Source organism: Eretmochelys imbricata, chromosome 13 (genome assembly GCF_965152235.1).
Source record: "Eretmochelys imbricata isolate rEreImb1 chromosome 13, rEreImb1.hap1, whole genome shotgun sequence".
Classification (NCBI taxonomy): Eukaryota; Metazoa; Chordata; order Testudines; family Cheloniidae; genus Eretmochelys; species Eretmochelys imbricata.
Window position 1 is genome coordinate 7,608,559 of NC_135584.1, and position 72,089 is coordinate 7,680,647.

The window sequence follows — 72,089 nt, forward strand, 5'->3', positions numbered from 1 at the left end:
GAGGATTTAAGTAAATCCTGCAATCTGGTCTCATATACAGATTCAACATTTATACTAGGCTTGTATCTCTGTAATGCATCAAACCAAGATCTCAGATCCAAACATCCCTAACTTTAGGTTTGGGGAAGTTGAGGGTCGGGAAGAATTGAAATTTGGATCCAAATTTTACAGCTTAGGCCTGTCTCTAACTAAAACACTTTAAGGAATCATCTGCACCATTGGAAAAACTGATCTTAATTTTCCCATGAAACCTGAGTGGAGAGAGATTGGAGAAGGAAACCTGATCGATCTCGTAAAATACTTTATTGATGCAAGAATAAAAGGGAATTGACATGTAGTTAGTCTCATTTCAAACCATGACAAATGTAATAATGGAATGCCATAGTTTGGGAGACTGCTGAGCCAAGTATAATGTGCTGTAATTTAACTGTAGCCAAAATATGACAACATCCAAATGCCTACCAGAAAATCAGCACAAGATCTTAACAAATACATTGTAAACAATTATATTTTATTTCAATGCATCAATACAAAAACAATGCAGGCTTTTATACTGCACATATACACAATGGATTTAAAGACATTTGCAATCTGATTGCCTTTGTATCTATTAATGTAGCTGTACTGTACGCTGTGGTTCACCAATGCCATCCTTTAAACATCCAAGAACCTGGAGAGGGCTGTAAAGCTCAACAAAGCTGTTACTTGTCCTTGTAATCAAGAAGAACAAAAGGAAGAACAAGAGTCAAAATTTGGTCTAGCGGGTGGTAATTGTTAATGAAGGCCCTGATCCTGCAGTTGAATCAATGCATGCTGACCTTTACACTCACATAGAGCACTACTGAAATCAGTGCAGCTCCTCGTAGACCCAAGGCTCTGTGTGTACAGCTCCAATTTCAAGATCAGGTCCTAAAACAATTCATTGGAGGGGGGGGGGGGAATTCCTTTAAAAAAAAACCCCCAAAAGTTACTTTAAAAATCTTGTTAAATTAAAGCTCTGAATTTTTTAATCTCCTGGAAGTTTCTAAAAAAAGAAAGCAGATCTCAAAGCACTTTACAGAGGAGATCGGGATCATTAGACCTATTTGACAGATGGGAAAACTGGGGCACAGAGCAGTGAAGTGGCTTGCTTAAGGTCACCCAGCAGGCCACACTGGTACTAGAGCTCAGGATTTCTACATCATAGGCCATAAGACCCTACTGCTTTGTTACATTTGGCCTTTCACAACTAGTTCTTCCTGCTATGAATCCTCAGTTTATTTGCTTTCATACCTAGTGGATTTTTTCCCCAGTACAAACTATTGTTTATCTATATTATTTCATGCAGAGAATCAATCCTATGTATACATAGTACAGGATTCTGACCTCATTCACGCCGGTCAAAACCCAGAGTAACTCCATAGGCTTCAACTCATTGGTTTACACAGGCGTAAGTGAGGTCCTAATCTTGCTCATTTTGTTCTTCTTTGATAACCAAAGACCTCTTGTTTTGCCCTTGCAAGGCAGCTGGTCCTGCCCGTGCAGAACCAGGGCCAGGTCCCCAGTGAATGAAAAGTGCCATAGCTCCATTGACTCTGCTGAAGCTACCTCACTTTACGCCAGCTGAGGATGTGTCCCTCAATATTTGACAATAATGCACTTGGCACAAGAGAAAAACTGCTTCATTTTCTACAAATAAACCTATCACTGCATTCAGGTTGGCACAACAAGGAAAAGAAAATGAAATGAGTCCCAACTGGGCTGAGCGCAGAAGAGAAATCTCTCCTCGGATTAAAAGCACATTGACATTCTGTTTCATTTGGTTGTGCTCATACTCTGTCCCCTCCTCCTTTTCCCACAAAGATCCAAGAATAGGCTCTTGTTTACTACACTTGTCCTTGACCTAAGGTTGACCCAGGGTTCTTAGATCTCTCTGTACACTTTGATTTTGGGAATAGCTGTTGTCCTTTCATGTGCTGTCTCAACTAGCGATGAACAAGAAACCAAGAAACCTAGTTGTGTTCTGAGCTCAGTACCGTAAGATGAACCCTAAGAAGTTCAGGAGGTCCAATTCCCATGCCACCAAGGCTTCTCTCCAAAAAAGCCCACTGACCTGAGCTGGCATCATAGTGTTCTTTTTTCCCAAAGGTACTAGACAGATGGAAGGAGTCTAGTGGCAGAATGGACTTTCTCTGAAACAGAATCAGATAGCTCCTCTTAGGTGTCTGCTTACTCTGAGCCTGGCCCGATGCCCAATGAAGTCAACAGGAGGCTTTCCATTGTCTTCAATCTGTGTTGGATCACATTTCCTAACCCCACCCATTCCCTGACTCCCACTTGTGTAACCTTCCTCCATGAACAACAAGGAGTCCTTGTGGCACCTTAGAGACTAACAAATTTATTTGGGCATAAGCTTTCATGGGCTAAAACCCACTTCATTAGATGCATGGAGTGGAAAATACAGTATCCATGCATCCATGCATCTGATGAAGTGGGTTTTAGTCCACGAAAGTTTATGCCCAAATAAATTTGTCAGTCTCTAAGGTGCCACAAGAACTCCTCGTTGTTTTTGCTGATACAGACTGACACGGCTACCGCTCTGAAAACTTCCTCCATGAGTGCAGGAAGAAAGGGGTGGTAGTTAAAAAGAGAAACAAAGCTGTGGAGTCTCAAAATTTCAATCATGATCCAAAGAGCTAACCGGCACTAAAAAGTATTGTGTCCAGAGGGTTGCTTAGCACCACAGTTCTCACTGGTTTCATTGAGAGCTGAAGGTGTCTACGCCCCAACTTTTCCAGTTGTGACTACATTATAGCTCTGGATAAGCTAATTCATTCTGTTTGCCTCAAAAGCACCATTCAGAATGAAATGAAGCTGATCAAGACACACACAAAGGACCTGTCAAATAGTGCTTATATTTCTGTGACGTCATAGGAATACAATACTTCACATGAGATGGGGAAATGTCCTTTCAAATACCATGGGCACACACATAGTTTTTTATATACAATGTTGCCCTAATAGGAACAGGGTTTTTTTTTTTTTTTTTGCTATTTAATTAAAATCAAGGATTTTCAAGACCACATCAACATAATAAAACACCACTATTCTTTTGCTCTTGAAATGATAAATTCAAACAAATTTCATTTTATAAACACTAGTAAAGCATGGCATATATATAAACACTTCTAACCTCGTAAGTACAATATGCACAAAATATTTCCCCAGAATAATGTCATGCAACTCACCAGGCTACTGCTTGTACCCAAAGTGTTGGAATGTGTTTATTGTTTATAGTGTACTGGAGTGGCAGACTCCTGTAGATAGTGGTTGTCTTGCTTATAGGTGCCTGAGAAAACTGTTGACGGTCATGAAGAACCATTTACTACGGGTCAGGGTTAATCTCTTTGGGCCTAGTCACGCCCCTTAAATCACCACGGGTGTGTAAAATGGGGAGTGGGTGTCAAGCAGCAGAGAGGGGGAGGCCACACCCAGAATACTGCAAGGGCTCTGTATGCACCAGTGCATAGGGGTTTATTCTGGGAAGGCAGTACCAATGGGTCCATGACTACCCAGAGCTACTGACCAGGGATGCCTTCCAGAATGTCAGTGTTCAGCAGTAGTTACCACGCTACGATACCAGAGACGTTGCAGTGTTTCCCAGGATAGGTGCACATGGCATTTTGGAGTGAGCCTTTCAGCCCAGGTCAATGGCTCTAAAAGTTCTGATCTAGACAGTGCTTTGAACTTGCAGCTCGGGCTGAAGCTGCTGAAGTCGCAGCTGGGGCTGGGGGATTCAGAGCCCAAGCTCCAGCCCCTGCCACAACTTCAATGTGTTGTTTACGATGCAGCTATTTTTAGAGCAATAGTGCGACTAGCCTGAGTCTGAGAGACATGCCTAGATGCTGTGGTGTGACAACGGTTGGGAAATATGGGCCTTTTAATGGCTGCTGCTGCATAGTAAATCCATGGCCTTGGTGGAAGAGGATTCACGGATGGCAGAGGAACTCCTATTCAAAGCCCATTCACAGTGAGTGTCAAGGAAAGAACGGGTATTTTACTTCAGCCCCATATCTCCACCACAGTATCACCCTCAGCAGAATGGGAAACACCAGGCATGGGATATGGCTGTGTTTAATGGTGTCGGCTGGGCGCCGGAATGTTTGGTCCTTTGCCAAAAAACTATAAACAGCTTTTCAACCTTCTTCCCTCTTTTACAAAAACATAAGTATAAAAAAATATACAAAGTAGCTACAAATCTTTCTAAATATTTTGTAGTGAACATTACATGTCGATTAAACAGCTTGTTAGTGGTTGTCCTATAATTCTTCACTACAGTTTTATGCAGGGTAAGGATTTCAGGGACCTGCATCGTCCGAGGGGCCTCAATCCAAGTGCTGAATTTCTACCTGCAGTTTTTGCTTGTGCAACCATTGAAGAGCCAAATAATAAGATTTTGATACCTGCCTAATTTTGTGGGTGTGGGTGAGACAGCCACTCATAAATCTGGCCATCAGATGCTGGCCATCCATTGCTTGTCCTTGCCAACAACATACGGTTAATACTGCAGTGCATATTTAAAGGGCATTTTTGAAAATGTGGCCCAGTTTATTTGCAAACAATGGATCAGATCATCATCTGATGCAAATCAGTGTAGCTTCATTGAAATCAACAGAGCTATGTCTATTTCCACCAGCTGAGAATCTGGTTGATTTCTTCATTGGCTTCATACAATAAAGTCTGTCGCTATGTTAGGTTTCTCTTCCAAGGAGCAGTGTGAGAAAAACTAAATTAGTTCGGATTTTTCTGTATACTTAAAAACAATGTCTTTACAGAGCAGAACAAACAAAACATTTCACAAATCCATATCTTATATGTTTCTGCGTCAAACAGCACAATAGCTCAAGGACAAGAAATAGTCCAACTGCCTTTACAGGTCATTACAAAATGTGTCCATCTTAAAACAACGGAAGAAAAGCAGATTGTAACTATACTGCAAATCCTGGGACTGGAATTAGGAAACCAGAGGTGGCGACAGAAAAAGGCTTGGGTAGTGAGTTAAAAATAGCCAGTGATGTTCAAGTTTCAACAGTGTGTTGTATGTGATCTACTGATGAACTTCCCAGGTAATCCATGATCTCAAACCATTGCAAAGTAATAGGAACGATGACAATTAAATGTTCTATAATTGAACTGAACAGAGAGAGAATAGAGCATACATTATGAGCAACGATGTATGTGCTACAGCAACAAAAAAGACACTGTTTTTGCTCCTTGCTTTGAATATGGTAGCAGATTGTCAACATGAGGATAGGCAGTTGATCAGACCTAAAAAGTATGAACACAAGTGCTTTGCTACTGATGGCTCTATAATGTATGTGTTACAGGCCAGATTCTCAGCAGAAGTGAATGGAGCCAGTTTACACCAGATGAGAATTTGGTCCCACAGTGGTACTCTGGTTTCTTTAGTGTGGTTCAGGTTTGTTACAGAAGTGCTATAAAGCTACCGGTGAGTAACATAAGTGTCTGGCATCAGTGCACGGATCCTCAGATGGCATCAATGTAAGTATCCTCTCATGTGCTTCTGCCCTTCAGAAAAAGTTACTCCAAACCAGAACTTACTTCAAATATCCTTCTTTAAACAGAAAAACAAAAGGGTAAAGCAATAGTAATAATAATAGTAATCATAAAACAGGAACAAAACAAAATTTTGACATGGTATTTCTGAGACAGGGAGAAAGTCCTTTGCAGTATTTATAGTGTTATTCAGCAGCTTGGGTCTGGAGAGATTTGTTCTCCTGGAGGACACAGTTCCCATTTTCTGATGCATCTGAGCTCCCTGGTAGGGATTCTGGCGGAGGCGGTTTGTAAAGTAAACAGGCCAGCAGGAAGAAGACTGTTCCAACCACCTGTAATCATCAAGACATCCCCTGTTACTGTTAGAGCCACTTTTAATACCAAACATGACCCTAACTTATTTAAAAACCCAGGGCCACATCCTCAACTGATGTAAATCAGCAGAGCAACCGTGAAGACAGTGGTGTTGCTGGTGCCAGTGGAAGTATGCCAATTAACAGCGGCAGAGTAGCTCCCTCCAGGCTTCCCAGATCCAGATTAAAAGGGAGGGAGTCGTAAGGACAATTTGACATGCAGGTGATCTGTGCAGGAGGATTTGGCTGGATTATAACGACAAGGAAGAGATTAGCCGGGAAAATAGATTCGTTTGTGGCTCTGGGAATATGCTCCAGTTGATTAGGAGCAGGTGTGCATGCCTACTTTTTAGGAACGTGCACGAAACCTCAGTGAGCAGCCAGCTAATTGGCAGAGTTCCCTTGAATGTAGAGGCAGCAAAGCAAGACTGCACAAGGGTGAGACCCTAAAAACTTATTTTAGAAGCTCTTGCTACAATGTGAGTAGTGCTTAGCATGATGCAAATTACAAATAAAAGTTCATAAAAGTACACACACAATTTATGGTCATAGTTTTCAGACCGACACTGTACTATGCTGTGCGGGGTGGGGACAATCATACGCATTAGCATTATGGAGGGGGATTCATCCAGACCAAACAATCCTTGACGATGATGAAGATCCCATATAAACTCACACATGGCCCCCCACTGTCATCTTTCTAACAGACTGACCCCAAACCCTCCATTTAAACCATTGCAGCTTCAGGAAAGGTTCTGAAGCTGAACTTTTCAGTCATGGCCTATCATCACATAGCATAAAACCCTGCATGTAAAAAGGACTGTGGCTAGAACCGTGCCATTATTCTGGAAACAAACTGGGTTTTCTTGCAGCTGGGATTTGTTTTTAAATGAAGAACTGTTTGGATTTGGGGAGGGAGGCAGGTCAGCTCTTTACCTTGTTCTTGACAATTATGTATGATTCCCTTCTGAAGTTCCCAACTTGCGAGATTTTGACTACATCAAGGGGCAATACCTTGGCTTCGAAGGCCTCACTGTCACCAGTAGGTAAGTTTGCTGAGTAGCTGGGGGAAGACTGGATTGTGGAGTGTACAACGCAGCATGCCCAGGAACTCCATGTGGCAGGGGCTAGATTCTCTGATCACCTGACTCCATGACGGTACTGCACTGGGATCTTAGTGGGATGCTCCAGCCATTTAAAAGACCTGGAACCACATTGCACTGAACTACATGGATTTAGAGCAGCTGAGGATCTGACCTATGGTATTTTGCTGTGTATACTAGCATTGCTACACACATGCCTTCTCATCACAGCTGCTGATCCCTATTGTGACCTGCAAGCTAAGTGAGCTAAACCAATGCTTTCTGACCACAAATATTGAAACATTCGCCCTCTCGACATTTTCAAGCAGTGATCAGAGAATAGCTATTTACTCTTCTTTACAGCATGAGCAGCGTGACCTGAGTCACACTAGCTAACGGACCGTATTTATATACTCAACTCCACTTCTGGAGTGAGTGATTTTAATAAAATGTGGGTTTTGTGGAGTTTTTCCCCTAAAATTTTAGACGAAAAACATTTAGCTTGGAAAATAATATGGAGGAGAATGACAGTACCCACAAGTTGTTAAATTGTGAATCGTAATGGAATATTTGCATTTAGTGACAAACACTTTGCTGTGTTTTCACAGCAAAGTTGCGTGAAGATAGGATTCGTGTTGTGATCGGAACAGCATAACAGAGGTTTCCAAAATTCTGCCACAGCCGGCGCTGCTCATCTAACCAGTCATAAGCAAAAAGCACAGGCTAGGAGATGTGAAAGGGAAACAGTAACTGGGCGTCACCTTGTAGACAATTCCAGCAACCAGAGTGTATCGGCTCATGGAGGAGTTCTGGTAAACGTAGCAAGAACCTTGTTCTCCACACTGGTCCTGCCACACCAGACATGATAGATCAATCAAAGAGCCAAAGGCAATAGGACCGGGAATGCCTCCTGCATGAAGACAGAATGGAACATCAATTGATATAATTTCTATCTATTATCCTCAAGGTAGCCCAAAGCACTTTTGAAACAATGTGTCAGGTTTTGCAGGTACAGTGACTGAGTAAGCTAACACTGCAACCTGCATGGCTGGAATTTCCAAAAGAGATCCTAAAGGAGTTAGGCACCCAAACCCTACTGGATTTCAGTAGGAGTTGGGTGACTAATGCCCATCAGCTCCTTTGAAAACCACAGCCTATGAACTCAGCAATGACTTATGTACTTAGGACCCATTTTCTTTTTGGAATGAGCAGTTGCCCACTGCTATTGTTTACTCCTTTGGAAACATGTTATGGGAGTTTTAGTTTTCCCTCCAACAGCCAGATTACATGGTTAACAAGGGATCTCACTTCAGCATACGATACTTGTAAGAGTTCAAATCTGCATCCCCACCAGGACCTCAAGGAACTTTTGGTGTCTTGGAACCTTAATTTACTAAACTCAAGCTAATGATACTGTATGAAGCTTTGCTGTTCTGTATTAAGTTATCTCTAGAGCTGGGTGAGCTATTCACAATGAACAATCTAGCTGCAAAATTTAACTTTTTTTTTCCTGTTTGCAAATTACATGCAAACAGGATTGGATGTTTATGAATAGTGCAGGTATGTGAGAGAAAACATCCTCCACTCAAACATCACATGTCCCCATTCCCCTTCCCTTAAACTATCTGTATTTGGCCCACAGACACTCCTGTGATAAGTGTTTTACAAATACAATAGGGAAAACATACACATTCACACCATACTATACCTAGAGTTCTTACTACAATCCACTGGATTCCTAGTGCAAATGATTTCTGTCTGTCGGAGACACACCTGGAGCACACAAAGTTAGAATTTTAAAATGCTGACGTGAAGTAGGAGCAGCTCCCCAGCACCAAAGAGAAGAGCCTCTCCACACCCCGTAATACCGTCAAACAGTATACTCTGATGATAAAGGGATGATGATATTTTCAGCCGGAATGAGGCTCATTCTCCCTTTTTGTGGACAGAATGTGCACCAGCAAAATTTGTGCCCACACTTTTTGGAATTGTGAGGGCAAATCCGGGAATTTGCACATCTAACTACCTCACTGAGGGCACAAATGAGCAACATACAGACACAAGCACTCAGATTGTGCTCACAATTGGACTGAATGGAGAATCACGCTCGATATCTTCAACACGCTGAAAACTGGGCCATTTTCATCAGGCCCCGTCCCACAATTGCTAGGATAAAATGAAAACATTTGCGTTCAATTACTTCCTGCTGTACAGTAAAGAGAAGGTTCCGCTGCTTACCGTAGAGTTGCAGTCAGCGCAGGAATACTGCATAGGAATGTAAAGAAAATCACAAAAAACATGAAAACCAGAAGGACAGTCCTTCTCTCACAGGAGGAAGTGCATCTCCCTGCTATCGCTTGGGCAGAACCAGTGGGATCATTCTCCAGGATACAGCTACACTCATGGTAAACCTGGGAAACAAACACCTCGTCAATTTCCCAAAGAGACAGTGTTTCTACAGTCATAATTTGGGCGATTACTAGAATTGAACATGGTGAATCCCCTACAGATCAGTTGTTTTTGCAGCTGGGTTTTGCTCCTGGAGCAGAATAAGGCAACCATAGCAGGGCCAAGAATTTGGCCTTTTGTCAGTTTCCAGTGCAGATATTATCGGGTCGGGTAGTAATGAACTTCACAAGACTGCTCTGAACTCTGGAAACATTAGTTATTGCGTGATGTGAACACCCTCACACACACTGTCCCCTCTGTGCACAAAATACTAACAGGGGATTAAAAGCACACAATGGGACAAACTTTGCTCTGAGAATGGGAATTATGTGCACACAATGGGACAAATTCAGTTCCTAGTTATACCCGTGTAAAGTGAGCTGTAGCTCACGAAAGCTCATGCTCAAATAAATTGGTTAGTCTCTAAGGTGCCACAAGTACTCCTTTTCTTTTTGCGAATACAGACTAACACGGCTGTTACTCTGAAAAGAGTTCAGATCAGTTATTAACAAATATAGGCTTGAAATTAGATGAAGTTTTTTGACCATCAGAGGAATGAAGTTCTGGCACAGCCTTCCAAGAGGACCAGTGGGGGCAAAAAACTTAACTAGTTTCAAGACTGAGCTTGATGCATTTATGGAGGGGACGGTATGATGAGACTGCCTACAATGGCATGTGGCCCATCTGCAACTGTTAGTAGCAAATCTCCAATGGCCAGAGATGGGACACCACATGGACTACAGTGAATTCTTTCCCACGTGTCTCACTGGTGGGTTTCACCAACATGTTCAGGGGCTAACCGATCACCATATTTGGAGTGAGGAAGGAATTTTCCGCAGGTCAGATTGGCAGACACCGTTCCTCTGCAGCGTGGGAGCACAGGGCACAGGCTGGTTTGAAACAGAGTAAATGGTGGATTCTCTGTTCTTTAAATCATGATGTGAAGGCTTCAGTAACTCAGCCAGAGGTTGGGGGGGGGTCTATTACAGGCATGCGGGGGGGAAGGTTCCGTGGCCTGCGATGTGCAGGAAGTCAGACTAGATGATCATGATGGATCCTTCTGGCCATAAAATCTATGAATTTATGAGTTATGCAGGATTTACATCAGTGCAGCCGAAAGCAGAATTCGACCTATTGCATGGAGTCTAGGCCCTTAAGTAATAATATTCGGAACTTCAAATTCCAAAATGGAGCAGCAGGACTAGGTCAGTGCTGAGCAGCAGAAGCATACGTCGAGTACTTGAATCTCAGTTGGTGCCCACCACTCACAAATCCTACATATTCACAGGGCGTCCTTCTACAGTTTATATCTGATTTGAAGCAAAGCTCAAAGCCCGAAAAAACTTAATGTAACTTCATCAAGGCTGGCCGGAATTTAGGAAGGCGTATGTGCTAACTAATGTTCTTTGCGAACCCCTAGGTTCTTCAAACCATACCTTCTTGCCACTATCGAGGAATGATTTTTTTTTGCACCCTGCATGGCAGGCAGAGTAATACATGATGTCATCGCTTCCGCAGACTGGACTGTAGAGCTCCCTTAGACAATCACATTCGGCATTGCACGCTGCTGTCAGGTTTAAGCTGCTTTCCAGTAAGATGCTAAAGGAAACAGTGGATTAGTCAACAGATGTTCCTTTAACAGTATCTTCCAGGGCTGGGTGGAGTGGAATAAGGGCTTGTCTACCTTATCCGCTGGATCGACGGGCAGCAATCGATCCAGCGGGGATCGATTTATTGCGTCTAGTCTAGACGCGATAAATTGACCGCCGAGTGCTCTCCCGTCCACTCCTGTACTCCACCGGAGCGAGAGGTGCAGATGGAGTTGACAGGGGAGCATCAGCTGTTGACTCACCGCAGTGAAGACACTGCGGTGAGTAGATCTAAGTATGTCGATTTCAGCTACGTTATTCAAGTAGCTGAAGTTGTGCAACTTAGATCAATCCACCCCCCCCCCCCCCGCCCAGTGTAGACCAGACCTAAGAGGAGAAGGAGGGCACAGGGGTGTGTGAGAAGGGATGCTAAGGTAGTGGGATGCTGGAAGGTGCTGGGCTGAGTGTAGTCATACACTTGGAACATGCCTATAAGGTTGGCCTTGCAACCATGCAGCGACATTATTCTGTAGTGCATTAATATTAACCTCAGTGTTGATGACTCAAGTTTATCCTCGTGTTTCTGTACCATCACAACACATGCCTGACGGGAACTGTGATCATTATTATTACCTTCGGTTGTACATCTGCGTTACTCCTGCCATAGGCATGTTAGGGCAGTGAATGAAAAATATGAAAGCAGCCAGTAGACTTGTCACTGTGCAAAGTAAACACAACTTGATGATTCCTGAACAGCGAAGCTTAAGCTTATTCACGAAGAATCCTCCTAGGAATGTGCCTCCTCCTCCCGCTGGCACGACAAGATAACCTAGGGGGAAAAACCAAGCCCATAAATGTCAGGAAGGGAGTTTCTATTTGTCTGAATAAATACACTACAGAGTTGGCACAATTTTAACTCCTTCCGTGCCACAGGCCTAGGGTTGTTTCTTGATGGGAATTTATAGGACTTAAAGAAAAGAAAAGAAAAGAAAAGAAAAGAAAAGAAAAGAAAAGAAACATTCTGCCCTGTGTAGCAGCTCTGAAAGCCTACTCCAAAATCTGAGAAAATAAGGAAATATTTTTTGCATATAGTGCAGTTCTGCCCTGAAAAATGACTCCCCAAGAATAGCATTATTGTATCCCACTGAATTCAGATAAAATTTGCTCAGTTTACCAATTTAAATGTATAAACATATGTGTGTATGTGTATATATATTTTTTTTCTAATTGGCTGGCCTGCAAACTCAGTCTGGGATCTGAGAGTGAAGCTGGGTTCTTTCCAGCTGCATGTCACTAGTAATACAGCTTCTGCAGCTCAGATGCTCTCCTCATTTGCACTTGAGTAATACTTAGACACCACTGTTGACAGTTCTCTTGATGGTGCACAAATAGGAACAAGCCCCAGCTCACTCAGTGTTGGTTTGGCAGGACCAACCGGTGTAAAAGTTGGAAAAACGTTTCCCACTAAAGTTAGTAAATATAACACTGACTACACACAGGGTGCAGGTCTGCTGGGTCCAAAGGTGCCATTTATATCTAAGATTGCAGACAGTTTTTGCACATAGTATAATTATTGCATAGTGTCAGGATTGCATTTGCCTCTGTGATAAAAGAGATCATCTCCTTGGTCATGAGATTTTACTATTTTTAGATAATATAAAATTTACATGGACATTATTGAAAATCTGTTTTCTTACCAAACAAGGTAGCAGCTTCGGAGGCACTTAAACCATACTGTGACTCAAGGAACTTGGGTCCAAAAGTAGACATTCCCGCAATGAGCGTGGCTTCAGTTGCTCCAGCTAAACAGAGGAAGATGAAGGTAGGGTTCTTCAGAAGCAGCAATAATGATCTGTCGAGTCCAAGAGGCATACAGAAAAGACAAATATGATGCAATTGCGTAGCATGGTGCACTTTTACTTCATTACTGTCTCTTTGAATCTAAGGCCTAGAGGGGGGTCTTTAGGCTCATCCTTGCATAAGGGCAGTACCCAGCTGCCCCATCTTTCATTGGAAGAAAAAGAAAGGAAAGAGTTGATGCAGCTCTTTAAAAATGCAGCATGCTTCTCTCCTCAATGCTGATTCAGCCATGGTGCCAAGGAGCAGCACCCCTCTCTAACCACTCCCTCTCCACCTACTCAGGGTGGGGAGTATCAGGTGAACATTGTTGGGTAGCATCCCCTGTCAGCAGTCTCCTCCCTTGGAAGTGGAAAATCTCAAGTTTGTCCACTGAGTTTGATCAATGTTGTCAGTATTTTTTTCCACGTGCCTGTTCATGTAGAATGAGGGTTTTCCAAATTGAATACCTGGATTGCACCTGCAGACTTTGTGAATGCATCTGTTGTGCCCACCTAGCTGATATTTACATAAGCAAACAGGGACCAGCATATGCAAAATGGGTGTCGCATATGCAATCATTGACATCATAGGTACAAAATAATGTGGGTCTTGCGGACACAAATGGTGGAATCACAAATTCTGTGGGTGCAATTTAGATGGTGAGTTTTGAAAATTCGGGGCTTGTCTCTACAAAGTGTTGAGTGCCCTCAATTCCCATTCAGGGCAATAAAATCTGAGGGTGCTCAGTACCTTTCCGAATTGGGTCAGAATTGAAGGACAGCATATCAATAAATACCCTTTTAGATCCTGATTCTGCTAGCTGTTGAATACACTCAATTCTCATCACAGTTTATGGGAATTATACCAGTAAGCAGTGATCTTAATCTTTGTAACTGTAGCGAGGCGATCTGGTTCCCCGCTGTCCCGAATGCCAAAGTGGCGGAGCCAGCGAACCCTGCGCCCACCCCTCAGAGGTCAAGGTGCAGGACCGGAAGTATAAAAGCTCGACCCCAGAGCTCAGTTGAAACACAGCCACTGGAGACGCCAGATGCATGTGGTGGACTCCCAGCCAGGAGACCACGGCGATCGGAGGCCAACCCGAGGACTGGCCAGACCAGCCAATACCTGATGCTAGCCTGAGCCCAGAGACGCTGCCAAGCTTGCCGTTCGCCAGTTACCCCGAGGAGTCGCCAAGCCAACCGCGCGCCAGTTACCCTGAGGAGCCCATGGTGTGTGATCCCTTGGAGGATGCCGGCTGGACCCAGGTACCTCTAGAGGGGGAGGTAGGAAGTAGCCCAGGGGCAGCCGACCCTAGTCAGGCTGCAACACTGCCAGAGCCAATGTCAGTGTGTTGCGGCCAGGAACCCCACTGACACAGCAGCGGGTCTTCTTCAGCTGCTAGGGCTCTGGACTGGGACGCAGTAGAGTGGGTGGGCCTGTGTCCCCCCTGCCACCCACCTCGCGGGTGGCCATCTCCCCCTCTCCCAGGCCGCTCGGAGCCAGGAGCCTGGGCCTTGCTATCGAACTCTTTGCTCAGCCCCCGCCTGAGGGCCCTAAGCTACTGACTGTTGCCCTGCCCTGACCCAGCGCCTGGCTTTTGCTATTGAACTCTGCTCAGCCCCTGCCTGAGGGCCCTGAGCTGCTGACTGTTGCCCTGCCCTGACCCAGGGCCTGGGCCTTGCTATTGAATTCTTTGCTCAGGCAGGCTAGTTCCCCGACACACATGACAGAAGTAGCGAGGCGGTCTGGTTCCCCGCCGCCCCGGAGAGTGACGGCCCCGGCTGGACGCGCCTACAGTAACCCTGACCCAGACCAGGTGATTGGGGTCAGGAAATAAAGCTGTGTCGCATACCAGCACTCCTGTGTGTCACACATTTACTATTTTACAACTCAAACCTAGTAAGTTTCTTTCCTGCTCTAAGTACTTTCTTAAAGACCTTATCGTCCTAATGTAAAACAGCAATCAACAAAGGCCAGACAAAGTGGGGCACAGTTTAACTAGTATGTTTAGCAAATACATTTTCCTTTTGACTAACTGGAATTTATTAGGGGAAAGCAGACATTCCAGACAATTTGCCATGTTCCATATTTATGCAGAAAGATGATCCAGCAGCGATCCTGCTGTTGGATACAGAAAAAGCCCCAGGCTTGCTTGATAGTCTCAGTTCTCCTCCTCTATCTGAGATATTGAATTAGGAAATCTACACTGCTTTGCTGGGATTTCTTTTGTAACTGGCTTGAAATTCTGTCATGTAACTCTATTAGCCTGCCCCAATTGCTCCCCTCTGAGGCTGTTATATGTAATGAAAAGTCCTGCCCAAAGCAATTTGGAACAAACTGGTTATCTCTGGAATGACAGTGAGTGATGTACTCATCAGAGCTCTCTATACAGACAGATGATGTGTGTGTGTGTGTTTTGTGTCAAAATCACTTGACAATTGCTTATTGCTTTGGAGAGAATGTGGAATGGGGGTAAATCTACAGCCATGCAACTAGATGTCACATGAGTAGAGCTGGTCAAAACACTTCTGGTGGAACTCTTTTCTTTGGAAAATACTGATTAGATTAAATCAAAATGTGGGAGTGTATTGATCCTGTCAAAACTTTCGATGGAAACCAGGTGGGCCAGCTTCTATACGTTTCCCTGAGCAGCAGCCTTTCCATGCTACCTACTCCTCGGAAAGCTGGCTGCCCATGGAGTTGGGCACCAAGGAGTTGGTTAGCCAGGAGCAAGCTGACAAATTCCATTTTGATTCTCCAGAAATGGAATTTTTCATCCCATGAAACATTTCAAATTATTCACTTTTCACCCTGAATTGAGATTTTTTTCCCTCTAACAAATTGAAACATTTTCAGTGGGAGGGAAGTTCTATTTTCTGGCCAGTTCTAATGTGGTGTCTCTGCATCACACATTCTGGGCAGTTAGATATTTATGAGTTACTACCACTGTGCTGTATATGACTTCTTTACACGCAAACAACCAAGAAAGAAAGAAAGAAAAATGGTAAATTCCTATAATGTAATGTCATAGGACCCTATTGCGACAGTTCTCTCTAACTGTTAGAATCAGCTTAATTACTTTAATATCCTTCCAGGGATGACCTTTTCTTTTTTTTCCCCTATTATTTCCCTTAACTGTAACATGAAAGAAATTAATCTGCGTGACTGTATTTTATTTGGAAGCATAATGCCTAATCTATTGACTAGAAAACATATGGCTGATTGCATCTATTGTGCGATGGCTCCTACCTGCTACACTCAAGAGAAAATAGAGCACTAGGACAGTCGTTATTCTACCACAGGAGAGGCATTTTTTCCTGCAGGTGTATGGGTCAGATCCTCAACTCGTGTAAATCAAGGTAGCTCCAGTGACACTATCAGAGGATCTGCCCCATCTTCTATTGCTAACACATGTAGGGACTGATTCTGAGAGATAGTGACCAATACAAAGGCCACTGAAATCAATGGGAATCTTTCCATTGATATCAATGGGCTTTGGATCTAGAGCAGCTGCTGCACAACTCCCGAGAAGTCCTGGATGTCCTCGATTCTTGAATTCACTGAGAGCTGAGGAAACTCACCATCTCGCAGGGATAAGGCCTGCTATATATTAAGGTCTGATCCTGCAACGCTTACCCATATGGGTAGCCCTTACTCATGCAAATAGTCCTGTTGACTTCATGAGCAGGATCAACTCACCTGCGCAGAATAGGGACAATGGGTTGTCATATCATTCACAGTCTAGTTACATTTTAATAGGTCAATAACATGCTACTTAAAAACTCTACACTTATGTTTGCATCATCTTGGTGTATGTGGCATGGGGACTTTTTCATCTTTTGAAAGGATTATTGTTAAAAAGCACCAAATGAAAAGCAATGAACTTCCTCCCTTTCCAAAGCTAAAACAGTGTTAAAGTTGTGATGCAAACCAACACTTCTTCCCCGCAGGTAATTCAAAGACAGGAATATAATATTGACCTCAGCTCTTTTTTTGGAGAACAGTGCATTGTGCATGCCTGATATATCAATGAGCAATCCTCATAAAACAGATGTTTATCAACTTTATCAACAAAACTCCCCTTCTCTGATCAGTCCCAGCAAGCTATTTATCAAGCGTGTCTATTGTATATTCTGTTTGAATCTCTATTGGATTGAAACCAGTGGACTTTTTCATGTGCACTACCAAAGTGGAATATGCAATAGAAATCTGCAGAGGGAAGTAGAAAAAAAATGCCACTTTTATCAAGCCTTTCTGAACCAGGAATCAAGCCGCAATTCACTGATCGACTGTTTCATCGTATTGGCTTCATTCCTGGTTGTTGCTGGCTGCGAAAATAGCATAATTTTTTAAGTGGTACATCTATGCTTTCTCAGGAGCAAAATCAGGCTACTTGGACACACTGAGTGGTTTCTTATTCTACGTATTCTAGGTCATTCCATGTATCTCAATGGAACCGTCTTACTCTATAGAACACGAGAAAATGTGCCAGAGTCCCACCCCTAATTAACATAAAACTGGAAAGGTGCTCCTATAAAACTAAAAGAAAAGGAGTACTTGTGGCACCTTAGAGACTAACAAATTTATCTGAGCATAAGCTTTCATGAGCTACAGTTTACTTCATCGGATGCTCACGAAAGCTTATGCTCAAATAAATTTGTTAGTCTCTAAGGTGCCACAAGTACTCCTTTTCTTTTTGCGAATACAGACTAACACAGCTGCTACTCTGAAATCTATAAAACTAAGCTGCCTTTTGCCCTTGTAACTGACACATCAGCCCATTCATCCAAAGCTGCCTCGTTTACAGATGTGATCCATTCCTCTCGAACAACTTCCCTTTAGGGCATTCTTCTTCTCTCAAACCAAACCAGCAAACACAGACGCATGTAAAGTTGGGGTTGTTTTTTTTAATAAAAGGGACAATTGACTCATTTTTTAAGATGCATAAAAATACATTCAGCTCTAGGCTGGCTCTTACTTTATATGATCTGGTTTGCCCACCTCTAATTATTTGCCATCTGTTCTCCGGGGACTAGGTACGTTAAGGAATGTTCAAGGCAAATGAACTGATCCTGCAGCCCTCACTCAGGCAAAGCTCCCCTGAGGTTGGTCAGAGTTTTGTTTCAGTGAGGCCTGCAGAGTGTGAAGCACTGAAGTTTAGATACAGCTCCCTTAACATTATTTAAATGCAGTTTTTGAATTTAATTTCCATGTGGTGAGTCATGACCTCCAAAAATGGCACTCAGTCAAGAATTTCATTTAATAACAAGGTGGAAATTGGTTCAATGCAATATTCTTCACCAAACATACTTAACCCCTGGCGAACTGCTTTGGTGTTGCCCTGTGTGAACAGTTGCTTAGAGTCAATCAAAGTTGGCTATTGTATGAGGTAAATTCTCCTGTGCATCTCTGTTTCAATTCTCCTTTTCATGTGCAGAGGCAGTTAATGATTCTAAAATTCACAAATCACCCTTAGCAACAGGATTATGGTTCCGCAGCAGCTATTATTTTTGTCTGTGTGGGTACAATCTGTCGACTGTAGTTGTATCTAAGAATGATACTTGGAGAGGTTGAGGAAGTAAACATACAGTTCCCGGTGTTATACTCAGCTTCTACAAAAAAAGTGCATCACAACTAACACAGAGCATTTTTCCAAGATCCAACTCCTGTACATTCAGTTAAAACAGAATCATAGAATATCAGGGTTGGAAGGGAACTCAGGAGGTCATCTCGTCCAACCCCCTGCTCAAAGCAGGGCCAATCCCCAGTTTTTGCCCCAGATCCCTAAATGGCCCCCTCAAGGATTGAACTCACAACCCTGGGGTTAGCAGGCCAATGCTGAAACCACTGAGCTATCCCTGAACTTCAAACATTATGTGCAATAGCATCATCCAGTAACTCCCAAACATTTCCAGTTGGTATCACGTAGCTTCACGACATGATCCTTTCGGTCTCCCACACTCCTCCAGTTAAATGCTAACTGAAAACAGCACAGAGAAATTCTGACTCTCGGAAGTCAGGTGTTATCTTATTTTGGTCAATTGTTCATTGATATTTCCTGCTTTACGTTTCCAGAAAATAACTCCCAATTACATTGAATTTTGGCCTGTGTGTGTGGCTAAGTTTACACTATGAGCTAGGGGTGTGAGTCTCTCATCAAGCTGTTGTGAATATAAATAGCAGTGTAGCTGTGGTAACATGGATAGTGGCAGATGAGGTGGCCACGGCTATTTTGCATAAAGAGAGAACAGAAGAAAAAACACAAAGAAGCTGGTGGACATAGGAGAAAGGAAAATGGAATAAAATAGAAAGCCAACAGAGATAAAACTAAGACAACAGGAAATAGATTCAAAACAGAGAGACTGTATTCGACTTGCTATGAGACAGGAACGGAAACAAAGATGAAAATTAAAGGGACATATGAGGAAGCCAACACGGGACTAAAATAGGAGGAAAATCAGAAAAGCTCAGAGAGACAAAGACGAGGCAACACTGGACAATACCCAAGTGAGCAGTGACACAGAGTGAGCAGCCTATAAGCAATAATACCCATGTAAGGGGAAGAATCAAAAAATAGTACATGTGCATGTAGTTTAGATCAGTGTTTCTCAAAAGTTCTGGTACCAGGGAGCAGCTTGCTGCCTTCCTAAACTGTGTCAGGGAGATCTCCGGGACGAGTGCCGGTCCACGTACCGGTCGTTGAGAAACACTGGTTTAGACGACAGTGGTGAATGGTATTAAGCCACGTCCTGTAAAACCCACCCCGGCACATGTCCCGGATGGTACGTGGTTCTCTGTGGGCACAAAATTGTGCTTATGGAAACAGTCTTACTGGTAACAGTCGCTGTAACACACTGTGAAGCTGTGTGCACTGGACCATCGTTGAAATGGGTTTTATTTCAAAGGCCGAAACACAAACTGTTCCATGAAGGAAACTGTCCCCATGTCATCTATGGAGCTGCATTTGGGGACTAAAGTTCCTAAATTTATTCCTGGCTCTACCATTGAATCTGTAAAATGGGGTTGATGATACCTATCTGTACAGGAGCATTATAGTATTAATGTTTGTAAAGTGCTTTGGGAACAATTGGCTTGATCTTGAAAGATGCATAGTGTCATCAACTCAAGCTCATTTCAGTAGGACCCTACAGGATCAAGCCCCAGGTATTGCAAAGTATTTCAGTTATTATTGTAGAAAGCCAGATGAAATTGCGGCCATTCCCCTAATTTTGGTAAGAGCTTTCTGAATGTCATGCACATGCAAAGGTTCTCACCGTGGAAGATCTTTAACTGTTTTCCCAAAGTCGGGATCTGATGCCGTTTCATGGCTCCCATCTTTCAGCTGATGAGCCTCGGAGATTCTCATAATGATGTAGCGCTGGGATCCTGAAAACATTGATGAAGGAAAGAGAAACTATATGAGAGGACGGCTTATGTGCCACACAAGTAGCAAATTCATGAGGGGAAAAAAGCATCATAGTATACACCTGATGTTTCCACGTAAAAGAGGATTTTTTTTCCTACAAAATTTTTTCCATTGGACATTTTTGTGTAAATGTTTTACCACTTCCCAACCAACAAAGAGCAGTTAGGTGCCCAACTCTCTTTGAAAGTTAATGGGAGTTGGGTGCTTGACTCCAATTTATGCCTTTAAAGCCCTCCGTCTCTCCAACCCCTTTGTCTCACATTTATCCCCACTTCCCCGCTACTTGTTCATAAGAAGCATAAAGGGGCGGAACAGATAAAGGCAACAAAACACTGGAAAGACAGGTGGCTGTGAAATGGAAGGTGTGAAATCAATGTATAAATTACACTTCAAAATACAAGAACTTTTTCCCCAGCCTATTGTTTCCCCATGCATTGGCATTCATCCAGAAGGGCAACATTTAGTCTGGCAGATATCAAAATAGGAGGAGACAGCCGCAGGAGTTAATGACAATCAAAGTATTATGCACATCTGCAGGACAGACAGAAAATGTCACATTATTTCAAGCATTGAGCAAATGAGAACAAAAGACAAAAGACAGAGATGGAGGGGAGGACAACAAGAGAGAAGCAAACAAAAGACCTTAATGGGGAACAAAATACATGGGTAAAATTGTATCCTGTTCCTTCCGCATGTACAGGCAGATATGTATAGCATGCAAGCTGAGGCTAACTGCCTGAATGCAAGTGTTAGTGGCATAAAGGGCAGCATAAATAGCAGGCTGATAGTAACAAAACAAAGAAACAGGGTTCTGCCCCATTGGAGTAATTAACATCTAATGACGAAGTTCTTTCCACTCCAACCTAAAGCAGCCAATTTGCACGGCCTCCTCCATAGACTTATCAAATCTGTGACACTGAAATGAGAAACAAGGTTTGTATCCCAGCAGCAGTACGGCTCAGGCAATAGCTTCGCTGAAACACGGGCTAATGAGAAACGGCAGCCGTCCTCCATTAAGAAGATTCCCCAAGCGTTCCGCCTGAAGTTATTCAGGATTTCATTCTTCGTATACCTGGCAGCTGGCGAGGGTAACCCAGAATGGGAATGGCAGTAAGAAGGGCAGCAGCTCCAGCACCCAGGAATCCTATCCACCAGGCCCCTACCCAGAGAGTATTATCTGGAGTTAGATCAATTCTGTAAAAGAACAAAGGGGGGAAAGGCAGTTACCTAACTGGGACTGAACATGAGAGGCTTCACCCTAACACTGGCATGGATCAGGAGTAGCAGGTGAAGTCAGCAAAGTAAAACTGGGGCGCAAGGCAGAGGGCAATCTGCCCCCAAGTATATTTTGTGCACATGACAAACTGAAAACTTGGAGCCAAATTCTGCTCTTCCTGACACGAGTATAAATCTGAAGTAATTCCCCTGGTGGCAATGGAGATAGCAGATTTATACTGGTGCATCTGAGAGCAAATTTTAATCCTTGGATTTTACTTCTTACTGAAAAATAAAATTGCTGTCCAAGGGGGTTCTGTGCTGTAAGGAACTAAAGGAGACTTATCTTTACTGTTAAAACATCACTATGGGCTAAATTTTAACTTTACAGCCTGCCTTAGGTAAGGGGCTGTGTGGAACTGTGCTATTCAAGGGGCAGACCCAGAGAATGAATTGAGACTCAGAGAGTGACAGCTCCACCCTGCTTTCCTTCCCCTGGGGAACTTGGGGTAATATTTCTCTCCTTTGCCTTCCTTTTCACAGAAACAGCTTTCTCTCCTCCACGTGCCCAGACAGCTACCCTACCTGGCAAGTGGGGGGAACAGAACTAGGGCTCCTCCCACTCCCAGCACCTCCACCAAAGGGCTCGTCTACACTACTGTGCGGGGTCGATCTAAGATACGCAACTTCAGCTACATGAATAGCATAGCTGAAGTTGACGTACTTAGATCTACTTACCACGGTGTTCTCACTGCAGTAAGTCGACAGCTGACGCTCTCCCGTCTACTCAGCTTGCGCTTCTCATTGAGGTGGAGTACCGGAGTCGACAGGAGAGTGCTCAGCGGTCGATTTATCGCGTCTAGACTAGACGCGACAAATCGACCCCCGCTGGATCGATCTCTGGATCAACCGATTCGCAAGTAGTGTAGACAAGCCCTCATTCACTGCCAGCAGTGGAGTATCAGCTGAGTAGCCCCTGCTGTCTGTCACGTGGCTGCAGTAACAATCTGGCCAAGGCTAAGCAGGGGAATTACAGGGCTTTATCCCCCATATTCCCCTGTACAGCTGAGTAAGGACTGTGGCAAGAAGAAGGACATGTGGCTGGGTGTTCTCAGCTGGAGTCAGTGCTCAATAGCAGTGTGAAAAGTACTGTCAGCCCCTGACATTCTCTTGTAAGTCAATCATAACAAAACCCAGTACAAAAGGCTGAACAAGATTGTGTATTCAGAACCCTCATCAAACTGTGCAATGGAAGCTCTGCCAAAGGGCTCTTTATTCGCAAATAAACTGCACAAATAATCCTTCTGAACTAAAGACAAATTCAAAGGCTGGCACAGGTGACTTCCATCGGTGACACAACCCCTGGGGCTGCCGCTTCAAAGCTGCTCCAAGCTCAGATGTTCCAAACACCTACGCGGTTTGCTAACAGTGTGTCTTATCACATGAGAGAGGGGCAGAGTAAATTTAGGGCTTGGGTTTCATGACTGGAATCAAAGGGGAAGTAAAGTACTCCAGCGTTTCCCTTTCTGTATGTAACCAAAGAGCTGAAATCTGATCAATGTGTGTGGAAACAGCACAAAGCTTAGCTGAGAATATAACATCAGACGAACTCAAAAGGGCTCAGCATTTGAGGCCGGATTTGCAAGAGAGCCCAGCTCTTGTCTCGGCAGCTGAGCTGAATTCCAAACGTGCCCAGCACTCTACAGGTCCCATTGAGACCTATGGAGCACCCACCACTTTGGCGACAAGAGCTGCTGGGAGCACTTCTGAAAATCTGCCTTTTTCATTTAGGTGCCAAAATGGGAGCTGAGCTCTGTTGAAAATCTGGCTGCTTCTTTAGGTGCAAAACTGGGAGATGTAGGTTGTTGAAACCATTGCAACCAGGTCTCTAATGTGGAGTTCCAAAATTTGTGCATACAAGCAGGCTTCTGAATGAATAAACAAGATATTTTTACACCTGGCTACCTATGCTCATGCTCAAATGTGAGCTTGCTACCGTAAGCCACCCTATCATCTTGGCCAACACAATTTGTCATTGGTACTTATATGGTCCCTGCTACTATAGTATCTCAACTAGGGTGACCGGATAGAAAGTGTGAAAAATCAGGATACTTTGGGGGGCGGGGAGGGAATAGTTTCCTATGTAAGACAAAGCCCCTAATATTGGGATGGTCCCGATAATATCTGGGCATCTGGTCACCATAATCTCAGCACTTTATAATCTTTAATGTCTTTATCCTGACCACACCCCTGACAGATAGGGGAATACTATCATCTTCATTCCACAGGTGGGTAACTGAGGCACAAAGAGACTAAGTGACTTGCCCAAGGTCACACAGGAAGGCCATGGCAGAGCAGGCAATTGAATCCAGGTTTCCCAAGTTTTAGGCCAGCACCCTAACCTCTGGACCATCCTTCTGTTCAGACCCACAGCCCTATTGGCGACTATAACAGATCATTCATGACAATGAGCCTGAAAACACAAGTTGTTTAACACTGTATTTATCTCTGAGCACTCATCAGTTCTGGGTTCCACTTTCATTTCTATTTTTGTCACCCGGGCCTGTGTTCAATAGCAGATCCATCTTTTGCTACAAGGCTTGTTGTTGAAAGAAACAACAACAAAATGATCCAGTCTACTAATCTACCAAATGTCACAGCAAAATAACAGGCCAGGCTTGCTCTTAAAACGCTTTTGCAAGGATCATTCATCTGCTGCAAGTGAAAAAGAAAAAAACCTCGAAGTAAATCAAAGAGTGACTGCAGGATCATTGTGAGGCATAGTGGAAAAGGTGACATGCTGCATACACAGGGGAACTCATTCAAGAAATTCTCTTGCTCACCACAGCACAGCTACAGCACATGACAAACTACAAAGATGACGGATGTAGAAAAATAAGGCATGTGAGTAATTCTTTTCCATTAATGAAAACCCATCATTCTGGCTTTAACCATACCCACACATAGCCCACTTACAAATTCACTGCTGGACAAAACCCCTTTGAAGACAATGGGTATTTTTTCACTTAAGTTGCTAAAGGTTTCATTTAATTTTTTTTAAAGGAACTGCACAGCATAAAGGAAAAGGAACAAGCTTATTTTTACCAACTTACTGTTTGCCTATTTCAGTATAAATATTTAGAAACATTCCTCCTACCAGATAACCTGCTGCGGGCCCAAGGATTGCAGCAGTGTAGAAAATAGCTGAAAGAGAAAACAATCAGTGTTACAGATTCCTTGGCATTTTACTGAAAGCCCCGACTCTGCTCTTTCTTTAAGCTAGCCCTCAAATGAAACAGTGCAAAAAAACCCTAGGGTGACAGTAGGCACAGCCCTGGGCAAGGGAGTGGTATGAAAGTGCCAGGATCTTAAGTGCAGCCCTGGAAGGAAGTGTGCCTCACACAGGGCCATAACCAGGGTGAGGTGAGCAGGACAGCTGCCTTGGGCGCAAAACCGCAGGGGCAGAAAAATGGACCAGACAAATGCTGAAAAAAAAAAAAATGGCAGCAAATATGCTTGCTTGCCCTGGGCGCTAAAATGGGGAGTTACAGCTCTGGACTCACACACACACACACAGCTCTGGTGTCTCAGCTTCTTTCCGCTGTGGGGTAACTGTCAGTGGCTGGGAAGGCTATGGACTGCAGCCAGCAAAGACCATCCTTCATTTTGCAAGGCGGGATTCTGGACTGTAGGGGGCAGAAGAGCCTGGCTGGCTGTAGTTTACAGCAGGTTCACACAGCTGTGCCATGTAACATTTAGATGAAAATATATTCATTGTTGGGTGGTAAAAAGAATAACAAGACCCCCCCCCCTTCTCATTCAGGGAAGACAGTAATTTCCTGCACGTCTTTACTAGGGGCAAATCATGACACTCCCCACACTGTTTCCACAAGTAGAGGAACTGAGCTATGGCTCAGCCTCCTTCCTGACCCTCCCTCCCCACATGCTCCAGCAAGGCAGTAAACAGGTCCGCAGACCTGGATTCGGATGGACTTGCATGGGCATATAGTCCAAGTTACATCTTTTCCATTTATTCCTCCCATGGTTGTGACATAGGCAAATGGACAATCATGTATTTGGGACTAGTCCAAGTACCCTTGGAGGCAATGCACGTGCATGTGTTTGTAAGATGGGAGCCTAAATTTGTTTCAGCAGAAAAACTACTATGTAATTTGGAGTCAACTTTTTTTATTATTTACCAGTCAAGGGCTCGATCCTGTTAGCACGGGCTCCCGGGCATAATGCTCACTACTGTGAATACTCCTGTCGTCTCACTACTGACCGTGGTAAGCAACGGGCATGGTAGTGACTGCAGGATTGGGGCCTATGTTTCGCTCTACCCCTCACTGCCATCAGAATATGACATGGACCACTGACCTGAACAGACCCTTGTGGATTCTTGTTATTTCTTCCTCTATCTCCATAGCCCTCTGGTATTACAGCTCGGGCCCGTAGGTTTGATCCAAAGCCAACTGAAATCAACTGGAGTCTTTCAATTGACTCCAGATTAGGCCCTTAGTGAACATGTTCCCTATCACACCAATTTACATTAGAGGCCTTTTGCAGTTGCCATATGATTAGCCATGCGTAGAAGAGGATCGTTATTATTATCAATGCCCTTCTCATGTTGTAGCACTAAAGGGAGAAATGTGATCTTGAGGATAGCATGTTTTGGGGAAGGACGAAGAACCAGTGGATTGTGATCTAAGTGTAGAAGCTGAGGTTGGCCCTTTAAATTCATATACTTGGTCAGATGTCTGAGCTCTGCAATGTCCGGACATATATGGCGGGGAGGGGGGGGAATGAACCTGGAGATTTAAAGTAATGCATCTAGTTGCTGTAATATTCAGGCAACTCAAAACATTCTTCTTGCCTGTAAATAACTGGAGAGAAAGCTCAGAATCTTCCAGCCTGTTGCTTCCCCTCTCCTATTTTCATCTCTTCTGATATTTGGAACAAATTACTTGGATTACCCCTGGTGAGCTCTTCTAGCACTTTACATTCGGGGCCAACACAAATGCATTTGATTTCTCTTCAGCCAATATGACTGAAGAGAACAGAAGGCTCTTCCTCAGTAGGTTACTTGACTTACCGATATACACAGGGGAGTAGTTAGACTTGACATTTTCATCTAAATAGGTCACTCCAAGAGTGTAGAGTGGTGTCGCTCCAATACCATGCAGGAACTGCCCAAGCATGAAGACAAATCTGTAGTTCGAGAGGATCGACGTGCTTTCCGCACACTGCACGCTGTGGTTGGAAGAGCACATGCCGGTCTCTTCCGAGAAGTGTACTTCATACTGGCTAGTGGTGAAATGGGGCAATGCAAAGACAATGGAGCCTACTCCCATAATGAGCACTCCCCATCCCAGCCACCGTGGTTTATGCCCATTGCCCCCAAAGTAACTGACAAACGTCAAGCAGACACATGCTGCTATGTCGTAAGAGCTTGCAATCAGTCCGCTCTGGTAGCTGTGCAGGTCAAAGCGCCGTTCTATTGAGGTGATGACTGTATTAATGAAGCCATTCACTATCATCCCTTGCAAAAAAGAAGCCACACAGAGGAATAACAAGACACCCTTAGGTGTGTTGAAGAACTGTAAACAAGCAGGCGTGAAAGCCCCCCACCCACACTCAAGTTTGTCTCCTTCGGAGGAGACATATTTAACTCCTTTGTGGCACTGGCTTTTCTTTTCGGATGCTGCATCACAGAGAGGTTTCACATAAGAATCTGAAGGGCTGTTTGTGTTGGAATATAAAGTATCATTGCTCAGTGGTGTGTTACAAGGCTCCTTTAAGCTGTTCTCAACTGGACTGGATGCGCTGGTTACAATTAAATTCTGGGGGGGACTGAATTCATTTTCTCCTGTCAAATTATAAGACATTTCCATCAAAGCTTGTTTGGCTGTTTGTGGCTGAGGATCTTTTACACGGTGCAGTGACGATTTGGCTCCCAGTGTGTTGCAATTTATGGCCAGTTGTAAGCAGGCAGAGGGTGAATGTCAGGTTCCGGACCACTTCATTCTGTGGCAAGAACATCAGAAGAAGTTAGCAAACGTGACGTGTCAAGCAGTTCACCATTCTCACTGATTTCTGTACCAAACCTTCATTTCTGAACCAATTCTCCCACCAAGTTTAGCAAAACACTCAAGCTGCAGTGAGGACTTTGGATTTACCCAAAGCCTAATCCTGCCAATGGACTGAAATATGCAGAGTCATCTTGAAAAAGGAATAAGAAAACCCACTGTACATTAAATGATAGTCACGGGCAACATAACATTCTTACAGAAGCAAGGGGATTCTACGTTAATTCAGCAGCAATGTCTCCCTGTTCCCTTAATACTACAACCATTTATGCGGAAAGTGTATCTCAGTGTGTCTCATGCCAGGGGATATGGGGACAAATTCTCTTCTCAGATAGACATGTGCAACTTCCATGGAATCTGAGGGCAGAATGCAGCTGCTAGTCGTTCTGACAATGTTCTGCGCAGATGCAGGAAGGTATAGAACCAAACTCAGACCATGCCCAGCCAATTTGTCTGTTTTGTCCACCTTGGGCTCTTGGCTGTCCTGCAGCCTCTGGTCCTGGCCAGACAGGACCGGACTGAGTGGCCTCCCTCTGAGCGGGTGAACAAAGGACCGTTACAGGGTGCGCAGCACACTAAAGTTTTGCCTGTGGGCACCAGATTGTCTTGAGCAGCCTATGGTTGCAATTTAAGGTAAAACAATAGTGGTTCCTATTTGGGACCTTGGGAAGGGTGGCAGTCCAATAATGGAGGGTTAGGGTTAGGTTTCCTCAGGCCTAGTGTCGTCTCTATTGAAGACAAATATGGTTTCCAGGCCGGTGGTGTGTCTCATTGGGGCACTTCTGCAGTGGCTCGGAATCACAGGACAGGATTCTAGTCAGTGTAAATCTGAATTAATTCCATTGGCTGGAGTGGAATTACTTTAAGGACTTGTCCACTCGGGGACACTCAGGAAAAATGAATCTGAATTAACTAAAGGTGTGACTTTAAAGTGGATTAGTTAAACTGCATGAAACTTCTTTGTGGGTTCATTCAGAATTACAGTGGCCTTACTTCAGTTTAGTTTGAACAGAGGTTTCATGCAATTTTACCAATCCGCTTTAAAGCCATATATTTAGTTAATTCAGATTAATTTTCCTCAGTGTCCCTTGTGTAGACAAGCCCTAAGTTTACAACTGGTGTAAGTGAAATCAGCATCTGGCCCAAGTTGCTTACCCTTGATAGACAACGTACAGGAAAAGAACAGGGCTGCAGCAAAGGCAGACGGATTGCAAGGTGACAGGCAGCATGCATCTGATCATTTCCACCATTTGTACTTGTTTTAATGTGTAAAGACAGAATCACTCTTTAACCGTCTCTGGGGAGAGGAACAGAGGTATGGCAGTGGAGGAAAGTCCTTTTGAAGAAGTGAATCTGACGTGGAAGAGGGCATATCATTTGAATAGCTGTAAACCGCTGATTGCTGCAGTGGCCCTAAAGCAACAAAAGAACGGCTTGTCCTGGTAATCAATGCAGATGTGACTCCAGTATAACCCTGTTCTGTATTAAGAAACTTTTAACAGTTGCTATGTGGAAACCATAAATTTCACATTGTAAAAGGTCCCATGCGCTCATTTTTGGATATTGTTTAATAACAGCTTGTAACTATCACAAGAACTTTCCACACTTGATCAATTTTATTTCAGGCCCTGAGATCTATTTGCAATTATTCTGTGAAGTCCTCTCTATAGCTAGACTGTACATGCCATTTTAAAGCCAGCCGGAGGGCACAGACAGCTGACTATAAACTGATTACTGATGTGGATTGCCTACTCTCAAAGAGGTTCTTACACTGAGTACACTTGGTGGCTCCAGTTTCCCCGTAACTGGTTGTGAAATACACTAGTTGAACTATAATATATGGAGACAGTGAGGAGCCCCATTGAATATTGGTCTTAAATAAATTAGAAAATAAGATATTTGAATTTTTTAGGGCAGGATATTTTCAAAGCATCCATATTTCATATTCAATCCCTGAATGTCAGCCTGTTGATGAACCTGTGACGTACTGCCAACACTTGCACAAGAAGCTCCTATAAAAATGTTCCCCTTTAGACTGCAATAAACCTCATGTACCATCAGTGCCATGGGCTTGCAGAGAGCAGGGGTGAAGGAGAAGAGGAAACTGTTTGTTTGTTTTCCCTTTAAAACAAAAACACTTTCTGATCATCTGAACCCAGGGGGAAAGCAGCTGCACTCGGCAAACCAATTAGTATTAAGCTGCATTTTGCTGGAAACACTTACAGATTATTTCTTTATATTATATATATATATAAAAATACACACACACACACACACACTGATTGCACCAGCTTGGTATAGATTCACAGCTCTGTGTGTCTGGGTGTGTGAGAATCTGACACCCAGAAAGCCACTGGGACCAACTTTCAGAGTAACAGCCGTGTTAGTCTGTATTCGCAAAAAGAAAAGGAGGACTTGTGGCACCTTAGAAACTAACCAATTTATCTGAGCATGAGCTTTCGTGAGCTACAGCTCACTTCATCGGATGCATACTGTGGAAAATGGAGAAGACATTATATACACAGAGACCATGAAACAATACCTCCTCCCACCCCACTCTCCTGCTGGTAATAGCTTAATATAATAATAGTAATAGATAGGTTCCTGGGTTAGTGGTTCTGTTGTGTGGTATGTGGTTGTTGGTGAGTATTTGCTTCAGGTTGAGGGGCTGTCTGTAGGCAAGGACTGGTCTGTCTCCCAAGATTTGTGAGAGTGTTGGGTCATCCTTCAGGATAGGTTGTAGATCCTTAATAATGCGTTGGAGGGGTTTTAGTTGGGGGCTGAAGGTGACGGCTAGTGGCATTCTGCTATTTTCTTTGTTAGGCCTGTCCTGTAGTAGGTGACTTCTGGGAACTCTTCTGGCTCTATCAATCTGTTTCTTCACTTCCGCAGGTGGGTATTGTAGTTGTAAGCAAATACTCACCAACAACCACATACCACACAACAGAACCACTAACCCAGGAACCTATCCTTGCAACAAAGCCCGTTGCCAACTGTGCCCACATATCTATTCAGGGGACACCATCACAGGGCCTAATAACATCAGCCACACTATCAGAGGCTCGTTCACCTACACATCCACCAATGTGATATATGCCATCATATGCCAGCAATGCCCCTCTGCCATGTACATTGGTCAAACTGGACAGTCTCTACGTAAAAGAATAAATGGACACAAATCAGATGTCAAGAATTATAACATTCATAAACCAGTCGGAAAACACTTCAATCTCTCTGGTCACGCAATTACAGACATGAAGGTTGCTATCTTAAAACAAAAAAACTTCAAATCCAGACTCCAGCGAGAAACTGCTGAATTGGAATTCATTTGCAAATTGGATACTATTAATTTAGGCTTAAATAGAGACTGGGAGTGGCTAAGTCATTATGCAAGGTAGCCTATTTCCCCTTGTTTTTTCCTAACCACCCCCCCCCCCCAGACGTTCTGGTTAAACTTGGATTTATGCTGGAAATGGCCCACCTTGATTATCATACACATTGTAAGGAGAGTGGTCAGTTTGGATGAGCTATTACCAGCAGGAGAGTGAGTTTGTGTGTGTATGGGGGGGGTGGTGTGAGAATACCTGGATTTGTGCTGGAAATGGCCCACCTGGATTTTCATACACATTGTAAGGAGAGTGGTCACTTTGGATAAGCTATTACCAGCAGGAGAGTGAGTTTGTGTGTGTGGTTTTTGGAAAAAAAAAAGGGGGGGGGGTGAGAAAACATGGATTTGTGCTGGAAATGGCCCACCTTGATTATCATACACATTGTAAAGAGAGTGGTCACTTTGGATGGGCTATTACCAGCAGGAGAGTGAGTTTGTGTGGGGGGGGGCAGAGGGTGAGAAAACCTGGATTTGTGCTGGAAATGGCCCAACTTGATTATCATACACATTGTAAGGAGAGTGATCACTTTAGATAAGCTATTACCAGCAGGAGAGTGGGGTGGGGGGAGGTATTGTTTCATGGTCTCTGTGTATATAATGTCTTCTGCAGTTTCCACAGTATGCATCCGATGAAGTGAGCTGTAGCTCACGAAAGCTTATGCTCAAATAAATTGGTTAGTCTCTAAGGTGCCACAAGTACTCCTTTTCTTTTTGGGACCAACTTGTGTGCAAAGTAGGTGTTTGTGGCTGTAGAGTACAGGTGCAAATAGTGAGTGTGCAATTTTACACTGCCAAAACAAATGCTGACCTTGGAAAATTCAGGCCTATGGTGCTATGAGAGGTATGGACCTTATGCCAATGTTATTAACTATTTCACTGCTGATCATTTGGGGTTTGATCCTGCAAGTTGCTAAGCACTCTGGGCCCCGATCCTGTCTTCAGTAGTTCAAGAACTCACATGCTTAAATTTAAGTGCTTCTGGATCACAGCAGAAAGTGCCTAGCAACTTTCTGTACTGAGCTCTTTACCAGGAATGTCCAGCTACTGTGGGACTGCGTGTGGAGTGTAGATTTGTGACCAGAATAGAGAACAACCATTCTTTTTGTTTTCCCAGTTGAATTCCTTTCAACAGGCTGATAATCTAAGAACGTGTTCACATTTCATGAGTCATTTTCACCAAGATAAAATTTGTACTCCTCTTGAATGTCAGTTCTAAATCCTCCAGGCTACTGCCAGCACGTGCTAACACTGAAACTAACCACACACTTTGAAATTTAAATGCAGTGCCAATTTTTTTTAAAAAAGTATCATCATAAAACGGTAATGTCATAAATATAAAGCTATCTGTGATTTTTTTTAGCCCTGTGGTCTTATTACTGCTATCATCCTTCATTTATTTTCACTTCTTTTAATATAGAACAGGAAGCAATAAATAAAAATGCATCAACGTTCTAGCTACATTAAAGTAAAAACATGGCTACTGGCTTGAGAGAATCTAGGCTATACACTAGAAAAAATATTCCGATGACCTTCTATACTATGCACCAGTTTCTTTACTGAAGTTTACTTTAGCATGAAGCCATAAAAAAATCAGTCTCCCAGAGTGTATGTATAAATGTATCATTTTTGCAAGCTCATCTTTCTGGTATTCTCATTACACTTGCTCCTAATAATCTAAATATAATAAACTCTTAAACTATGGATGTGTGTTGTGGTATACAAACCCCCACACCCTGGGTAAGCAGGGGTTAAAGAACTGCTCTGGGCTCAGCCAGCCCCGCCTGCTACACCTGTAGGAAATGCTCCAAATGGGGAAGGATTTAAAGGTGGAGGAGCAGCTCAACTGGGGGCAGACCAGAGAAGAGAGCAGACTGGTGCCCTGTAGCTCCAGCAGCAGAGAGCTAAGGGCAAGACAATCTCTCCACATGACAACTGCCCAAAGGTCCCTCCTTGAGGGAATGGAGGCCCTGCTGCTGAGTCAGCTTGAGAGGGAAGCATTTCCCTCTCCCTCTCATAGTTTTGTTCATTGCCCTCTGTTTTGTTTCAATGACCCCAGCAGGTGAAAGCCCTAGGACACAGCTGGCCCACAAGGGTGGGTGGGCCATACCACTGAAGGAGGAATTTGCTGCCCAAGAGAGGAAGAGAGCTATACACACCCATCCAAAGCTGTCTTGTGGTGAGCAGACACCCTTCACTCCGCCTAAATGCAGATGGTGACCATGGGACCATTGCGGGGGGCAGGCAGGATGTGGCCCAGGGAGGGCAGCCATAAGCAGCCCAAGATGTCAGATCACTCATAGTCCTCAAAGAGCCCTGGGTTGGAGCCCAGTGGTGTGGGAGGGCCCAGACTCCCTTACCAACAACCCCTCTGCAAGTCATGGGCCTACGCTCTGACCACTAGGCAATGCTACCCTACTGACCAACCCCCTGAGAGAGGACCGTCACAGGATGTCTTATCTGATTATTTTCCCACACAGAGAAACTTCATTCTTCAAACTGTCAGCACCATCTGCCTTTGTAGTCATATCCTGACTGACTCAGCTTGCAACTACATGCCGCAAGAAGGAAAACCATACTGCTTGAATATAATGTCCAGCAAACCAATTTTTACCTAGGAAAGTAATTTAAGAATAGGGTCATATTAAGTAGGAGCAATTCACTTCCATAGGTGAGTGTACCTCCTTCAGAGGACAGAATACAGCCTTTAGAAAAGAGCGCTTGATTTAACTACATACAATTCCTAATTGTCACTCTTTATAGGGACCACACAAGTATGGCTTTTCACTGATCTTGATTTTTAATCACTCAGTTGATAATTTCCAGATTTTAAATACGTCTAGATTACTTTGCATACTGATTACTGTAAACTATACATTTACCCATCTTTCAGAAAGATTACAGCTAAACTATGCTCTCTAACTCTCCTGTAAACTTTCTTTCTTGTGAACTTTCTTTTCTTGGCTTGCATTTGATTATGAGATTAGTAAAGGTCCTCCCCCTTCTCCTCCCACCAAAAAAAATATTTGGCTTTATATCAACAGTGAAAATAATAAAGGTTTTCATTGGATTATCATTGAATATGGCACAGTAAGTCACAGGACCAAAATTAAAAATACTCTGGAACTCGGCTGCGGACCTCAATTAGACGAATGTTATGAGTTAGCTGATAATTGGCATCTGATGTAATCCTATTTGCTGAAGCATGCCCAACAATAGTTAATCTTCCTTTTTACTCTGTGGCAGTTGGACTTTTATAGGGTCTTACTGCAGCAAATGACATCCTTTCACAATTTAAGCTTTCCCATCGGTGAAAGCGGCTTATGCTATATGGGTCAACACTGAAGTATTGTGTAAGATCATAGTGTCATAAGGAATATTTGCTGAGTAATTGAATAAAAACCAAGCCCCTTCTTCATGAGTGAGGAAGGCTTATTGATTCTAACCATCCATCCATGACTCCCTGGTCCCATGGCTTCCTACCAGCATCTGTGACTCCAAATCATTTTGTTTCAGGCTAGACTGGGGAAAACAGAGCCAGGTGGCTGAGATACTTGGTGGGTCACACCAGGCCCCATAGCAACTGCAAAGCCTTTCCCTGTGGGAATAATGGCCTGTGGATCAACCAAGTTGCAAAACCACTTACTGCCCCCTGCAGGCCTGCCCTTGCCTTGCTGTCAATTCACCTTCATGACAGCATGCCAAGAGCTGATCTCTATAGCAACCCCTCCTGTATGGGTTCTGCACATCCTTAACCTCTCCCCCTCACCTGTTCTCCCGCATGCGGTGAAACGGTAGTTGCAGTGCAAGACAGAAATCGTCATTGCTGCAGGCTCCAAATACATTAGTCTGAGCGGGAAATACAAGGCATAGCATGTAGAGCAAACAGTCAATGAGTTACGTGTAGCCCCAAAATATGGTTCATTAGAGTATTAGGCACTGTACTGGTTTCAGTACTTCTCATACCGTGTAGGAGTGATAGTCATTGTGTCCCGTTCTCTTATGCAGGGTGTCCTGAACCAGTTAAAACAACTGACGACAACATATGGTGCCCAACCTAAATCCTAAACCCGAACACCTCAGACTTTGGGGAAGTTCAGATCGTGATCCAAATTTTGCATCTCAGGCCCATCCATCACTCAAGAACAGGTCAAGGTCTTCTGGCCCCATCTGGTTAATTTATCTTAGTAACATGTACTGAATTTTTCATGGATTACTTGGGTTATGAGGATTATCCATATTATTTCTGTCACAGATAATAAACTCCATATGGATAAAGTGTAATCCACTCATTGGTTTATGAATGGCAAAGCCTCCCAAGGAGTGTCACAAATCCACATGATTCTTCTGTGAACTGGCTTTTGCACTAAGAGTGCTGATATAGCTAAAAGATGGAAAAAAAGAACTTGTACAATATACTGACTATGTTGGGATTGTTCCCTGGTACGTGTGACACTGTAAATAATTTCACTATCCTAAAATGGCTAAAGGCCTGAGATCTTTTACTTTGTAATCAGTCTGGGAAACAGTGAGCAAGAGTTGGCCTCAAGAAAATATAGTGCATTTAATAATTGCAAGCTAATAGTATATTTCAGATAAACACCCCCTCACAGTTTGACAAAGGCTCACTGTGTTTCGTTGGGGCTGTGCAAGTGTGATAAAGGGCAAAATTTGGCTCTCCGTATGAAAGTAATTTACTCCATTCCAAGGCCAGACGAGACAATTGTGATCATCCTAAGAGCTATCTTCTTCATAGTGGGAGGTCCCTTCCTCCCTCATTAGTCCCACTGGAGTCTATAGCACCACTTGAGGAGCAGGGACTACTCAATGCGTGTCAGACTAGTAGCATCTGATCTTAAATGACCACTTTAGGAAGGCTCTATAATAAAATAAAATGTTATTAATAAATAAAGCTTAGCACTTACAGAGCACTTTGCACTTCTTCAATGCATTTTGCAATCATTAACACATTTATTTAATAATATTATTTTCTCACATAATGTGTTTTGATGGGTTTCAATTAGTTGCTTGAAAACACGTTGAAGATGAATCAACCCACCTTTTCAGAGCGTATTTATTTATTTCAGTTTATCCATGCAACGATAAAAGTGCCTGTGCGTGGATCTAGGGGTCTTAGACAGACTCTAACAACACACAGTTTCAATTCAAGGAAGAGATTTAACAGCATAACTTTCATTCTGGCAGAGAGAACATTACTCAAACATAAAAAGTTTGGCCTTCAGTAATATAATACCCAAGCCTCTTCCATTAATACCATTCCTCTTTTAATGCCTTTCTCCCCAAAAGTTTGAGCAAACATATGGAAAAGTGTGTGTTCAGTTGTTGTGCTCATCCTCCTGTAAAGTAATGATGCTCAAATGTGGCCAGTTGGATGTTAAGTGAGTGCACATTTACTGTGATGCAAGATAATTGCCCATGCAAAATTAGGTACTCCAGTGCACATGAACTTTTGTTCACATGTATTTCTGAAAAAGAGCTAAGTATTATTGTTTTCAAGCAGTTAGGTTCTTTAATCATATCTAGATAAATTCACTGGTCAGAATAAAATTGCAGCATAAAACCTTTAAAAATCAGCTTTTCCAAACTGTTGTCACAGTGTAACTGTGAATGTCTCCTTTTTTAAGGAGAGGGGAAAATATATTAATCACAATGTGGATACTACTGTGGCTTGACGTTTTAATGCCAACTACTCTATCTCTCACTTCTGTACCCTCTCTCTATATTCATTAACCAAAGTAGAAACCTGTCTCCAAAATCTATATGCCAACAACTTTTTCAAAAACCACTGATTAGCAAAAAATAGATAAATCTCTTTCTCTCTCAACTTGCTCTGAAAGTACGTATCTATTCAGTAGACACATCACTGTTTTACTATCAAACCTCAAAAGAGCAGTAAAAAAGAAGTCTAGCATCCTTTTCCACACTTTATATTTTTGAAAATATTCATCATTAGTGAAATGAAATATCATTACCAGGCATAGTCTTTGCAGATCTACAAACATCAGTTTAATCCAGGTAGCTATCTTAGCATCAACTTATAAAGAACTTTAGTCTTCTTCAAATTCTTTGTGAATAGGATTTTTTTTTTTTTTTTTTTTTTTTTTTACACAAGTAACAATTTATTAGCCCTCTCCTGTAGGCCCCAATCCTGGAGTAAGATCAAGCCCCTGAATGCTGTGGTTTGACAAGCCTGGCTCATTAAATTGCATTAGTGACATAGGCAAAAGTGATTACCATTTTGTGCATACAGTGGGCATATTAGCTACATGCATAGAGACTCACCTGATGGAAGCAGAATTTTGGGATAAAGTCTATTTTTTTTTATTTTTGCTGGATACTTAATGTTATGTGTCTTTAACAAGATTCAGATAAAAGCAAACATACAAATAGGCATTGCCAGTAGATTACATATTTTTAACCTCCATTGCTTTCCCCCAGGGCAGCAAAGGTTCACACTGATAAGAAATGATTAAATTCCAGTGTCTATCTTGGAATCCACTTTCCCTTTTAAAAAAGAAAGATAACAATACTGGAGAGAAAAGGTCAGAAATACATTCACCATGAAAGCAGTCAGCAAATTCGTTCGCTCTATCCATTGTTCAAAAATACATGGCCTGACTTTTCTATTACTTCCACTGGTTTTATACTATCTTGCTACTGTTGCATTGACTTCAGTGGAGTGACTCCTCATTTATGCCGTTATCACTGAATCTAGCCCAGTGGGTTCTATCAATTACAATTATTGCTAGCTCAGAAGAAAGCTAATTGCGAATGGTCCAAGATTTTTTTTTAATATAAATCTCTTTTAAATGTGGGACCCAGTCAAAAGTTAAATTTCCAGCTGGGGTCGGTGACTTTAAATCCACTGATATAAAATTAATTCAGCCATGCATCAAAAGAGAAGGCTGGAGATGGCAGGGATCCAGGTCCTTCTTGAATCCAAGATTATCCAGGAACAGCTCCTTAGTGAGCTTTAGAAATGCTGGTATTTTCAGCATGTGTAAACTGGACACAAATTAGGACTATAAGCAGAACTGGACATTGTGTCAAAGTCTGCCAATATTTTTCTATAGCTGACAGCAGAATCATGCTCTGTGTCTTCTTCCTTTACACTAATTTCCCCCTTCTATTGTTATTATTTGATACTGTGGTCCTCAGTACATGCAGCAAGGCCAGGATTTATCTACTTTGGGACCTGCACAGTTTCCTCAAAGTTTCAGCCCCTGGCTGCCTGGGCAACTTGGTCAGCATTCAACCCTTCATCACATTCTTGCACTCCCACTTCTTGAGCTGTCACCAGCTGCACAAGCTCCCTCCCAGCGTTGTCTAGAATGTGCACCTTTTGGAAGATGGAGGAGAAAATCTTAGCAAGCAGGGCTACAAAGGAGGCCCTAGTTTTGAAACTCTTACGTGGGCAAAACGCCCATTGTCTTTGATCGATGATAATACATAGCACATTAATAGTGGTTTTTCATCTGTAGATTTCAACATGCTTTACAACAGGGATGGGCAACCTTTGGCACACGGCCCATCACGGAAATCTGCTGGCATGCTGGGCCGCTTTGTTTACCTGCAGCGTCCGCAGGTTTGGCCAATCGCAGCTCCCACTGGCCATGGTTCGCTGTTTCATGCCAATGGGGGCTGCAGGAAGCGGTGGCCAGCACGTCCCTCAGGCCCGGTCCGCTTCCCACAGCTCCCATTGGCCTGGAACAGCGAACTGCGGCCAGTGGGAGCCGTGATGCCAAACCTGCGGACGCTGCAGGTAAACAAACCATCCCGGTCCACCAGCAGCATTTCCTGACGAGCCTCATGCCAAAGGTTGCTAATCCCTGCTTTACAAAGGTGGGGAAGCATTATTATCCCATTTTACAGAGAAGGAAACCAAGGCATGGAGAGGGTAAGTGTCCTGCTCAAAGTCACACAGCAAGACAGTGGCTGAGTCAGGGATGGAACCCAGTCACCATTCCTGTAACAGACTATGTGGATGGACTTCTGTGTCTGTGTGAAACATCAGTGGAGGTCTGCTCACATCCAGTCCATCGCAAGATCAGGGACCAAGTCTCTTGGCTCTCAAGCTGGAGTCCACTGCCTCTACATGATCAGCCTCCCAGTAGCAACAATTATGTATAATTATACACATGGCTCTATTAATAGCTATGGAACTGTTGCCCACAGTGCGTGAAATTTGCCCCCGTGCATAAAAATCCTATGCTAAGTCATACTTAATTGTTCTAAGTAAGGTGAATTTCACCCAGTATCAACAGAAAGCCAGAGCAGATGATTACCAAAAAGCATTTTAGGTACTAGATTATGTAGAGCCAAGATTTCAAGACGGCTGGAAGTTAAAGTCAACAAAGTTCAACCAGGAAATACGATTAAGACATTTTGAGCAGAAAGGACAATTAACCTTTGGAACAGACTACCAAGGGCTGTCATGAATGCTCCATTGCTTAAAGTTTTTAAATCAAGACTAGATGATTTTCTAAAAGAGATACTCTAGTTCAACCACAAGTTATTGGGCTAGACTCCGGAATCACTTCATGAAAGCCTATGGCCTGAGTTATGTAGATCAGGTGATCAGATTGCAGGGTTCTTCAGGTCTATCTCACTTTCAAACAGAGCCGGAAGGGTGTGATCTTTACATGCCATGAAGGCTCCAGTGAAGCAAGGTACACAAGGAGTGGCTGTCCAGCTGAAATAGTCATGCTTTGCTTAAATCAGTTCCTTAAAATTGTTTTACCGTTGTTTTTACTGTAAGTACACTGCTTTCCAAACAATGTGCAGAAAGGAAACTGTTTCTTCTGGCATCACTCTCTTCTTGACTCTCCCCAAAGGCAAAATAAGCTTTATGATTCTTCCTCTTACAAGAAATACTATGTCAGCTTTTGGCTAATTTGAACACTGCGGTCACGGTGCACAAAACCACATTATTACATTAGCCAGAATTCTGCATCCTGAAAACCCCACTACATATTGCATCTTTGTCTTATTACATAGGCTTTTGAGAGGACCCGAACTCTGGGTGCATTGCAGCCTCCGACTCCGAATGCAAATATCAAATCCCCAGGTTGCATTCACAGCTGCAGCGATTGCACAAGGACACTAGGAACTCCATCCTGCAGAGCTAGGGATGAGAGGTGTGACAGAGTAACACTGAGTCAGCAATAGGGGCTGCTGAGCTTGACATTTGGGTGGTCACAGTACCATAGGGTGAAGTAGAGTAAAGAGAGGAGTGGGATGACAATAACAGTGTGGCCAATAGATATCATGAGACACTGAGCAGCGGGTCTGGAACAATATGGTTTTCATAGAAGCCCCGGGCGCTTTTTAGTCAGTGGCTGGCCTCAGGACTGCCTCAGCTGTAGGCTTCTACAGTGGCACTGGACTGGAAGCAGGGGACACTGAAAATCCCAGGTGTGGTCTCTATGCATTCATTGGGTTGCACACAGGCACTCTGACTTGGCCACACCCTGTCTTCATCTCCCTGCATGCCCGTTTCTCCCTCTGCTAGCTGCCGTTTCTTAACGGACAGCCGTCTGAGTCTAAATTATTAAAAATCACACCATCGATTTTGTAGCAGATTTCCCCTTTGATTTCAAAGAAGAGAGCAGACAGCACATTATGACCTTGAATTGTTAAACCTTTCCAAGAAATTAAAATTCACATAAACCAGTGACCATATGCAAACACAGATCCATGATTTAAACAAACAAACAAACAACAAACTTTATTCCAAGGGCCAGAACACTGGCTTAAAAGACACAAACCCAGACAACTTGTAAACCTCCCTGCTTCCGAGAGGGCATTTTCAAGTCACAGAGCCATTGATCAGATCTGTGATTCGTTCCCATGGCCAGCCAGCAAATTGCTGCCAAATGGTATTTCTTCCTGAGACCGAGGAAGAAACAAGTGTATAATGTTCTCATTGTCAAAGCAAAACATCTGCTGGAATTCGGAGTGGTTTGTTGTCCGTGTGTGGCAGTGAGAAAGCCTGTAGATCATAGTCTCCACTGTCTCTCACACATGGGAAATTATAGTATTACACAGCAGCTGTTGGAGGATACGTTTACTCGGAAATCTGAAATCTGTCTTTAAAGGATTCTTGCCTTCCGTGAAACAATAGTCTGATTTTCATTTATGGTACGAGAACATTTTATTGTTGTCCACTAAAGGCTAACGGGGCAAGATACAGACCGGCCCTTTGAGTGTTAAAGGAGATGAATACAATGGAAGAAATCCTGCCTGCAGTTATAAGCATAGATGGGTGTAATGGAGGGCAAAACTTGGTCTACTCTCCTTCTCCATAACAAACTATGGGTCTGATTCTGCCAACCTTGCTCACCTTATGTCGGATTTATTCACACAAGAAGTCCAGTCAAGGTCTATGCAACTTCTCACAGTAAGTAAATAATACTCAAGAAAGAAAGAATCTGACCCCCTATGTGATCGAATGTGAGAAAAACTTACACTTAAAAAACTGCACTGTTTAAAAAAAATGTAAGGCTGAGATATTCAAAGCTGCTTAGTGAACATGGGTGCCTAATTCACATTCATTGTAATTCAGTTTTTTTAGGTAGCTTTGAAAATCTCCCCCTAAAATACTTCTTTCAATGTTTTCCCTCAGATTTTAGGAAAAAAGTCCAAACAAATGGGTCACACGCTGATCTTGTTTACCCTGATGTCAATGGAGTTATCCTGGATTGACACTGGTGTAACAGGAATCAGAATCTGGCTTCAAGGAGCCAGCTCCTCAGTCCAGAGTAAATCTACTCCAGCAGTGCAAAGAGGACTTAAAGCTGCCTTCAGGAGGCTGCTAGGGATTCCCTTGTTATAGGGGAATCCCCTGGTAGCATAAAGGGCCATGCCATCCACTCCACCCTCATTCATCTAGGGGATGTAATGCAGTGCTAGGCATGGGAAGAATGCACTACGCGTTAGCAATTCTGGACCAGCAGAATGACCCCTCTGGGGCCATTCCAGCTGAAATGAGTTAGAGCAACCCCTGCACCTGCTCTAACTTGCACCAGGGATCAGGGTTGAGTCCATGGTCTCTATGTGACCCCCAAAATGGAAGAAATTTTAAAACAACAATTTTTAGAATATCTTAATGTTTTAAATTTTGACTTGAGGTGGTTTTCTGGGAAGAGTATATTTAGGAACAGAAAAGGTAAGCACTTTTGGGAACACTTATTTCTTTATCAGGTGCTATTCTCGTTTATCAGACTTCTATAGTTTGTATTTATTTTACTATATCTTTGACAGCTAGCAAAATAAAAGTCCTATCTCATTGCCACAGTGTGTTTCGAGAGATGTATTTCACAAATGTGAAATTGTATCTCTGGAAATACAGAAGAATACTTTTGCTAGGAATTTCTTCAGACAGACCATAACAAATCCTTATGTATCTCCTTTGAAAAAAACAAAATATGATCTTGTTTTCTCAACATGTACAACTACCTCCTTTAAAATCAATTAAAAAAACCCTTAAGTGTTACAAGTTCCCTTTTCTTCTTACACCTGTTATCATTAAAAAAAAACTGTCTTCAGTTCCCTCAGTTTGACATTCTGCAAGTTTGCATGGTAAAAGATTGTTCACGCCACATATAAAATATACATTATATTTTAAAATTAGGGGCTAAGTCACCCCTGGGACAGATCTCTGTAAATCAGTGGGATTACACAAGGGATAGAAATGGCCTAATGTGTTTAATTACAATGGGAATTTCAAAGACTAATCTAGATGCTTGCCATGCTACTGAAAAGTAAAACACAATACAATTAGAATAAAAAGGATGTTTTGCACTTATACTGCGCTCCAACTATGGATCACAATAGTTTTTAAACTGCATTAAACCCCTAAGAGACAGCTAAATACAATGACATTACTTTTTGACACCAGCAATATGGAAATCTTGTGTAAAAGGTTAGCTAGCTTCTGTCCAAACAGAGGTTTAACATCAGAAAAACTTTTCTATGTAAATATTAAATGTTTTGCTTAAACAGTCCACCTACTTACCTCTGTCTTAGGTATTTCCAATGCAATGGCCACTGTAGTAACTAAGGACATTGTGCAAACCTCAATGAAGTCGATTACAGACTGTCCATTGACTTCAGTGGTCTTTGAATCAGTTCTTATGTCAAATCAGTACATTTCCTATCATGATCGCCAAAGTAGGATGGGACATGTTTGGTTGGGAGTTGTAATGGGATGGAGTCTTTGACTCCTAGTAGGTCATTGTTTCATATAGTGATGAATATGGTAAAGACTGAATATCATGGCCAGCAAGTAGCTCTTCAGTGGCCTGCATGAAAGAGTTGGGGGTGGGGAGGTTGCTCCATCTAATTTCTAATGGACAGATGTCCACATAATAGAAACCATCATAACAATGGGTCTGATCCAATATCCTGCCGTGGATGCTAATAGACATTGGATTAGGCCCAATATGGTAGCTGAGGTACATTGGCAGAGCAGTGTATGGAACTTTGAATTGTCATTGCTTTTGCACATCTCACTCTGAAGATAAATGACTTAAGACCAAGATCCTCACAGGCATGTATGTGCCTAATTCCCTTTGAAATCAGTGGAAGTTAGGAGCCTAAATATCTTTGAGGATCTGGGACTAAGATTCTGGTGCTGTCACTCTGGCATCTTTCATGGGCTCTAAATTCACTAAGGCCAGAATAGAGCTATGACAATTTATGTCACCTGAACATTTGGCTCTAAATTGCCTTAATAACAACAACAAACAGGAAAGAGAAAGTGGTTCAAAGGTATTAAAGGAGCACATGACAGGCCTGGTCCTACTACCATTGAAATAAAAATTAAAACTCCAATTGGCTTCAAAGGCTGTCACCTTGAAATGCCTGCCGGGGGGACTTTGTAACTAGTATGGAGCAGACCCACCTTAAAGTAACAGCACTGGAAGGACGTGATCTTATATACCATAAAGGCTGCAGGGGCATCAGGTTATGAAGGGAGTAGGGTGACCAGATGTCCCAATTTTATAAGGACAGTCCCGATTTTTGGGTCTTTTTCTTATATAGGCTCCTATTACCCCCCACCCCCGTCCCGATTTTTCACACTTGCTGTCTGGTCACCCTAGAAGGGAGAGACAGCATTAAAAGGGGAATCTTTCCTTTGATATCATACTCTATTTGGCTAACCACCAAGCCTGCAACAAACTAAATAAAAGCATTCGATGAAGTGAGCTGTAGCTCACGAAAGCTTATGCTCAAATAAATAAAAGCATTGTGATTCTTCCGATTAGAACAAATACAGTGTCACCTCTTTGCTAAATATTTGCATAGGAGGATCTCACTAAGCATTACTATATTATTATATTAACCAGAATTCTACGTAACGGAAAAACCCTCTCATTGCATAATCACCTTCCTCCACACTTCACTGACAGCAAGACGGCATAGTGATTAAGCAACAAACTGGAAAAGTCAATGTTCTATTAATGCTACTCCAGTGTGTTCTGTTCATGCTACTGAAACAGAATTCAAATACAATGCCCAAATACTCAGTTTGTATTCCTACAGTAACTGTGCCTGCATAGTAGGGACTCAGTCCTGCAGGGGTCTGGAGGAGGTCTTGTGAGAGAGCAAGAGGTTGCTGAGCACGGGGCTTTGTTACTCAAAATCAGGGTGGATAAAAATCAATGATTTTTAAAAAAATAAAATAAAAAAAATTGGATTTTTTTAATAAAATGCTTTTTGAGGAAAAACACTATCTAAAGATAGTTTTAATTAAGATACATTATAGCTCCACAATATCTCATCATGGAATAGGGATTATAAATTCTAATTCTATAGTATAAGACAATATTCATGTAATGTTTAAGGAAAGTTTTGTAAATGAGTTCCAATAGTTCATGGATTAGGGACCCAATCTTATGGGGTTCCAGGGGCTTCTGTATAGATTATTTAGGCTAATCTTTCTATCTACCCAATGGGACTCAGTGCTCAGTCTAAAAGATACCATCAAAGATGCTTAGTTTTGCAGTTTCAAACTGTGGATTTGTGTCTCCAGAGATAACACGCTTGTTAACAGCAAAAATGTTTTTAAATAAATAAAAAAATGATATATAGAGGTGAGAAATAACAGACCACAATCCTATTGTCCCTCTGCAAATTTGTTTACACAGAGTCAATCCCTTACCTCTCTCTAAAAGTGCAAAGTTTCAAAAAGTTCAATGAATAGAAGAGTGTTGGGGACAAAATAGATTTGGACAAGGAGAAGAAGTCTGGACATAAATGTGAGATGGGAGGGACAGGCAGTAGAAACAAAAGTGAAACTGTTTGAGCAGCATATTCCAGAAGTCTTGAGGTTTTTCTGACTGTAGCCTTCATTGATTTGAGATCTACCATACCATTCTCTCACTAGAAGGGAAAACCTATAATGGCAGCAGGCCATAAAAGAGACCCAGTTTGGGTCTCATCTATCTCTGAGCTGTGAAGAATATGTATTAAGGTTATAACAACGCACAAGAATACACTTTTATGTAGAAATCCATGATTAAATCGAGTCTGCCTGACTAGTGATTTAAATCAAATCCACCCTGCTCATAATAAAAGTGAAGTAAACCAAGGAGAGTGATCACTGCCATGTGTTGGCTTGACAAGAAGAGTACGATCAGCCGAGATCATTCTAAAGCGCTATGCCATCCACTCCACCCTCATTCATCTAGGGGATATGTTAGGGTGGATTAGACATGGGAGGAGTGCACTATGTTGTAGCAATCATTTTAATTTATTTATGGTGCCATGGTAGTGCCTAGCGGCCCCAACCACAACCCAGGGCTTCATCATGCTAGGTGATGTACACACACATAATAAAAATACAGAGCTTGCCTTGGTGTGTTTGCAATCGATGCTCACACGGCACTGAGTAGTTGGATGCTAATTTCTTTGCACCCTGGGGTGCTTTTCCATCAGTGACTGGCCCTCACACTCTGTCTGCTAAATGCAGATCTAAAGTAGTAGCAATTACTCCTTGTTGGCAGTAGGAGAGATTGAAAATCCTAGCTGCTATGCATGTGAACTGAACTCACGGGATTGCACTCACTCTGCCATGGTCACCCTGTGGGCCAGATTCTCTTCTGGTGTAAACCACTGTAGCTCTAGTGACATCAATGAAGTTTCCTTATGTCACACCAGCTGAAGATCTGGCCTTCCGTCTAAACCTTCCCTCCCCAGCATGCCAACTGCTCCCCAGTCAAAAGCTCTCATTTCAGAGCACACACCGGTGTCAACTCAGGTTGCTGAGCTCATTGTTCTGCACTACATGGAAGCCTCTCTGCACTTCTGAGGGCTGAATCCTAGAGCTTTGGCTTTGCACTTCTTTCAGAAGTACTGAGCCCTAGGTAGGGTGACCAGAGAGCAACTGTGAAAAAGTGGGACGGGGGTGGGAAGTAATAGGTACCTATATAAGAAAAGGTCCCAAAAAACGGGACTGTCCCTATAAAAATGGGACATCCGGTCACCCTAGCCCTAGGTATATGCATACATTCATTGCAATCATCCCAGCACCATGTGTTACCAAAACCCTGGACACATTCTTTTCTGCGCATCCATTCCCATTATTGCTGATTACCAAGATCTATGCCGTATATATACAGGGCTCACTTATATCTCTTTCTACTCAAGTGATTCTGCACAATGAAGGGTTGGTGGGTTTTCTTTAACATAAATTCATGCCCATCACAGCAGTGTATACACCAGGAAACAAGATATGAAAAAAGCTGAGGGTCGTGTTAGGATATCCCCATGCCTGGGTGAAAATGACCAATCTGCACAAAGATGCTAATAGCCATGCTAACCTACCTCACTGGAAGCAGCGTGGAGCTCACTTTGCTAATGCTAAAGGCCACTGAGATCTCAGGAATGCAAACTATGATATGAACATAATTATGATTAATAATATTCCAACAAATAGACTAGCTTTGCAAAGTATAGCTAGAAAAATCATTTGGCAGCTGCTGCACTGCGATCACTGCTTATCACACTGAAATAGCATTTCCCCCACCTGTTATCTCTCATCTTATACTTAGATTGGAAGTTCTTTGGAGCAGGGACCATCTTTTGTTCTGGTGTTTGTACAGCCCCTAGCACAATGGCATACTGATTCCTGATTGGGACCCCTAAGCAAAAAGACAACAACAACATACATCGTAATTGATGTGGGTCAAAAATATCAAATGACAAGATTTTAGTGAAAATAGAACCTTATTCTGAAAATCTAGTGACGTTTTTTCGTGGAAAATTATCAACATTTTTCCTTTTTCTTGTGAAAAACATCATGCTTTTTTAGATTTTTTTTTCATTTTTAAAATAAAAAATGTGATTGAAATGCATTTAATTTTGTTTTCAGTAAATTACAAAAACTGAGAAACAGTTCAAGAATGTTTTCAATAAAACCAGAGGAGGGGATTTCGATTTGCGAAAAATTTTGAAACCATTGGAAAACAGATGAAACAAAAACAACTTAAAAAAATTGATTTTTGTTCATGAGAAAAGGTTTTTCTTGCATGACAAGCCCTAATAACAGATTTTGTCCCTTTCCATTGGGAAAATTACAAAGGCTGAGGCCAGGAACTCCATGGGATTCAGCTCAGGGAGTTCGCAGTCAATTATATACTTGAAGAGAAGGGTATTGGGTGAAGTGAAATGGGCAGGAGTCGTAGCCTCCACTTCCAATGGATTCTGATGTTCCAAGACAGAGGAAGGCAGAGCAGAGTATAATGGTGTGTCTGCATGGAAGGCTGGCCCCAATTTTCCCTTGGCAGTGTAGTTTTTTTGTGGCAATCGCAACTGTAGAGGGGCCAAGAAGGAATTAAAGCCACTGAAACAGCATTAATTTTCAATCAGGTATCTACTCAGATTTCTGTGGGATCAGCCAGGGATGCCACTGCATAGAGCAGCTGGTCCACTATTCCACTACCTCCTTCCTCCAGCAGCTCTAGAATCCCATCAAGCCACATCCCTGCATGCCCCTTCAGGAGTCTATACGCTCGCAAGAAGGGATGGTGCAGTGAAGTTTTATATTTATGCCCACAAGGACAGCCACTGGATTGGCATCCCCTCTGCCCATGGAAGAAAAGCAAATGATCCAATTCATGCTCATTATAAAAATGGTGCTGTGCTCTGATTGACAAAGTACAACAAGGAAGAGAAAAGATAATAATGAAATAACAATAGTAATGCATTTTATTCTTTATTTAACTATAGTTATTGTTGATTTAAAATTTGGAACATTTGAATGGTACCTTGTGATACCATTGCATTGATAAAAATATTGCTTAAAAAAAATCACAGAAAACATCATGGAAATTGAAAAATTTCAAGATTTGACAAATTTTTTGCCAGAGATTTTTTTTTTCGGGGGGGAGGGGGGAGGAGCCATTTTTCAAGTTAAAAAATGTTATGCAAAAAAGTCAACCAGCTATTTGAAAAGTATTAATTATTAATTATTATTATTACAATAAGATAAAATACCTTCATTATTGCACTAGAGTATTTCTACTTTCTAGGAGATCATATAATTTGATTAATACCAAGCTCAAAGCATGATGACATCTCAGTATGACATGCATTCTGCCTGATTTGCCTGCTACTGTATCAGCCCATGTATGAGGTAGTAAAATGTTCTGTGCTGCTCATAATGGTGTGAGTTGAAAGGGGACCTCTAGTGAGCCATTAGCTCCCACATATTACCTGGCAATCCGCAATAATGCTAAAGGAAATAGAGAAAAGGGTGCGTAACATTTGAATGTGGTTTGGGTGATGTATCATAGATCTAAAAGTTTCCAAGTGGGGCAGTGATCTTTCATGATTCATGTTCTGGATTTTTTGCTTATGCCACAGGATTAAATTTAGGGCCAGATGCTGCTCTCACTTACACCAGAGTTAATCTGGAACTAAACTAAGGTCTGGTCTACATCTAAAGATTAGATCGACCTAGCTACCTCGCTCAGGGCTGTGAAAAATTTCACTCCCTGTGCAACATGGTTAAGTTCACCTAGCCCCCCACTGTAGATGCACCTATGTTGATAGAAGAATTCTTCTATCAGCCTAGCTACCACCTCTCAGGGAGGTAGATTAATTACATCTATGGAAAAACCCCTTCCGTCGATGCAGGACACATCTACACTGCAGCACTCCAGCGGCTTAGCCGCAGTGCCGTGGGTGTGCCACTTTGGTGTAGACATACCCTGATTTACTCCGGTGTAAGTGAAATCAGGATCTGCCCCTTTATGGGAAAGTTTTTAATGTGTCTGGGTTAACTCCATTGGGCTCCACACAATTACTCCTAATGTACACTGGTCTAAGCAAGAGCAGGATCTGGCCCTCTATGGGAAGCTTTTAAGCTTAATTTGATCATTAACTCAAGGGGGAGAGGGGGATGGCAGGAACTGCAGAGTAGGTAGAAAAAGAGATTCATTTCCTGACAGAGGCTGAGGCAGGCGATTGCCTTGTGGCAACAGCAGGTGCATGACCGAGAATAACCCGACAGACACTCCTTGCTGAGTGCTGGAGCACAGGCAAGGCTCCCTCCCTTGCCTCAATTAAATAAACCATTAGGCCCCTCCATCTCCATCCCCTTCTCTGTCATCCTCTTGTCTCCTGGAAAAACAGCTCAGAACCCCCAGCCCCCGCCAGGGCCCAGCGCCTGGGCTGAGTGTACACTTACCACACGGACGTGCTGTGGGAGGAACAATGCTGCACACTACAGAAGCAGGCGGCTTTCAGAGCATGTGGACGCAGTGCTGCGTCTCCCATGCACCCTCACCCGGCTTCAGCGAAGGTTTCTGAGGAGAGGTGAATTTCAAACCATAAGGTCACCCAGCTTAACATTAATTCAGCTCAAATATCACTGTCCCGCATCTTTACCCCCCAAGTAGAACACAAAACTGCCCCATCAGCATGCAGGCCAGTGGCAAAATGAAAAGAAACAGAGCTTAAACGACCGATATATGCCTATCGGCAGCCCCTTCCCTCCTGTTCTATTCCCCCAAAATAACCCACAGCCAATGATCAGAAATTATAACAAAACACTGTTGCTCGGGGGGGGAGGGGGGGGTTCCCCGCTGTCTCTTTCATAACATGTCCTCCTCCTCCTCCCCTGAGGTCTCAGCCCATCCCAAGTGCTTTGTGCTCCCTCCCAGACACACCCAAAATTGAGCTATTTAGTGACCAAAACAAAAATCAATAAACACCAAACAAGCCAGGATTTTGCCCAAATCGTGTGGCCTGATCATGCTGCTATAAAAACAGGGAGGGAGGTAATGTAACATCAAGTGCTCATTCATTTGGTTTTTTACTACAACTTTGTCCGTCACCCCAGTTCCCGAGCCACGTTAATACATTATTTAAATCTACATCATTTAAACAGGGTGCCTAGGCTGTACCGATGGCTGTCTGTTTTTCTGTATCCCCAGAGCTAAGTACATTCCCAGACAGACCAGGCTATGGCCATACTATCCTGTGGAGTAACTGCTGCGCATAACCTGACAATGAGAACACACAGCTCCCATTCATTCTGCACTGCTGCACTTGATCAGCCATTGAAAGCAGAATAAATATAAACTCATCCATGCTTATTCCATACCTCTCCCCAGCCTGTATTTCCTGCCAGCCCTTAGCTGCCACCCTCCCTCCCTAAGGCTGCACACCTTGACCATTGACCCCCTCAGGGAACTGAAAATCATATTCAGCAGAATAGATGATCAGACCTCTGAGTTTTGCAATAAACCTCATCACAAAAAGGACCTAAATGAAAACAGGGAAGAATAATCTGGATCCCTATAATCATTATTACATAGTCACTATATAGATCATTTATTACCTTACAATCTATTACACTGTCTCTGCATTATTCTATACACACAGTACTGAATACCCCATTCTCCCCAGCTCCCCACCCAGCCAGCCATCCACATGTACCTCCTCCTGGCCTCTGGCAGCTGCTCTCTCCCTCTGTGCGCCAGTTTCTATTTCTCCCTCCCTCCTTCTCCATTCAGCCCTTCTGGAGTCCCAGATTCTAGAAATGATTGATGAAGAGCCAAACCAATCCAGGAGGATTTAAGGTGGTGGCCTTATCCCAGCTGGACCAATAGAAACGCATCCCCAGCGCAGGGTGACTTTAAAACCGAAAGTGGCAGCGAAAGAGAGAGAAACGACGAACCAAGACGCCCGGGGAGGCGCGGGGGGGACTTGAGACTGGGGGTCACCCTAGGGAGAGGAGGATGGGAAAGGGGAGAAGGAAGAGAGGATGGGGAAAGGGAAGAGAAAGTTGGTGAAGGGAGGGAAAGGGGACGGGGAAAAGGAAGAGAAGAGAGGCTGATGGGGGAGAGGAGAGAAGGATGGGGGGCAAGGGGAGGGGGTGGACGAGTTGAAGGGTGCTGGTCAGTTTTATTTCCTGACCCCAGACACTGAGAAAGATTCTCTCTGTCTCTCTGCGTGTGCGTCTGTCCATCCTTTTGGGCATCCCCCTTTGTGTGTTCATGTCCCTCTTTGGGTTTGTATGTATCCCCCTGCATGTCCCCCTTTGTGTACAAGCATCCCTGTGTGTGCATGTCCCCTTTGTGTGTGTCTGTGTGTTCACATTCTCCAGTGTGTGTGTGTGGGCACGCACGCATAGTCTCCTGTATCCCTTTGTGTGTGTGTTTGTGCCCCCCTGCATCTTTGGGTGCCTCCCTGTTTGCATGAATGTGTCTGTATCTTTCCATTTGCCTGTGTGTGTCTGTGTGTACGTGTCTATTTGTGGGTGTGTCTGGGTGCGTGCATGCCTGTTTGAGTTGGTATGTGTCTGTTTTGTATGAAGTGGGTGAGGTAAAATGCATAATTTCCTGTCCTGGCCAAGGAAAAAAAGTGCCATGGGGCATCTGTATTTATGAAGAGATTCTTGTTTTGGTTTTATTGAAGCCCAGGCTCTCCAGGAGGGGACAATGAGACAATGCTATTTTCCAGTAAAGGCCAAGGTAGGGGCTGGCTGCAGCTATTGTTCTCTGGCGTGTTTGGGTGACGCACTCCAGCGTACCCATTATGCACAGCTGGAGAGTTCAGAGCCACACCTCACAGTGCCTGTTCCTTCTGAAATATACAGTACTGGCAAACAAATGAAAGAAACAATTACTGGTGAAAGAGACAGTGGTGGCCTTGCTGAAAAGTAACAAGGCTGCAACCAGCAATGACAGATTTTTAGTCTTTACCACCTTATGTTACGACAACGGAACTCAAATAAAAAAAATAAATATTTTCAAAGTTTGTTATTATTTTCTTTTCATGATTATCACATTTGTCTTTATGAATAAAATAGAGGGGGAAATACACAGAGCAATAATTCCCACAGAGCTAAGATTCCAGCTGAAATACCACTTTACAATTAAAATGTCTAAGGAATAGCTCTGTGTGGCTCGAAAGCTTGTCTCTCTCACCAACAGAAGATGGTCCAAGAAAATATATTGCCCTACTCTCTGATCTCTAAATAATTATAGGAAGAAACAAGAAGGTTAGCCAAAGGGAATGCATCAAATGCCCTGTAGGCAGAATGGGCCAAGTTTTCAAAATGTGGGCCCTCTCCTCCCCAGTTGTTGGTGTAAATAACTTGCATATGCAATTATTTTTCTGCATTGTCACTTGCATTCTCAAGTGATGGATTTTATACACATGGGGGTCCTGGTCTGAATTATTATACGTGTGAGTTGCTTGACCCAGCAGAGATGTCTGTGCACACCACCTCATTCAGGTTATTCATGCTGTTGGCTGAAGTAATCTATGCAAGGGGGTTGTATGCATGTGAGGTTGCTACCAGCCAAATCACAAGCACGCATCAGTGTTTTGGCAGCCCGCATGGACTCCCATTTTAAGGGCCATTTTGTTAGGCTCTGATAGAGGCCTTCTTACGGGATTGGGGAGCAGACAGATACCAGACACAGTGTTAGTTCATAATACTCTAAATATTTTTATTGATTACAATATAAACTCCACTCACTCCCCATTCACACTCCTTTCATACTACACCAGAATCTGAAGATCCGAAGGAAACCCCGATGGCCAGTCAAAATTCAGTCCGATCACAAGGAGTGGGGAGCCCCGTGTTACACGCCTCTTCTTTTTCAGGACTCTGGGTTGATGTCTGATTCCAACTTCAGCTATAGCAAACAGCCTTTTACATAGACCAGTCCGTCGCATCAGTAGCTCTTTGTCTGTTTACTAAGCCTTTCATCCATAACTCCAGAAGAGCAGTTCTGGGCAGGCTGCCATAATCCAAAACATTCCATTTCCTCTTAGGGACATGACCAAGTTTGTTTTACGCAGACAATTCTTGACCGCTCATAACCTTAAACCCTTGCTTCAGCTGCCAGCAAGCAACTCATGTCCTCATGTCAAGCATACAGCATTTATACTAGGCCCATACGGCCTATAGCATATTACAACATATACATCACAACAATTTCATATTGTTTAAGAATTTGGCCTTGTGTTTGACTTTTAAAAGCTAAATCTTTCCATAATCTTACACGTGCCTGTTTAAAGTATAAGCATAACTTAAAGTCAGCCATTCTGTCCATACACCTGCAGGAACGGCGGAGAACAGCAGGTATGCTGCAGCAATGTAGCCTTTCCCATTGCAGTTTGGCTGCAGTGACATTAAACAATGGCTTGTTGATGTCCAGACTGCATAGGACACTGCTGCAGTCTGCTCTGGGGCTTTCACTCTGCCCAACAGCGATTTGGAGATGGATGAGCCTCTCTCAAGTTTTGCTCGCTCTTAAGAAACTAAATCAGAAGCTCCTGCTTAAGCTTCTTAAGTGGAAGTTAGATGTGAGAGGCCTGATGTCTGTGATGTGCTGAATGCAGTAGCAAAGGGAAGGATGCATTCAGGGAACCTTCAAGGCTTTGGGCTTCACTTTTCGCCAAATCTTGGTTTATATTATTGTTGTTTATAAATAGGTCCTGGAGGTCACAATGGAGATTGAGGCCCCATTGTGTCAGGTGCTGTACACACACATGATGTTTGTCTCTCATCATGTGAAAAAGACGAGGAAGTCTCTGAGCCAAAGAGCTTATATTCTAAATAAACAAGCACAAAGGAAGGGGAAGCAGAGAGATTAAATGACTAGCCCAAGGTCACACAGCAGAACAGAAATGAAGTTTCCTTGTCCATTGACTCATCTACCACTAGATCACATTGCTTCCTTTTTAACTGGTCACCCAGCCTGCGTTCAAGATTGCCTCCTCCCTGAGCCTCACCATGACAGATAACTGTGCCCAGACACCACTGGCCTTTTAAGGCTGTCATGGCTGCAGGGCTGCTGGGATGCAGAGCTTACGTCCCCGGGAAGTCTACTTCAGTGCAGACCTCCCTCTACTAAGCCTTTTAACAAAGGCTTCTTTTGAATATTATTTATTTTGCTAAATTTCCTTATAGCGTCCAAAATCGGGTGAGGTATTTGTCCGCTATAGACTAGAAGCCAGGGACCCGGTCACTAACAGCTCTGCAAACCTCTGTTCGATGTAGCACAAAGAGGTGCCACACACAGCAGGGAGGGAGTGGGCTGAGGAAGGGCATGGGCAACCTAGAGGAGGTAAGGTTTTTATGCAGGGATTTGAATGAGGCTCAGTAGTGGCTTGGCAGACCCAGGGGCACAAACTCTATTGATAAAAGCACAGCTTTGTTGATCGAATAACTACATCTACACTAGGGACTTCCCCAGCACAGCGCTGTTGGGCAAGGAACGCCTCTCTTCCCACTCCTGACTGGCAAACCTGTGCTGGGAAGTAATCAGTGTAAATCACGTACACAAGGCTATGAACTGGGTAGCAGCTTCAGTAGAGGGGACACATTTGGTAGGTATGTTTAATGATCAAAAGATTAAAGAGCTAACAATTTTACAATTCCTGGGTGTCTCTCGCAGCCCTCACCCTGACAGGTTCTCTGTTATCATCTCAGGTTCTGTGTGATACACCCTATGTCAGTAAAATGTCTCTCCTGCACAACCCTTTGGGTTTACATGCCTGTCTACTGATCCCAATACAGCTACATGCGTTTATGCCAGCGGAGGATCTGACCTAAATTCTTCAGACATTTAAGAGAGTGAGCTAGAAATAAACGAAGGAATTTTTCACCCCAAATGCCATATGCAGCTTAAAAGCCACAGCCCATTGAACCCCTATTATTTTGGAGAAGTCCTGCAGGATTCATCATTGCCTCAGGAGTTTTGATTTAAATTGCTTTGGTTTTAGTCACCGATTTTAAGAGATGTCTAGAGAAAATTTCTCTCTCTCTCTTTGTTTGCAGCGAGAGCTGCAGAATGTCTTACCCAATGGAAAATGTATTTTATGTCTCCTCTGAAGGAACCAAAATATCAAGCTAGATGCTTAACTACAAAGCTTGACCCTGAAAGTGGCTAAGCACCCTCATCATCAGGATCATCAAACATGCACAGGCTAATGAGGACAGTTGCACCTGCCAGAGTGATCATGGTTGGTGGCACTGCACCAGGCATAGTGTAGTGAAGTTCCCAGAAGTTCTCAATCCTGCAGATCCACAAAGCACCTTCAGAGCCCACAGAAATCAATGTCTTCCAGAGGCATTCAGCACCTGCCAGGATTGGGCCCATAAAAATGGTGGCTGATAACAACAGTTTGATGCTAGAGCGTAAGAACCTGAGAGTAAAAATGGCTGTAAACAAAAGCGATAATGACTTTATTGACTTTCATGGCAGAAGATGAGAAAAATATGAACAAAATAAACAGCGCATAAAGTAAAAAATAAATTGTATTTAATTACTCATTCAATTTTAACCATCTGTGGTGTTATAATAAAATAGTTCAAGAAAAGCGTTTCTTTATGCTATTTGATATTTTATAGAGTCAGTATCATTTTAATATAATTCTTTCCCGGATGGGTTCCTCCGACAGGGTTATATCCCAGAGTTTTTAAGAGATTTGTGAAGTTCTTGGGTCATCTTTGTCACATTTGCTGATTATATCTTTGTTTACAGAAGGAGGGACAGCATGGCAATGTTGATTCACAGAAAGGCCAGAAAGGACCACCTATTCTAACCTCCTGCGTAGCCCAGGCCAGAGAACCTCATCCAATAAATCTTGCATCAAGCCTATAACTTCTGGTTGAGCTGCACCATATATCGTAAAAACATCTAGTCTTGATATAAAGACTTCAAGTAATGGAGAATCCACCATGGCCCTAGATAAGTTGTTCCAATAGTTAATTACTCTCACTGTTAAAAATGTGTATCTGATTTCTAGGCTGAATTTGTCTACCTTCTGCTTCCAGACACAAGATTTAATCATGCCTTTTTCTGCTACATTAGAGAGCTACCTACTGTCAGAAATCTCCTCCCCATGTAGGTACTTGTAGACTGTGATCTAGTCAACCCTTAACCTTTTCCTGGATCAATTACATTGATGACTTGTATAGTCTGTAGCTTATTCATTTTTGGTCTTCTTGTCGTTCGGTGCTCTGATTGTCTGAAAGTCTGATTTTCTCTCTTCAGCTTACAAACCTATGGAGGGGAAACGTTGAAATGTAAGTGAATGAAAAGGCAGAATATAGAAAATCAAAAGTGTGAACAACCTACCATAATTCTCAGACTAAATAATGCATTCACATACTGGTTCTTCACTCTCACAAGGACGGTAAGAAAACTAAACAACGGGCACAATAATCAGTCTTCTTCTTCTCTTCTTCTTTTTTTTTTTGGGGGGGGGGGGGCGGATCAAGAGCTAAATTCTGACCTAGATCCCTATATGTGGCCCAATGCGATCCCTGAATGTATGTGCATCCGATGGAAAAAAAATTGGCCAAAATGAGGAATGGTTCAACCATAAACTGTTCTCTTTATAATCTCAGGATTGTCACCAAGCAGTGATGATTCACATTTGTTTTCTCTGAAAGTATCTGGCCTAACTCTTTCTCACCTTTGCCAGTATTTATTCTGGAGACTGTCAGTGAGATTCCCATGTCAGGCTTAGCCAAGTTGAATGATTCAGCATAACTTTTAGCCAACACCAGCAACAGCTGCTCTTTCTAAAATGGTTTAAAGGGTGCATGGTTTCTGGCTGGCTGAGGCCTGACCTTCTATTTAGGGGTTTTGGGGTACAAATGTTGTGCCTGCAAAGAACAGCAGCCCAATATGTGGACCCTCAAACCTGAAAATCATTCACATCCCCTTTTCAAAAAAAAAAAAAAAAAAGTGTAATGAATAGCTAGTAATGATCATGTTTTGTAAAGCACTGTCGAGCATTGATTTACAGTGGGAGTTGTGTAGACAGCTTCCATATGTGTTTTTGAAAACAACACTCTAAGGCTATGTCTGTACTACAGCTTATGTTGGCAAACTTCTGTCGCTCAGGAGTGTGAATAAACCATCCTCCCCCTGAGCGATGTAAGTTGCACCGACATAAGGAATCGTGTGCACAGCTCTATGTTGGCGGGAGAGCTTCTGCTGTTTGCAGAGGTGGTTGTTATTACGCTGATGGGAGAACTCTCTCCTGTCCACATAGAGCATCTTCACCCAGCATGTACATGTAGACATTCCCTAAATCTTCATTGGACCGCAGAGAACACTTCACATTGTGATACCTCAGTAAGACCACACTGGGTTTCGGAAATGCAACATTATAATATATTCTATTCAGACTCTTGAACTGTGTCCATCACTATGGTATCCGAGGCTCAGATTACCTGGGAGTTAGCTGCCTAAATACCTTTTAGGATCAGGGCCTCAGTGTCTTTCAGGAGATCATAAAGGCATGTGACTAGTAATTATCATCTGTATTATTATGGTATATCACTGATGATTTTGACAGGCTCAAGATTGTCTAAAGTCACTAATGATTCTGAGTGCCTCCATTGTAGGGTGCCCAACTCGAGACACCTGATTTGCAGATGCTGGGTGTTTAGAACTTTCTGCAGTTTTTGGCCAAGGTCTGTAGATGCAAAATAATGACACTGAATAGATTGGCACTCTTTTTGCATTACATTACACATTATGTTCTCTTTTACGAGAAGCTGTTGTACACGTTCGCTTATCTTATTCTCTTTAATCAATAAGGTAACTAGTACGATCCAGCATGACTTTAGTTGTAAATACCTAGGTTATGGAATCTTCATTGTTGGAGATTTTAAGAGCAGGTTAGACGAACACCCGTGTCAGGGATGGTCTAGATAATACTTAGGGCATGGCTACACTTGCAGATGTAGAGCAATTTGAGTTAAACCAGCCTTCGAAGAGCGCAGTAGGGAAAGCGCTGCAGTCTGTCCACACTGACAACTTCAAGCGCACTGGCGTGGCCACATTTGCAGCACTTGCAGCGGCATTGGGAGCGGTGCATTGTGGGCAGCTATCCCAGCACGCAAGTGACTGCAACGTGCTTTTCAAATGGGAAGGGGGTGGGGTGGAGTGTGACAGGGAGTGTGTTGTGTGTATGTGGGGGGAGAGAGCATGGGTTTTTGGGGGACTGACAGCATGTCAGCATGCTGTCTTGTAAGTTCAGACAGCAGCAGACACCCCCCCACCTCTCTCTCTCACGCACAGCATTCCACACTAATGGTTGCTTTGTCTCGAAGCAAATAAGCAGTTGGATGTCAGAAAAGGAGCTTTCAAAGGGCATATCCGCATTCCTGCAGCGATTCAAAAACAATGACAAGAATGGCCACTTGACTTAAGGGGATTATGGGACGTTTCCAGAGGCTGATCAGAGCGCAGTAATGCAACACCTCATCCTCACTGGCGCTGTGGCGGTCCAGTGGGGGCGCAGCAAACGTTATTCCACTTGCCAAGGTGGAGTACCAGCAGCGCTGTAGCCACGGAGTCAGAGCACTCTACATACCTTGCCAGTGTGGACGGGTAGTCAGCCAGTGCGCACAGGGCTCCTTTATCCCGCTGTAATTTGCAAGTGTAGCCAAGCCCTTAGTCCTGCCATGAATGCAGAAGACTGGAGTAGATGACCTCTCAGGGTCCCTTCCAGTCCTATGATTCTATATTGTTTGAAAAGGTAAAAAAGATGAGCTAGGATAAAGTTTTCTCTGAATGACAGATCTTTCATGCATAGCTGTTATGGGAATCCTTGTTACCCTGACTCCATATATATAAACTATTGTACAAATAATAACTACGACACACCCTAACCTTAGTGAAAAGAGCGCAATGAGGAAGTTTTATCTTTTCTTTTAGCTATTTTTCTGAAAGATTCCTGCGGGGCTTGTCATCTTTTACACAAGTCTTCTATGAAAGGATGCCTCGGGCGCCCACAACCCAATAAAATAAGGAGAGATTTAGAATGTATCAAAGCAGGACTTCAGTTGTGTTAAAGAGCATTATTGGAATTAAAAGTGGCATAACATTGAAAAATGCCATGGAAGAGCTACAGGAATGCATCACTCAAACAACCCAAAGACAAAAGAGTTTAACTCCAGTGCATCAACAATAGATAAAATCCTGAACTGTTTGATGAAGTGTGCACAAGGTACGGCAGTTTGGAGTGAATTTAGGAGCATTTTGGGCTCTCCTCTGCTTCTTATTGCAGATCTGTGGTCTCTGTTTAAGTGCTTAGTTTTCCCTGCAGTGTTAGAAAACAAACTGTTAATAATTCTTGCTTTAGCCTGAAGGCAGCCCTGACTGCCAGAACAGCACAGAAGGAATATATCTTGCAGACATGAGAAAAGCACGGCTTAAATGGAAGGGCACTGGTTTTCCTCATTTGAATGTTCTGGTGGCCAAGAATGTTCCTGTTTAGACAATTAAAACATTGGCACAAGGGACAAGCCACCTCTAAGAATCAGATTCACAGCCTTATGCAACCTGTTCAGCCAATCGACTCCGGGGTTCTTCCATGCTGCAAAACTTTAACCTCTTTTATATCTCTCCTTGAAACCCACCTCTGCCACGAGGCCAGGAAAACACTGGATCCTGGCACTGTCAAGCAAACCATGAGCTGTGAGTTCTGTTTGTCTGGTGATCTTTCTTTATTTTGTTATGGTATCCTCCCACCCTTCCCCACCCTATTGGTCTCGTCTATCCTCTCGTCAAGTCCTATCTGTCACATGGACTGTGAGCCCTTGGAGGCAAGGTCAGCCTTTTTGTTATATGTTTACACAGTGCCTAGCACGGTCAGGCCATGGGCCTTGATTTGGATTTCTAGGCAATACACTCATGCAAACAGGAAATAATAACAATAATAATTAAAGACATCAGCGGGACCCTGGCATGTGGTAAACCCTGCACAGCTCCAAAAACTGGGAACTGTTGGCACTTTTTTCTTGGACACAACAGTAACCATCCTCTGCTACCAAATGTTGGCACCAGGGGGCTACTACCCCTGAAAGAGATCTTTAATGGCTCCCAGTAGAGCAGATTACTGTCATACCAGTGGAAAAGGTCCACAGTAATTATCTTACATACACAACAGTTTATTTGAGAAGGAATTACACAACGGGTAAAGGGTTACATTAAGCACATAACTCCTATGTTAGACATTTAAGAACTATACATTAAGAGCTATACATTCCTCTTCGTGAGCCTCTCTTTCACAAACATACACAAACAGGTCCTGTGCTAGCCTCACACAGGTCCTGCTTGGCAAACAGAGAAGGTGGTTATCAATTCTATGGACGATTTCTTCTCTCTAGGTCTGGTCTCCTCAGCCCTCTGGTCTGTCTCGGATTCCCTCAAGGCCAGACCTTGGCTGCCTGGAAACCCCTCAGGCTCACAGTCCTACTCCAGCCCACAGAGCAGAGTTTTGGCTACTCTGTCTAGCAGCATTGCTTCTTTAAGCGTTAATTAAGGAATTCCCCCAACAGTAATTTAATTTGCTTGATTTTTATACTCTTTTTCCTCAAAGGAGTCACATGTCTTAAAAGCACGTCCAGTGGGCGTGTGGCTACTAATTTTTACCTAATTAATACTTTAGGAGGAGATTGCAGAGTGGTGTCAACTGAACATTACCCCACATTCACTCCCTTATCAATCATTCACTTCAGCCCCCTGCGTGGGTCCTTCAACAGGGTCGAGATGCCCCGGTCAGCCCATGGCCCACTCAGGATGCTCTACACGTGTTGTCTGCTGTCAAGTGGACATATTTGCTGACTCCAAGGTCAGTATTGATCATACATGCAGCTTGGAGCCATTCAGTTTCACCTCTGGCATCTGCCTGATGCTCAGAGAAGGATTTTGCTCCCAGAATCCTCTTTCACAGTTCAGTCATGTCAAGCCATGTTCTCACACCATTCATTCAGTATGGCCACACCAATTCGGCACCATCCCAACAGTCCCTGATTCGATATTCAGTTACCAAAGATAATTGTAATATCGCATCAATCATACCCACAATTTGTTCACTAACTATTAGATCATATGTCTCCTTTTCTGGTTTCTATAAAACTTAAAACATTATCTTACAATTTTTAGTAGCATAATCCAACAACTCAATTTTATAAGTTTTTCGCTAAGCTTGTTTTTTTTTTATATTGCTTACACATTTGATATTCAAAACCAGAAACATACAAGGAATAATGCTGCAGTTTCAGAAATTTTAAATAACATGGCCCATTTAACTTTATTTTATGCTGTTACTTGACATACAACATTATAACAAGTACACATTTGAGATCTTAGTTTTTCTACAGCTTTTTTAACAATTTAAAATTTTCGAGCAAGCATACCATTTATGGATATTATTAGTCTACTTGACCGGTCTATTTGGTCTAGTGTGCGTTGATTCATTTGTATTTTCATAACCCAATCTGTATTATTCCACTCTATTTTCCTTAAATTTGGCAATGTTAATCCAGGCTGAGTCATAAAGTTGGTTATTTGAGGATGTTTGATATTGTTCGTATTGGAAATGAGTTACATCTTCACAAATAGATTACATTCCTTGGTCCATAGGCCAGGCTATTTATTACAACATTATCCTTTCCCATTTGATATCAACATATATCTGGGTTTAGTTTATGTAATTCCCACCAACCCTTTTTTTATTGTAAATTCATGGTGCGGTTACCCCCTTTTTAATTCAAATTTCAATTTCCTCCTATGATTAGGGTGCCCAGTTTTCACTGTGTGCCTAATATTTGTTTCCATTTCACTTTGGGTATTTACCATAATCCATTTCCTTCTGGTACTATTCCATAATACCCTGTTTTATTTTCCAGGTGCTGGCATATGTTACCTGGTACACTTTTTGTTGTAAATGAGTCTATGTGAGTTTTGACTGTTTTGCGTAAGTACTATATGTGGTGACTTAGTTTTCCTGCATGTTGCACCAATGCTTAGGTGGTAGGAACAAGGGCGTGTGACTTGCTAAGACCCTTGAGGGCATGTAAGGTTACTTCAGTTGCCTGTACATAAGCTATAGAAGATGCTATGTGCACCAATTACATTTTCATTGACACATTTTCATATTCTCATTGAAGTTATACAATTTTACAGCTGATCCTATATTTATGACTGGAATTTTAGTTTAATTTTAGAACCAAGCCCCTTGAATTATATATTCTTGGGTTGCTTAAGATCTTCAGAAAGTCTTTGAACCCTTACTGAAGGTTTTTAGGCAAGGTGAGCTGTTATAGGATAAGAGAGAAAGTCCTTTATGGATCAGTCATACTCCGTATGAAGCCAGTTAGGACTCTAGGGGAGCATGCCTTCTCTCTCTGAGCATACTGTCTCCAGGGCAAGAACCTTACACAGCTTCAACCTTCCTGGGTCTGCCCTGGAAGCATTCAGCATCCCCTTCTCACCATGAGTGAGTCCGCCCGGGCGGGGCTCCTAGGGAAGCCAGAGGGTGGTCCTGTACCCCAACTCCACAGTCAGACATGACTCTCAGCCAGCCAGTAAAACAGAAGATTTATTAGTCGACAGGAACACAGCGTTGGACAGAACTTGTTAGCACAGAAATCAGTGACTTTCAGCCAAGTTCATCTTGGGAGTCCTGGGCCAGACGACCTGGACTCCCCCTCTTCCAATCCTCCCATGCAGACTGCCAGCTTCCAGCCACCCAACCGTGAAACCCCCCCGTTGCTCCTCCATCTCTTTGTCTTGCTTCCCGGGCAAAAGGTGTCACCTGGTCACATCCCCCCTCCTGGGTCTCAGGTTACATAGGTGCAGACAGCTGGGCAGCCTCACCTGCCCCAAGGGCCTCAGCAAAACTCACACACCCAATTCCCACCACTGAAGTATTGGTGCAGTACACAGGGAAACCAAGGTACACACAGTATTGGTGTAGGATAGTAAGACTCACATGCAGCATAACAAGAGGAATAAAACCCAACTTTGTCACATCTCTCCCCGCTCTGAGGCAGAACTGAGCGGGGCCACTTTAGCTCGTGGCCTGGGGAAGTTCCGGCCCCCCTCTCCAGGAAAAGCATCGGCTATAACGCTGGAACTCCCCTTCACATGGACCACCTCCATGTCATAATTCTGAAGCTGGAGACTCCACCTCAGGAGCTTGGCATGGGCCCCTTTCATCTGATGTAGCCATGTCGGGGCGAATGGTCGGTGTACACGGCGAAGTGCTGCCCAAATAGATATGGCTGCAGCTTTTAAAGGGCCCAAACCATGGCCAGGCATTCCTTTTCTGTGGCTGCATAAGTCTGCTCCCAGGGCAGCAGCTTCCTGCTCAGGTACACGATGGGGTGTCTCTCCCCCTTTCCGCCAACCTGCGTTAACACCGCACCCAGCCCCGTGTCTGAGGCATTGGTGAACACCATAAAGGGCTTGTCAAAGTCCGGGTTTACCAGCACCGGGCCCTTGATCAGAGCCTCCTTCAGAGCACAGAGAGCCCTCTGGCATTGCTCTGTCCAGACCACCTTATCTGGCTTACCCTTCTTACATAGCTCAGTGATGGGGATGGCTATGGAGCTAAAGTGGGGCACGAACCTCCAGTAGTAGCCCACCATCCCACTATATCCACGGCCACCTTCTGGAAAGGCTCGTTTATGACAGGCAGAGGCCTCAAAGCTGCTTTCCCCTTCTCCCGGCTCTTCCCCACCCTCTGGCAGGGGTCGCAGGACCTGCAGTACTGCTGGATGGCATCAAAGACCCTGGGCCAGTAAAAGTTATGTAGCAGCCTTTGCCTGGTGTGCTGGATTCCCTGGTGTCCTGAGAGAGGGATATCATGGGCCAGGTACAGTAGCCTGTGGTGGTACTTCTGGGGGACCACTAGCTGTCTGCTGATCTCCCACAGTTCCACTTCCCCTTGGGGAGCCCATTCCCTTCACCCACAGGAATCTTTCCCGGCAGCCTTCCCCCAGGGGTTTCACCCTGCTCTGGCCAGCAAGTTCCCTCAGGTTTTCTAAGGAGGGATCCTTCCACAGCTCGGTCTGGAATTCAGCGGCTGGGGAAAGGGTGGGGACCTGCCTCCTCTCAGTGGCTAGGTATGAGGCCGCAGCCCTGCCAAGACCTGTTCCCAGTGGCTCCTTTCCCACTGGGGTAGGGACCTGTGCCCCTGGTAGGGCACTGCCCCTGATGTCAGGGCAGAGTGCCCTTCGCTGGCTCTGGCTAGGGGTGATGACTAGGGCACTCTGGGGGCTGCCCCACCAATCCGCCTGGTCACCCCCCATCATCACCTCGGGGGTGCACCCCCCACATCTTTGGGCCCCTCCTTGGCCCCCCATTTCAGATGTACTCTTGCCATGGGTACCTTAAACGGGGTCCTGCACACGCCCATCAGGGTCAGGTAAGTGTTGGGCACCACCCAGTCTGGGGCCCCTACCTCAGGCCAGGCCAGTGTCACCTCAGCGCCCGTGTCCCAGTACCCTGTGACCTGCTTCCCATCCACCTCCAGGGGAATGAGGCACTCGCTCCTCAGGGGCCATCCCGCGCCCACCTTGTAGATTGAAAACTTTGAATCCAGAGCATCAAGCCTCCCCAAGGAGATGGCCTGGGAGACTCCTTGCTCTTGAGCCATTGCTAAACTGCCAACCCCTTCTGCCTGGGGAGCCAGCCCCTCCTCCAGCTGGGCTCCCACCCAGTTAACCCTTTGAGAGCTCGGTTTGCTCATCCTGCCCCTGAGCTTTTGGCACTGGGTCCATCTGTGGCCCCTCTGCCCACAGGAATTACACCTCAGGTCCTGTTGGTCCCCTGGGGCTGGTCAGTCAGCTCGGGTATTGGCTGTGCCTCTCGGGAGGGAATTATCTGAGACTCCCTTCAGGGAAGCCCCTGGGTGGCCCCCCTTCTGCACTGATGTGGGCCTGTCCCCTTGGGATTCCATTCCATATCCTGACCTGCTGTCTACAAACTCATCAGCCTTCAGCCCTGCATGACGCAGGTCTTTCGGACTCTTGTACACCAGCCACATCCTCAGGTCAGGGGAACAGAGTTCATATAGTCGTTCCAGCCCCATCAGTTCAATCACGTCCTCCTTGGTCTGGGCCCCATCCCCATTCACCCACTTGGGGTGTATTCCCCAATCAGCGTGACCAGTTTTAGATAGGTCATCTCCTGGGTCTTCTGCATACTCTGAAACCCTTTCCTGTACACCTCGGGGGTCAGCTCAAACTTGTGCAGCAGGGCTTGTTTGAACAGTTCTTAGTCCCCGGCTTCCACCTAATCCATCTGGCTGAACATCTCTATGGCTTTGGGACCCAGTAAGGGGGTAAGATGCCAAAGCCTGTCCACAGGGTCAACCTGGTGCACACTGCAAGCCTTCTCAAAGGCAGTGAGGAAGGCATCTATATCATCCCCTTCCTTAAACTGAGGCAGAGCTTTTATTTCAGAGTTCCCTGTGGGCTTAGCAACCCTGGGACCATCCCCACTCACCACAGTAGGGGTCTCTCTCCTCAGCTCCACCATCACCAGTTCATGCTGCCTCTGTCTCTCACGATCCTCTAACTCCTTCAGTTTCAATTCCATTTCCAACTCCAACCATCTCAGCTCCACCAATGGGGAACTTAGGTAGGTGCCTGGCTGCTTTCAGCCCCTCCCACGTCCCCAGTTGGGTGGTGGCTGGGGTGACCCCTGGGGTTGCCTGGCCGCTCCCAGCTTCTCTCGTATGAAGACAGTCAGGACTCTGGGGCAGCATACGTCCTCTCTCTGAGCGGGGGTCCTGGGGAAGCCAGAGGGTGGTCCTGCACCCCAACTCCACAGTCAGACGTGACTCTCAGCCAGCCGGTAAAACAGATTTATTAGTCGACAGGAACACAGCATTGGACAGAACTTGTTAGCACAGAAATCAGTGACTTTCAGCCAGTCCATTGTGAGAGTCCTGTGCCAGACGCTCTGAACTCCCCCTCTTCCAGTCCCCCCATGCAGACTGCCAGCTTCCAGCCACCCGACCTCTGACACCCCTCTGTTGCTCTTCTGTCTCTTTGTCTTGTCTCTTTGTCTTGCTTCCCGGGCAAAAGGTGTCACCTGGTTGCATCCCCAGTGCTGGGTCTCAGGTTACATAGGTGCAGACAGCTGGGCAGCCTCACCTGCCCCAAGGGCCTCAGCAAAAATCACATACCCAATTCCCACCACTGAAGTATTGATGCAGTACACAGGGAAACTGAGGTACACACAGCAATAGTATAGGACAGTAAGACTCACATGCAACATAACAAGAGGAATAAAACCCCACTTTGTCACATCCAGATGATACAAAACTTTAAGGTAAAGTCCAAAACAGACTTTAAAGAGTTGCAAAGGGATCTTACAGAACTGGGTGACTAAGCAGATGAAATTCAATGCTGACAAATACAAGCTTCAGAGTAGCAGCCGTGTTAGTCTGTATCCGTAAAAAGAACAGGAGGACTTGTGGCACCTTAGAGACTAACAAATTTATTAGAGCATAAGCTTTGATGAGCTACAGCTCACTTCATCGGATAAATTTGTTAGTCTCTAAGGTGCCACAAGTCCTCCTTTTCTTTTGACAAATGCAAAGTCATGCACGTTGGAAAAACATAATTCCAACTATATGTACAAAAGAATGGGGTCTAAATTAGCTGCTACCACCCAAAAGAAAAAGGGTTCTGGAATCATTGGGTATAAATCCCTAAAAACCATTCACTTAATATGTAACAGCCATATCTGAAAAAAAGCACAGAAAAAAAAAAGCAACAAAAATAATCAGGGGTCTGGAACAACTTTCTATAAGAAAAAATTAACAAGACTGGGACTTTCCAACTTGGCGAAGAGATAACAAAATGGGGAATACAATAGAGGTCTGTGAATCCTGACTGTTGTTGAGAAAGTAAATAAGTGTCATTTACTTCTCTTTTTTTTATAACACAAGAATTAGGGGTTACCAATAAGATTGCTAAGCAGTTTAAAATAAACAAAAAGAAATAAACACAGGAATATTAGCTGTGGAACGTCTTGTCAGAAAATGTTATAAAGGCCAAGACTATAATGAAGTGGTTTTATTTTTTGTAAAAGAAGGAGATAATTTCATCGAGGCTATTAGCCAAGATGGTGTTAACGGGAACTCAGGAGTTCTTATAATGTAGCCTGTGATTAATTCAAAGAGGTTAATAACATAATAAAGAAACAATTTACAAATTCAGTACAGAGAACCGTTTACCCCGGCCTTTACAGTTGGAATGTTGACCACAACAGGGGTAGATTTACAATGATATTTTTATAATATAATCATAGAATGTCAGGGTTGGAAGGGACCTCTGGAGGTCATCTAGCCTAACCCCCTGCTCAAAGCAGGACCAATCCCCAATTTTTGCCCCAGATCCCTAAATGGCCCTCTCAAGGATTGAACTCACAACCCTGGGTTTAGCAGGCCAATGCTCAAACCACTGAGCTATCCCTCCCCCTGGAAAAATCATGGTCCTCAAGGAATCAATTCTGAAGCACTTAAAGGAGAGGAAAGTGATCAGGAACAGTCAGCATGGATTCACAAAGGGCAAGTCATGCCTGACTAATCTAATTGCCTTCTATGATGAGATAACTGGTTCTGTGGATGAAGGGAAAGCAGTGGATGTGTTGTTCCTTGACTTTAGCAAAGCTTTTGACACTGTCTCCCACAGTATTCTTGCCAGCAAGTTAAAAAAGTATGGGCTGGATGAATGGACTATAAGGTGGATAGAAAGCTGGCTAGATTGTTGGGCCCAAAGGGTAGCGATCAATGGCTTCATGTCTAGTTGGCAGCTGGTATCAAGTGGAGTGCCCCAAGGGTCGGTCCTGGTGCCGGTTTTGTTCAATATCTTCATAAATGATCTGGAGGCTGGTGTGGATTGCACCCTCAGCAAGTTTGCAGATGACACTAAACTAGGAGGAGAGGTAGATATTCAGGAGGGTAGGGATAGGATACAGAGGGACCTAGACAAATTGGAGGATTGGGCCAAAAGAAATCTGATGAGGTTCAGCAAGGACAAGTGCAGAGTCCTGCACTTAGGATGAAAGAATCCAATGCACCGCTACAGACTAGGGACCAAATGGCTCAGCCGCAGTTCTGCAGAAAAGGACCTAGGGTTACAGTGGGGTTACAGTGGACGAGAAACTGGATATGAGTTAACAGTGTGCCCTTGTTGCCAAGAAGGCCAATGGCATTTTGGGATGTATAAGTAGGGGCATTGCCAGCAGATCGAGGGATGTGATCGTTCCCCTCTATTCGACACTCATCTGAAGTATTGAGGCCTCATCTGGAGTATTGTGTCCAGTTTTGGGCCCCATACTACAAGAAGGATGTGGAAAAATTGGAAAGAGTCCAGCGGAGGGCAACAAAAATGATTAGGGGACTGGAAAACATGACTTATGAGGAGAGGCTGAGGGAGCTGGGATTGTTTAGTCTGCAGAAGAGAAGAATGAGGGGGGATTTGATAGCTGCTTTCAACTACCTGAAAGGGGGTTCCAAAGAGGATGGCTCTAGTCTGTTCTCAGTGGTAGCAGATGACAGAACAAGGAGTAATGGTCTCAAGTTGCAGTGGGGGAGATTTAGGTTGGATATTAGGAAAAACTTTTTCACTAGGAGGGTGGTGAAACACTGGCATGCGTTACCTAGGGAGGTGGTGGAATCTCCTTCCTTAGAAGTTTTTAAGGTCAGGCTTGACAAAGCCCTGGCTGGGATGATTTAATTGGGGATCAGTCCTGCTTTGAGCAGGGGGTTGGACTAGACTTCCTGAGGTCCCTTCCAACCCTGATATTCTATGATTCTATGATTCTGCCCAACCATGGGATGTAATCTGCCATCCGGTTTCTGTTCAAGCCAGATTGGGGAGTTGCAGGGGCTTTGACACTTTACTACTACCCCTTGTGCTTTTAGATACTACAACAGGGTTTTTTAATGTGGGGGACAGTACTGCTGGATAGGAATATTGAGGAGCTGGCTGTACCCATTTTTTCCCCACTATCTTTACCACTGCCTTTTCTTTCTAGCCCAAACCATGAGAAATTCCCGTATCCACTTATTGTCTGGCAGTCCCACAGCTGCCGTAACTTTACAGGCTCACTTTCTTAATCCTTTTGAAATAACCTGGTTATTTACAGTCTCTTTCTTCACAACCAGTCTTTCTGCCGAATGAATCATTCACTTTTCCTGCTGTACCAGATCTACTTTTAATATAGCTTTTCCAGTTATGCTGTTACAAACCACTATACGTATTTAAAATTTAGTGTGATTTACTACCCATGGCAGGTGTTTTAATACTGGAAGTTGCCTTTGCTCCTGTATTAATTAATGCCAGCAACTATTATATGTTTCCTTCTGTCCCCTCTTCCACGGAAGATTTACTTATTTGGGCTACTAACATTTACCTTTGGGACAGGGGTTGTTAAGGCATTTTTACTGAAATGTGGAGCCACCCTGATGGAGCTGCCAGTTTCATCTGAGCCAATTCTAGGGATAACAAATCACAAGAACTCACCAGCAGATCTTCTGTACCTGTTCCCACGGTCTCAACAGCCTTAACTCCTGGTTGCAGCATTGACTGTGATCTAGTCCTTGCCATCCAATCACTTAAAGAAGCTCGCAAAGTCTCCAGAGGTTGCCCATCCAAACAGGCCATATCTGTCCCTCTTTCCTGAAGTTGAGCCCATATCTGTGCTTGCAATGATCCTCCACTAAACACTCCACGTCTCCTACCGTCCCGTCCTCGGCCTGGTCCTATTTCATTGCAAGCACCATGTCCCATATCAGCGTGGTTGGAGCCATTATATCCTGCTTGATTGCTGTAGAGAGCCTCACTAATCACTTTCCGAGAACTACCTGCTCCACTTACTACCCTTTCTGCCTCCCAAGCTGCTTTAATCAATTCAACCTGACCTAAATCCATCCAGGATCCTATGACCACCTTAATAGGTTTCCTTAAACCATCATAGATCAAATCTGTCAGCTGTTTCTCCTCGATTTCAGCCAGGGAGCATACCAACAACAACCTAATACAATAAGCCATAACAGATTCTTTTTCCTTCTGATGTATTAACAAAGCCATCCTTCTCAATTCAGAGGGAGTCAGAAAATATCGGGCTACCTTCTGGATAACACCGTCTCTGTCACCTTTGTTTAATTCTCCGTTAGTTTCTGCCAACAAAGTTGTTCCTTCCATAAGGCCAGCACAAGTTATGATCAGTTCTCTTAAACCTTCAGGAGCTAAATGTTTTCTAACCACGTATTCCAACAGCTAAGGCAAACACGTTCTCTTACTGTCCATTTGTTTCACCGGTGCTCGTTTTTTAGTTTCAGTCAGAGGCCGATTGACTTCCTCTTATATTTGCTGTGAAGGCTGAGGCATTTTTGCTATCACTATTGGGTGGGCTGCCAGAGGCCCTGGAAGGGGCTCCTCTTCCTCTTCCACCTGTATATTTATTCTTTCCAGACATGTAAGGGTTAACACTGTTATCCACTGAGCCTTGGTTACATTTTTGTTCTCCAACAATTTCCAAGTCATGTTTCAGGCTTTCATTCTGCAATTTTAGTTTTTCCAATTCCTGTTCCAAACTTCTTTGCACAACATCTCGCTGACGTTCCAAAACATCTTACTCCTTTGCAAGCTTATCTACAGCACAATACATAACACAGATGACATGTGCTGCTGTTTGGGCTTTCTTGGGAGTGTAACACTTTCCGTACCTCAACAGCAAGTTGCCTACAACTTTCTCTCGCGGTGTGGGGACTGCATCAGCCAGACATGGATCAGACCCCCTCGCTTTTAAACATCTGTCTTAACAAACGCTCATCAACCACATCTGGAGGCTTAGGGGCGCCCCCCCCCCTTCCTCTGGTTCGTCGACCCTTCCCTGTCTGCGTTTGCGAAACATCATCGACCCTAGGAATGACCAATACAACCCCACTCACCGGTATATTTTCCGCTCTGTGTACTGCAACTAAATCCAAGCTCAAATTAATATAAGTCAGAACTGATTCAGAACAATATTTAAATTAGTTGATTAACACCAGTGACTCAGAATACCAAGCTCTTCACAGGCAACAAGTTCAGGAACAGTTTGATTCAGTTTAAAGACCTTTTTTCCTTGGACACAACAGTAACCATCCTCTTTGTTGGCACCAGGGGGCTACTACCCCTGATATGGATCTTTAATGGCTCCCAGTGGAGCAGGTTACTGTCATACCAGTGAAAAAGGTCCATAGTAATTATCTTACATACACAGCAGTTTATTTGAGAAGGAATTACACAACGGGTAAAGGGTTACATTAAGCACATAACTCCTATGTTAGACATTTAAGAACTATACATTAAGAGCTATACATTCCTCTTCGTGAGCCTCTCTTTCACAAACATACACAAACAGGTCCTGTGCTAGCCTCACACAGGTCCTGCTTGGCAAACAGAGAAGGTGGTTATCAATTCTATGGATGATTTCTTCCTGCAGGTCTGGTCTCCTCAGCCCTCTGGTCTGTCTCGGATTCCCTCAAGGCCAGACCTTGGCTGCCTGGAAACCCCTCAGGCTCACAGTCCTACTCCAGCCCACAGAGCAGAGTTTTGGCTACTCTGTCTAGCAGCATTGCTTCTTTAAGCGTTAATTAAGGAATTCCCCCAACAGTAATTTAATTTGCTTGATTTTTATACTCTTTTTCCTCAAAGGAGTCACATGTCTTAAAAGCACGTCCAGTGGGCGTGTGGCTACTAATTTTTACCTAATTAATACTTTAGGAGGAGATTGCAGAGTGG

General features: G+C 43.7%; 1 protein-coding gene across 1 annotated transcript; it reads right to left on the reverse strand.

The window, feature by feature from the left end:
• Nucleotides 1-4,727: 4,727 nt before the first annotated feature.
• On the reverse strand, nt 4,728-51,045 carry SLCO4A1 (solute carrier organic anion transporter family member 4A1). The gene is made up of 13 exons (XM_077832447.1): nt 50,948-51,045; nt 49,695-49,812; nt 26,601-27,532; nt 24,622-24,712; nt 21,366-21,487; nt 20,142-20,253; nt 12,726-12,880; nt 11,662-11,857; nt 10,876-11,038; nt 9,230-9,402; nt 8,700-8,764; nt 7,753-7,901; nt 4,728-5,888 (listed from the first exon to the last, which is right to left on the reverse strand). Exons 3-13 carry the CDS (start codon nt 27,397-27,399, stop codon nt 5,742-5,744), a joined length of 2,172 nt encoding a protein of 723 aa, XP_077688573.1. The 5' UTR covers nt 27,400-27,532; nt 49,695-49,812; nt 50,948-51,045; the 3' UTR covers nt 4,728-5,741.
• Nucleotides 51,046-72,089: the final 21,044 nt, after the last annotated feature.

Bases quoted from the DNA above. Each gene is read 5' to 3' on its own strand.
- SLCO4A1 (XM_077832447.1), bottom strand. From the start codon at position 27,399: ATGGAAATGTCTTATAATTTGACAGGAGAAAATGAATTCAGTCCCCCC. The intron at 7,902-8,699 runs GTATAGTATGGT...GTCTTCATGCAG, and splicing joins GATTGTAGTAAGAACTCTAG to GAGGCATTCCCGGTCCTATT. The intron at 5,889-7,752 runs GTGACGCCCAGT...TGATGATTACAG, and splicing joins TTGCTGGAATTGTCTACAAG to GTGGTTGGAACAGTCTTCTT.